This window comes from Phalacrocorax carbo, chromosome 5 (genome assembly GCF_963921805.1).
Source record: "Phalacrocorax carbo chromosome 5, bPhaCar2.1, whole genome shotgun sequence".
NCBI lineage: Eukaryota > Metazoa > Chordata > Aves > Suliformes > Phalacrocoracidae > Phalacrocorax > Phalacrocorax carbo.
The window spans coordinates 53388989-53457962 of record NC_087517.1 but is presented as its reverse complement, the minus strand read 5'-3'; the positions used below and the strand labels follow the sequence as shown (position 1 = coordinate 53457962).

The following is a 68974-nucleotide window of genomic DNA, read 5'->3' as shown; positions in this document are numbered from 1 at the left end:
CAGACGAGAGCAGCCCAGCAGGGATGGTGCCTGGCAGACAGGCAGCCACTCACCAGCTGGGAGAGGGAGGCCTGGGCTGCCCTCCCCTTCCCTGCCTGCCAGCCTCAAAACTAACTGAATGTATGTGCAGAGAGCCCGGGGGCAGCTGGGTGGCCCCGCAGAGGAGCTAGCTGATTTGTTTTGGCAGCATTTAGAGGAAGGCCAGGGTGCAAGGGCTTTGTCACAGAGGCAGATCAATTAACCCTATCCAGCTTCTATGAGCTGGACTGCGAGTGCCCAGCACTGCTGGGAGGCTGCTTCTGAGCCTGTCAGGGTCTCTGGCAGAAAGGCTCAGGGTCACGTCTGCAGACCCGTGCCCTAGCCTTGCCCACCACTAGCACTATGGTGTCTGCCTCAGTTTCCCCTTCCCCAAGACGGGCAATGAGCACCCATCCACAATCCATGCAGCAGGCTTCATTGCTGCCTGGGTGAAGCACTTAATAGCTTAAATCATGCTGGGGCTGAGCATCACCACAAGCAGGACTGACCCAAGGGCAAATCCAGGCAGTGGCAGCCTAACACAAGTGGCAGGGAGATAGTCCCTTAATACCCCTACCCATTTAGCCAGTGAGGGAAGAAACTGGCTTCCTCCTTTTTTGTGTGTCTTTGCTCATCTGAATTTGCCTTTAACAAACAGTGTCTTTCCCATGCAAGAGGCACAAACACAGTGGGCTAAGAAAGGGTTTCACATCATGAGGACACAGCAGCAGCTATAGCAGGTATTAGGGTAGATGCGGTCCCTCGGCTGCAGCCAGCAGCGGAGGCAGGAGAGCATCCTGAAGCTGACCCATCCCCAGCAGACAGGATGGAATAGGGTTTGCCACCTACAAGGTTTTTAACAGCCGGACCCTTCACTATCCTTGACACAAAGTGGAAGGGCGGGCAAAGCCCAGAAGTAACCCAGGGCTGGAGCCTCATGCCAGGGCAGAGGCATGGGCTCAGTATCTGGCTGCAAAGGTCTAGAGGACATAAACTCCAGTATGAAAAAAAGAAGCAGTGGTGAGGGAAGGCAAATGGGCAGGTATACTCCAAATCACAGAAAGAAAGATAGAAGATGGCTGTCAAAAACCAGCCTTGGCTTTTGGATTGCGGAGGCGGTAGCTGATCAGATGTAACTGTGGTACCTGAACAAACACAGAGCTGAGCAGGTAGAAATAACTCTGCTCTGGTCTTGGAGCTCCCCAGTGGCTGTGACTCTGTGGGAGGGGGAAAATAGAAACAAAAAGTCCCTTAGAGGCACGGGACAGAGCTAGCAAGTGGCCAAAGGGATGGCAAATGCCCTTTGCAGGCTGCTGTTGGGACGGCTGGTGAGAGGCAATGGGGATGCTGGGGCAGTAGCAGAAGGTCTGTCCTGGAGAAGACAACCAGGATGTTATGAAAGACAGGGTCATTCCTCACTCACAGCTAGGGCACAGACCCTCACAACATCCTGGCCAGACTGAACGTTAGGGTCGTTTCCCCAGAAGCCTGTTGTTTTCATCTCTTTTACAGTCAATAATGTTTTTCCCAGAAGCTCAGAGAAAGCAGAAGTAAGGAAAGCCCTGGGGACAGGTGTACCTTTGAACAGACTTCTTCTGTTCCTCTGCAATTAAATGTAAGGACAATTTAGCAGCAGATAACTTAAGTCCCAGCCTTCCTAGTATGTCCGTGCTCTGCAGAGACTGAGTAAGGTGCTGTGGGAGGGTGAGGAGGGGAGCAGCACCTTCCCCTCCCTAAGCCCATTCTGGGACCTCTGATGGCAGAGCCCTCAGCCAGTGGAGCACAGGTTTCCTGGCTGAAGGACCATCAGGGCACTGATGGCATTAAAAGGTTCCCAGGTTATGGTTTTTCCATTTCCTTTAAATAACTGAAAGATCTAGCAACCTCAGGAATCATCATTTTTATTATCAGAAATAACATTTTCAATACCCTGCCATAAACATCATCTGGTTTTGCCAGATTCATACCATTAATAGAGCAGTAGCTCCTTTGTGCCCCAAGTCCATGAGATGTTTCATTATGGACCTTAGCACACATTAGTATTTCCACCAGTTTCAGCAGCACAATGCCCACACTGGAAGCCAGATGTATGCTTATATACACTTGAATATTACCATAAAGCTGTCTTCTTCCCCATGCCCACTTTTACTGGTCTCAGCCACAGCTGGGAAAACAGTACCTCCATGTCTGCTTGGCCTTTTGCACATCAGCTGCTGCCTTCTAGGTTTCTTTCTGCAGGGAAATGCTATTTCATTGTGGTGACCATTGATTAAAAAAATGCCAAAAACCCACACCAGCACCAAGGAACTTATGCTCTTACTCTAAGAAACACACAAAGTCAGGGGAGGGCAAAGACTGTGACATCCAAGCCAAGTACTCTGTGTGACAGACACCCCGGCCAAGTGCTCTGAATAACGGTGTGACAGCATGCCTCGTCTTTACACCCATAGCAGGTCACATCCTGAGCAGATAGAGCTTGCTGGGCTGCAACGGAGACACACCAACTCACATATCCCTCCAGGGGTTATTTCTAGCATCTCAGGCTCCTCAAGGTCAGCCTCCTGGAGTGCAAGCAAGACACTTGCATGTAAGCACATGTTGGTGCTGGGCAAGAAGAGATAAACAGCAGGACCAGGGAATTTAGAAACACTAAAGTAACCTTAACTCCAGCTTAGCAACAGATGCGAGTATCTCTCCAGTGGCAACATTTTGGATTCAGTTGGTTTTCTTCAGGAGCAAATGTCGTGGCCCAACATGCAGTAGCTCCCTCCCCTCCTCTTTCCCAGCTCCAAGAGGTAATTAATGATGCATCAGTGCCTGGTGGCAGGAGATCTTGCTTCAGTTGTTAGGAGGTTAATCGCCAGAGACCACCAGGGTGAGCCAAGTCCTCCTCAGTACCCATTACTCCATGAGGCAGTAGATCAGAGGAGCTGGGATCTGAGACAAGCCATGGTACAGATGCCATGTTGTGGCTGTATAGAGTTGAAGATGGCAAGAAGCCCTGCTGACATTTCAAGCCCCACCAGCAGCCCACAGGGTTGCTCACAGAGTTTTCCTGCCCCTTGAGGCCACTGAAATTTGCAGTGTGATAGCACCCCAGGAGAGCTGAGCTGAGCTCTCCTCTCCTGCTTGCTCTCTGCCTAGCCCTTAGCATGCAGCTCTGGGCACAGCTGTTTACCTTCCCCTCTCACTGTGTGTTGACTTTCCCTGTTTGAAGTGGAAGCAGACTGGCACAAATCCGTAGCTATTTATTAACTCCAAGGAGCAGAGAGGCTGCGTCACCCAACCTCTCAGGCAGGATCTCAGCCTGCTTTTTGGGAGGAACAATGGTTTATGGAGGTGGGTGAAACGCAGAGGCGACGGCCCCATGATGCTGGTGCCAGTATGGTGGAGGTATGAGAGCTTGAGAGCTCTTGACCAATTCACAGAGCAAATAAATCCAAGGATCCTGTCCAGAGCTCCTTCTGTGTAGGGACACAGAGCTCTGCATGGAAATGGGATTTACAGACAGCCAGCTGTGGGCTGCACGCTAAAAGCTGGACTGCCTTAAATACAGACTGATTACATTATGCTCATTATCAGTAAACCATTCACCTCATCCTGCAAGCTGAGGCAGCAGTTTGTATCCACACAGCAAGTTTCCTGCTCCCAAAAAAAAGAGGGGCTAAGCCCCAGAGCAGAGAGAGGGGTGGTATGGGGCTGGGGAAGGGATCGGGAAGGAGTGGGATGGTAGGAGTCAAGGAGAACACTTGGAGAGGAAGATGAAGGCAAAGCACAAACAGGAGGAAGGGCAGAAGACGGTGGTCAGAGGGAGGAGAGAAAGAACCCTCAGACACCGGCACCCTGGAGGTATTGGAGGACAAGGTGAGCTGGAGATACTGGAGAACAAGGTGAGATGGAGATGGTGGAGAGCAAGGCATGCAGCAGGGAGGTGAAAGACAAGCAGGAACAGAGGGAAAGGCCACCACTGGCTTTCACTGGTGGGAGAGGGGAGGAGGAGTGTTCGCATGTTAAACTGCAAAAGCAGGCTGTGTTTCATGGAAGGTCAGGCATGGAAGCGGAAAGGAGATGTGTAAGTTGTCAAGCCAGACCAGAGATGCGCTTTGCCTTGTCCAGGATGGGATCTCCAAAAGGGCCACCACACAGCGCTTTGGGGTGCCTGAGGAACAGGCACCAGTCAGCAGGTGCAGGATAATTATCCTTACACACCAGTCATCTCAGTGCAAAGCAGGGCCAAAAATCCCCAAATAATTTTAGGCAAGGTGAGAAGGGTCAAAGTGATGATGAGAAAAGAGTCTGTGACTAAAGAAACACCACACAGGTTTGGGGGGGTTCAGCCTTGTGACCCTGGAGGCCTGTCCCTCCAATGCCTCACCTCCTTGGCTGTTGAAGGAAGCACTTTCTAGGGCTCCCAGAAGCTCGTGCACCAGCTGCCAGCACATTAAGGTGATGTTGGCCACAGGAGCATGAACATGGGAAAAGCTGAGGCTGAGCTATAAGAAAGACACTGACATCTCCTTAAGGACAGAGTGGGGAAGGAGCCAAAACACGTATCTGCTCTCCAGGAGAGCTCCTCCTCCAGAGCCCAGCTCAGATGCTGCAGTAGGACATTGAAAGGAGACATCTGTGAGCATCTGGGGGTGCAAGGTCAGGCAGGAGGAGGTGAGGCCACCCTGGAGAGATGCAGGAGACCAGGGCTGTGAGTGGTTTGGAAGGAGAAACGTCTTTTCATTGTGTTTGTGTGCCACAGGGGCCCTGGAACTTGTCTGACACTTAGAGGCTTCATTGCAATAAAATTGGTAACAGACATTAAGGAATTATTTGCATGAGGGTGACACTGAAGCCATAGGGTGTATGGGGAAATAAAAAGGGAGGAGAGGAAGGGGACCAAGGACTCGGTAAGGATGAGGGATCCAGGTGACCAAGGCCAGAGCAGCCTGATGAGAACTAGGGAAGGAGAAGGGTGGGAGGCTGCTGGAGACAGGGAATGTGGGCAGAGCTCTGTGTGCCTCAGGGGTTGGTGGGAGCGGGTGGGTGGGACTGGCTGGCAGGGTAGGGAGAGGAGGCAGCTGGGTGCCTGCAGGCAGGAGTCAAAGGCCATATCATTGTTTATGCCCAAACAGCAGGAAAGAGAAGAGACAGGAAAGACAAAAAGGGAACGGAGGAAATGGTGGCACTGGGGAGAGGGCAGCCCTGGGCACCCTTCACTAGAGATGCTGAGGAGCAGCAGGACTGGAGCAGGAACAGAGGGAGAGCCACAGGAAAGTTGAGGGCAGGTGCTGCCAAAGGAGGCTGTGGGAAAGAGCTAAAGCACCAGTCACAAGTGTGAGCTACTGTCAGGTGAGAGAGGCTGCTGGGAGCACTGGGAGAGGGCTGGGCATGGAAATTAGGGCAGCAGGACACCCCTGGGGAAAGGAGGAGCAGGAGGCTTGGAGTGGGGGAGAGCTCCCAGGGCCAAGAGGCACTAGCCCCACAAAGGCAAAGCAAGTGGCTCGGCAGCAGGAGGGTTGCAGAGCTCGGTGCGGTGGTCACGCTGGTCTGCTGGAGAAACCTCTGCCTGCCTGGCAAACACTGACAACAAACACCGATGACAAACACTGGCTTGCCTGTGGCAGAGAGCAACCTCTCCCAGCCACGGCTGGGTTACAGCTGAGGAAGGGGTAAAAGACATTCGATCTCTACAGGGTTTGCCTCTGGCAGCCCCGCTGCTGGGAAAAGGAAAGCACGTGAGAGCTTCAAAGAGCCTGCCGGGAGCAGCGAGTGGGATTTCTGGCCTGAATCCAGTGCCCCTGCGGCTCTGGCTGCAGGGTCCTCCATGCTTCTCACCGATGGGTGAGGAGGTGCCAGCTTCCCAGCTCTGCTGTGTCCAGGGTTTTTCAGGAGGATGCTAAACCTACTCAGTAACTTCAAAGGTGAGTGATACCAGACACACAGCTGACACAAAAAGGCATGCAGGCTCCCAGGCTGCCAGCTTGCTGCCTTCCCAGAGGTCATCTCCGCTGCTGGGAGCACCAGCCAAGCATGGCACAGAATCACATGCGGTTTGTGAGTCTCCCCTGTCCTCACTCCCAGAAGGATGCCCTGAAGCTGCTGAGTGCTCAGCAGCAGGGTGATGGGCAGATGGCCCCAGCTCCAGCTGCAGGCTCTCAGGAGCGTGCTGCAACAGAGGCTGAGGACATGGCAGCGCAGGATTTAATTTGAGGAGGAAGACAGAGCTCTTGCCTATGTGCCTGCTAGCACTGGCTCCTGCAGGCCTCATGCCAGCAGCAGCCTCCCTCCCCACAGTCCAGGGTTAATGAAGAGCAGCGGGTGCTTCTGCAGAGAGGTCCTCAGTGGTGTGACAGAGGAGGGGATGTCACTTGAGTGCCTGAGATGTGGTTTTGGAGGCCCTGTGAACCAGCATGGCCCAGTGGGAACGAGGGGTTCAGTAACCCTTTCCCACGTCTGGCAAGTCACAGAAGGCTTTCAGGACAGCCCCGTGGGTAAGCACTGCGGGAGGGGGAGAGAAAAAGTCACTAAGACGTGGTCTGAATCCATCGTAGAGTCTTTTTTGAAAGCTCCAGGTCGATAAAAGCCTTTCAATATTTCTAGGTAGCACTCTGAGGCTGGATTTCGCAGCCTGCCACCGCCATCTAGCGTTCAGCCCGGCAGCACCTCATGCTGCCAGCGGCAAAGGCAGGCTGCGAAGGACACCCCACTCGGACGCGGGAAGGGGAAGAGGGGTAAAGTCTCCTGGTCCTTTTCGTCCCACCTTCCCGTGGCTCTAGCTGCTTGGGTCTGCTGAGTGTTGGCTGATGGGGCAGCTTGGGGGCAGGGACACATCCCTGCTAGGAAGGGATGGAGCCTGACCACTCATCTGCTGGGCTCAAACTGCGGAGCTGCTGCTGGCGGGCAGTGCTGTCTGCTGCCTGCATGTGCTATGTGCTGCCTGGCGGTGCCATCTGCTGCCTGATGATGCCATTGCTGCATGGCAGTGCCATCACTGCCTGCTAGTGGCATTTGCTGCCTGGCGATGCCATCTGCTGCCTGCTAGTGCCATGCGCTGCTTGGCTGTGCCATCGCTGCCTGGTAATGCCACCCATGCCTGCTAGTGGCATTGCTGCCTTGCGGTGTCATCTGCTGCCTGCTAGTGCCATCGCTGCCTGGTAATGTCATCACTGCCTCCTAGTGGCATCGCTGCCTAGCTCTGCTATCTGCTGCCTGCTGGTGCCATTGCTGCCTGGCAGTGCCATGCGCTGCCTGGCAGACTGGAGGAGGTGGAGGCAAGCCAGTGACATGAATATGCACAATCCCTACCCACTGCAGAGCTGTCCCAAGGCAAGCCATGAAAGTGCCAGCCTGCAGGATAATGAAGAGAGCAGACTGTGCTGTCAGGATTGAAAACTGCCAGTGGCAGAGATGCTACACGAGCTGCATAAGACCTGCAAAAGGAACTCATTAACCCAGGACTGCTTAATATGCTGGAAGCTCATGCGCAGTGCTGGAGCCGCAGTAGGATGCCATGCCAGGTTTTGTCTGCTCAGCCCCTCAGCACAGACGGAAGCACAGGATGCACACAAGAACAGTGGCTAGCCTCCTTGCTCACAGGCCTGGGTGAGCCAAAGCCCAGTGGTGCAGGGCCAGGGGGCTGTGACATAGTGGGAAGGATGATTCAGTGCCCATGTGCGTGGGGTGCACGATGATACCTCAGTTCCCTTGTGCACCCTGAGGCTCAAAATGGCACTGCCTCATTCCAGGGGCCACAGGGACTTGGTTTGCTTGGATGGTAACAGCAATGGGTCACTATTCCAGGTCTTCTCCACTCCCAGGTGTTTCCAGCCCACAGGCATTCCAGTGCTTGGCTTCACAAGCTCAACCCATAGCAGAGCTGGGGTGCAAACCCCACCTTGGGGGTTTTTTATGACATGCTAAGCATTCAGGGGCAAAGAGGCACAGCTCAGCCCTTGTCCGCTGTACAGGTACCCTACGGTGTGGGTATTGCTTGAAACAAGATATGTCTTTTTATACATCTCCCAATTATTATTTTTTATTTTTGTCTCAGGTCCGGGATAAGAAACTCCTCAATGACTTAAATGGAGCAGTCGAAGATGCCAAGACAGCCCGGCTTTTTAACATCACCAGCTCAGCCCTTGCCACCTTCTGTATCATCCTTATCTTCATCTTCCTGCGATACCCCCTCACTGACTACTAGAGTGAGGCCAACAGCAGCGGCTGCCGCCAAAATGCCTCTTTGCCAGAAGTGTCTGCAGTTGTTTCTTGTAGCAAGGACGCAAAAAAGAAAAAAACACACTCCAACTTGATTGTAAAACAAAAAAAAAAGGCAATTAAATACAGAAATAAATGAGCTGATCGGCCCAGCTGAGCATACCCTTCCTGCCCCCAAACAGTTTGTGAACTGCTGTAGGAAAGGGTCTTACTCTTACACATGTATAGGGAGAAAAATAGACCAAGAAATATTTATTTTATGGCCAACAAGCTGTGTGACAAGAGCCTGCAAAGCCGAGAGCGTCGCATGCCGGGCAGCAGAAAGCTGAGCTCTGGGGAGCAACAGGGTCCTGCTGAGCAGGAGGTGTGTGCAGTGATGGATGGTGACTGTGGCAGGGCTGGCTCACAACATATCAGACGTGTTCAGACCACCCCACCACCCCTGAATGTACAGGTGTTTGTTTTCCTTTTCCTCTCTTGAGTTTCATCCACTGGTTCAAACAACTCACAACCTCTGGAGAGCTGAGGGTGTTAGGAAGTTCATGCTAGGGAGCCCCAAAGACTCCAGAGAAGCCCCAAAGCGTTAAAGGGCAGGTTTCTCCTCAGGATCTCCCGGCAATGCTGAGAAGGAAGGCACCTTCTGAAGAACTCACCTAAGCCCCCTAAACCGAGTGCTACTGTATTTCTGTAAACAATCAATAAAGATACCTCTGATATCTGATGCTGCTGGTTTAATTCTTTCCTTAGGAGTGCTGGGCTCCTGGTCCCTACAGGCTGGCAAGAGAAAATGATAATGTCACCAGCAGCTGCTTGGGAGAGATTTAAAGCAGGAGTGAGGGATGTTACTGCAGGTCAGAGCTGCACGCAGCCATAAAAGAGGGCACAGATCCAGATTGAAGAGCAGAGACCTCAATGACTTCCATGATGGTAGATCAATCGCAAGCAAGCAAAGGCTGCTGAGTGGGCAGGTCCCCCCTCCCCTGCTAGGGCCAGTGTTGAAGATAGAAATAAATCACCGCAGTCTGAGCCTGCTGCTACTGCAGCACTTCCCGGGGTCGTTACCGAGAGCCAGATTTTGGAGACGCCATGCGTTGGCCACTGAACAAGACAGGAGCATGGAGCCCTTCCCAATAGCTGCCTGTGATGCTGCAAATCCACACGCCCTGACTTGAAAACACCACAAATGAATGGCAAAACCAGGACTAAAATACAGCTTTTCAGCAACTCTGACCCTTCATCTCATCTCATATGCTGCAGTTGCCTCATCTTTTTCCAGTAAGGTGACCTTGTGCCAAGGGAGACCAGTCACTGCAGACCAGCCATGGAGCTGAGAGGAGGCAACAGCATCCACTTTTGCACCCACCACAAAAGTGAAGGTGCAGCAAGAAATGAGGAATGAATACAGGCTGCCGTAGGATGCTTCATCCTCTGCTGAGCATGTGATTAAATCAATGTGCTGTCTGGGCTGTGTTCAGTGAGGTCTGTGCCATAGTGAGATGTGGGGGCAGACCATGAGAATGCTTCCCTGAAAGCCTTGTGAGATGCCACCTCCTCCCTGTCCAGGTCTTCACACCTTAACCCCAGCCTGGACTTATGGGGAAGCTATGAGCAAGAGGACCTGCAGCCCTACCTGCTCCCCACTCACTGGAGAGCATTTCCATGCTAGACAAGATCAGGGGTCTGATTTGCACTGAAATTTCTGCTGGCAGTGCAGTACATGGTGCCTTGGGAAGTACCTTGGCCATGAACTGCTGTGTGATCACTCACCTAGAGGTCAAGACTCTTCCCAACCTCTCTTTCCTACTTCTTGCTCCCTTGCTGAAGCAAGATCTGAGGGGTCATAGTCATTGGCACATTTCCATCCTAACATATCTAGAGGCTGTATCCAGTCCTTGTCCCTGACAGAAGAAGGAGGTGGCCTGTTGCGATGGCAATGCTTCCAAAGAAGGTGCAGCCAATATGAATCATAGAAGCATAGAAACCTTAAGGTTGGAAAAGACCTCTAGGATCATCAAGTCCAACCATCAACGCAACACCACCATGTCTCCTAAACCATGCCATTAAGCGCCACGTCTACATATTTTTTTAATACCTCTAGGGATGGTGAGTCCACCACCTCTCTGGGCAGCCTGTTCCAGTGCCTGACCACTCTTTCAATAAAGACATTTTTCCTAGTATCCAATCTAAACCTCCCCTGACACAACTTGAGGCCATTTCCTCTCATCCTATTGCTAGCAACTTAGGAGAAAAGACCAACACTCACCTCACTACAACCTCCTTTCAGGTAGTTGTAGAGAGAGATAAGGTCTTCCCTCAGCCTCCTATTCTCTAGACTAAACAACCCCAGCTCCCTCAGCCACTCCTCATAAGACTCGCTCTCTAGAGCCTTCACCAACTTCGTTGCCCTTCTTTGGACACGCTCCAGCACCTCAATGTCCTTCTTGTAGAGGGGGCCCAAAACTGAACACAGTACTCGAGGTGCGGCCTCACCAGTGCCGAGTACAGGGGCACAATCACCTCCCTGCTCCTGCTGGCCACACTCTTCCTGATACAAGCCAGGATGCCGTTGGCCTTCTTGGCCACCTGGGCACACTGCTGGCTCATGTTCAGCTGGCTGTCAGCCAACACACCCAGGTCCTTCTCTGCCAGGCAGCTCTCCAGCTACTCTTCCCCAAGCCTGTAGCGATGCAAGGGGTTGTTGTGACCAAAGTGCAGGACCCAGCCCTTGGACTTGTTAAACCTCATACAATTGGCCTTGGCCCATCGATCCAGCCTGCCTAGGTTCCTCTGTAGAGCCTTCCTACCCTTGAACAGATCAACACTTCTGCCCATTTTGGTGTAATCTGCAGACTTACTGAGGGTGCACTCAATCCCCTTGTCCAGATCGTCAATAAAGATATTAAACAAGACTGGCCCCAACACTGAGCCCTGGGGAACACCACTTGTGACTAGCATTATCTGCATACCAGCATACAACTTGCATTGCAGCCACCCTGAGCTGGCAGCTGATAACTGGAGCAAATTAAAGCCTGCTGGGATGGTGCAAGTTTATGCAAAACAGGGACTAGTCACCCTGAAATCCTCTGAGTTGAGATTGCATCACCTTTTCCCTCTCCCTGTACCTGCACCAAGCTCATGTTGGCCTTTCCCAACATGTTGGCTCAATATCCTTCATCCAGGCACCCATTGTACCTCTCAAGATTTGCAGCCCAAACACAAGCTTGTCAGGATGGGCTCACGGGATAACTTATGCAGTGAGACCCTCCTTGTACTGCCAGGGGCTCAAAGCTGCAGCTTTAGGTCACTGTGGGACCAGCATGCCTGGCACCTCTTGCAATAACAAGTGCATTCCTGTCTATGAGCTGCGACGCATTGGAGCCATGTTGCCAGTGCTTTTGTCCTTGGACACCCCTCCAGCTCTGCGAAACCTTGTGGGGACAGTGCCACCATCCTCATCTCCTACGCCATGCAGGAGAGAGCTGCCCTGCCTGGCATGCAGTCACAGGGCTTCTCAGATAAAGGCAGAGCTGACACAAAATTGGAAGTGACCCAAAGCCAGCCTTTCCTACATTTAACAAGTGTGACAAATGAGTTACCATCATCCCTTCCCCTGACGGACCGTCTTATCTGCAGGAAAATGGATGCTGGTTTAATGAACCAGGGGGAATATTGTACTGACTCTGCAGCATTTTTGCATGCATAAACCATCAGGGATGGAGAGGGTGGGCTATTATTAGTAACCATCATATTTATCATTTGTTGCCCACATTGCAGGAGGTGTGAACACTGAAATTGCTGTGCTGCAGCAGGTCCGAGGTCCACCCAAACCTGCCTTGGACAAGAACAGGGTAGCAGAGGAGGATGCAGTAACACTGTGGCTAGAGCATGGATGATTAGTTCCAAGCAGATGCTCGGCTCCAACACAGCCCTCGCCTCAGCTCCGCCTGCAGCCCTGGGCTGGGAGCAGCAAAGCCCTTGTGCTGTCCCCTCCTCTCTCCTGGTGCCCCCCATTCATTTTAATGGAGCCCCTCCAAACTCATGGCAGTAGGAGAGCACCCCCCAAATGGGGAAAATTAGGGGAACACACAGATTTGCAGACTTGCTCAGGAAAAAAAAAAGAAGTAATTTATTCATGCAGATGTCTTCCAAGCGCAGCAGCATCAAGGTGCTTAGCATCCATTTCATCTTGCCAGCGTCGGGGAACCCCAAATTGAGACAGCAAAACTGTGTTCCCACATACTGGCAGGCAGGTACATCCCAGATTGCACTGACTGTGCTGTTAAGCAAAAGAAAGAACTTTATTTTTTCATTTTGAGGAAACAAGGGAAAGAAAAGCAGCAGCCAAATCTGACAGGTCCTCTAATTGATTCCTTTTTTTTAATTTTGCAAGAAAATTCTGGAAGCTCAGGTTTTGCCAAGGCTGACACCCAGTGTAGCAGAAGGCAGGCTTTTGAGGGTTGCTTTCTGCCTTTTCACTCTGCCACTCACAACGTCACACCACGCTCTCCAAATCACACCTTTTTTTTTGGCTGCGAAGCCACAGCCTCTGTTGCACTCAGCGACGGGAAGCAAAACCGAGAGGAGGGGGTGGAAGAGAGGAACAGCCGAACACTGCTTGAGAAGCATATTTTGAGGTGGGGAAGAACTGATGGTCACGTTACCATGTAGAGATTTAATTGTATTCCTTCAGGAAACTGAGCTTGACAGCTTGATGAGTATTTCTTTTTGCTTTTTCTTTAGCTCGAGGGGAGAAATGGGGAAGGGAGGGAGAGCGATTCTTCTCTTTTAGTCGACATTGTGAGATCATGCCTAAAATACTGCTGCTGGTTTTGTGCCCCTGGTACATGAAAGGCGTTTGGGGTGAGCGTGGGGAAAGGCCACCGAGGCTGGCGTGGGGCACGCCTGCCCGGGGAGGAGATGCTGCGGGAGCGGGGCTTGTTCAGCCCGGCGATGAAATGGCTTCGGGGGGACCCTCACGGCATCCCCAGCACCTAGGAGGAGGTCACGGAGGGAGGGAGCCGGACGCCGGAGCCGAACTGGAGCTGCCCTGCGCGGAGCCATGCTGCGGGAGGCAGGCAGAGGGCCCCCTTACACCGCGTCACAGCAGCCGGCAGCTCGCCGCCGCGCCGTCCATCCCCGCGGCCTCAGGGCGGGCCAGGAGCCTTCGGGCGCCCGGCTTTTGCAGGGAGAGGGGCTCCAACCCCGCTCGCCCCGAGCAGCCAGGACTCGCCCTCTGCCCCACCGCCGGGGAGATGGGCACACCCGCACAGGGCAAGCGCTGGCTTGTGCAAAAAGTAATTGGGGGGTGAGGGTGGCTCCTGCACCCCAAAACCAGCCAGGAGCAGGGGGCGTCGAGGTGACAGCCCCAGGCCCCTGCAGGGACTTGGAGGGGGAGATGGCAGTCTCTGCACAGAGTGAGTGCTGGCTCGAGCAAGAAGCAGTTGTGGGGTGATGGGGGCTCCTGCACCACAAAACCAGCCAGGAGCAGGTGGCGTCGAGGTGACAGCCCCAGCCCCCGGCAGGGACGTGCCCCTTTGTGCCAGCCGGGATGTGTGCGTCACACGAGGGCCCGGGCGCCGTTACGCATTCACCCTCCACGCCGGCAAGGAGAGGTGGCTGGGGGCCAAGCTGTGCCAGGGGCGGGTGTCAAGCCTGCGTGTGAGCAAACCCCGCCGTGCTTACGCAAGCCTCAGCACTCACCCGCGGCTCTGCCCCGGCTGCCACACAGGGCTCAGTGATGCCACCCCTGCGCAAATGCTGCCGAGCCGGTTTGCAGACAGCGATGTATCAAATCCCAGCTGGGGTGAACTGGTTTGGGTTTACTACCAGCAGCAAACGCGACCCCACAGCTCTCCTACATCCAGGGGCTGGCAATAATAAATAGGGCAAGCCGGAGCTAATTCAGGTAACAACCTTCTGGCACAGCACTGGCATCAGATAGTTCCCACACTAGGGGTGTGCTGTTAGGTGTGCAGGCAAAGTGTGGTAAGTCAGGGCTGGAGCAGCCCTCAGCTTGGGTACCCAAATTAACAGTCAGAGAGAGATGCAAATTGTAACCTTTATCCTTCTGTGCAGTGTGTAAGCCACCAGCAAAACCTGACACTGAGCTATAGCATCACAACCCTGCTTCCCAGGCAGTCGTGGGCCAGGAGGCAGAGTCACAGTGCCAGCAAGTAGCAGCTCTGGACGCTCTTCTCAGCCATGTGCTTATGTCCTGGGTGACCTTACCAAGCCCCTTCACCTCTATGTTTTCCCCTCCAACACTGTCGCATCAGTTGGCTTCCCAGAGGAGGAACTGCAGCCTTGCTTAGTGCCACCAGGTCCTGGGCTTCCTTGGGACCTTGACACTGTGGAAGTCCTGTGACTGGTGCAATTGCAGAAGTGTATCGACAGATACAGGTGTAGAGCACGGTACTGATGGAGCTGCCTCTTCCCTCCTCTCCATCCCTGGATGCTGGCAGGCTTGTGCAGGATATGTGGAGCAGGTTGGACAGCGAAGAGCGCCCAGCTCTGCAGGCAGACTGTGGCAGTACGCAGCCCTGCCGGGGGGAGGAGGGGGAGGCACAGATGGCAGCAGATGCTCTCATCAGTGAAAATGATTGAAGCAAAACACAAAACAAAAAACCCCTAGCAACTGGTGAGCAGCCTAACAAAAACCAGCACAGGGGTAGAGAAAAAGGGTCTAGACCTGACAGACCCTTGCATAGAGCTGCCTTCTGGCCTGAGGTAATAGTTTCTCCCATCCTCAGTTCATGTACACACACATATATACACATATATATATATATATTCTTTTTTTTCAGAGGTGTGAATATGACTCCAGACAGCTCCTAGGCACACCAAAGCCACTATCCTACCCTTACTGCTCAGGGCAAACCTGTGTGCGTGCCAACACAGCATGGCAGTTCAGCACTGGGGATGAGAGAGCAGGCACACTTCCTGCACCTGAGGAGTGTTACTGCAAAGCCTCTGCATGGCTTAGCTGCTGCCACCAGCCTTGGCTCCTCTGGTGTGATCGCTTTGTGCTGGTGCAAAGGTCCTGCTCCTCCGCTCCTCCCATCCCCTGACTTTGACCCATCACGCTGGTATTCAGCAACTGTGCCCTGTGTTTGGCACATCTCTAGGCTCCTGCCCAGCTTTTCTCAGACACATCCAGGGCAGAGAGAATCAGAGGGAATTTATTCAATGTATGATGGGTTTTCTTCCTTTTTCCCTTTGGCAGGAGCGCCTCACAGCACAGTCGGAGCTGCAGAATGAATGCTTCTGCAGCATGCGCTGAGCTGAATGGCACAGCACGCAGCCCTCCAGCCTGCTACTTCTGCAATTAATTGCATGGTAGCTGCTTTCACAACATGCACGCGCAGCTCCGCGCCCTGCAAGGGCTGAGCCACACTGTGCACGGGCAGATATTTCTATCAGGAAAATGGAGACAGATCCGGGGTAGCCTCCTGTGTGAGATACAAGGCTGCCTGACGATGCTGCGAGTGCCAGCTCAAGCACAGCAGCTCTCTTCCTTAATGGAGTGACACCATTTGGGGCTTTATAGGAGGAAGGCAGCATGCTGGGATCCACTGGGAATCTGCCGGGCTCCATCCCAGCCATGGGATGGGAGAGCTGGAGACCCGGCTACCCAGGATCATGTAGGAAGGAGCCAAAGAGGGGAGTGATGCCCTTCCCATGGTGGGACGCGCAGTTCACTGCAGTCTATCTATTTCATTATGAAACTGGGTGATACGGAGCCTGGTGCACCCCTTCACCCAGCACCTTGCCAGGATGCTACGGTGAGGGTGACAGGCACACGTGCGGTTGAAACAGCTGTGCTTGTCAGCCCAAGGGTCGACTCTGGCTTCAGCCATCAGCGCAGTTTCGAGGTGCCAATACCCCCCACGGTGGGAGTACAGCACCCTGTGCAGCAGCTGGTGCTGCCAGCTCAAGGGGGACAGGAGGCTGGCTTGGCCAGTGGCACAAGGAACTGCATCTGAACACCAGGGAAGATTAAAAAAAAATTATTTGGCCATTTAAAGTAATTGCAGGCTGGCAAAAAGTCTCTCCGTTTTGATGGATAAGAAAGTTGGTTTCGAAGCAATTTCTTTTTCCTAGTTTTAGTTCCTTCATGAACATGTTCCAGATTTAATCCCTGCAGGATGCAGGAGGCTCCACTGCACTCTTCTGCACTTGGCCTGCCATGGCAATTAGGGGGCCTGGAAAATGTTTTAGCAAGAACTATTACATGTACAAGCGTAACTCACATTTGAAACGTAGCTGGGATGCAATCCATCTTCAAACGTGCCTGTAATCTGGGGAAGAGGAAAAAACAGAGTGGGGCAGATTATTTTTTAAGTGCCTTATCTGAAATAAAGCACTTCCCTTTAGCAATAACCAACTTGCTTCATAATTTTTGCTCAGCTCATGATGGTTGTGATGCAGAGTGGGGGGATGCCAGCCCTGGGGCTGAGACAATAGATTCACATCTGGTGGATGGGAGCTTAGAGCGTGAGGCTGCTTTGTTCTGCCTGCTTGACCATAACAGCATTGCCCCAGCTCTCCCCGCTTAATTTCCCCTGGGGAAAACAGGGATGCTATTCACCCGGTCAGCATGCCCACGCCACCCAGAGCTCTTGCTTAGGCTGGCTGCCCTCTTCCATGTAGCCACGGTCTGCACCTGAATGCCAGAATTTCAGGTTGAACAGGATTGGGATCTAAATGGGGTGAGCTCCTGGCTTCGGGAGGCAGGTGAGGTTTTGCAAGCCTCTGTCACTGCCTGCTCCTGGCCCCTGCGAACTCAGGAGCAGTTTAACAGCAGTGAATCATTTGTTTTGGTTTCTCCCCACCAGGCACTTGGCTGCAGCGCCTCGCGCAGAAGCAGTGGGCGTGGGAGAGATGCACGGCTCGTGGGCTGGAGCCTCTCCTGCCGACTGCGAGAACAAGCGTCCCACTGGTCCCTGGCTCCACTAGAACATCTCCTGTTTGCTGCCATTAGGGATTTTGTATGGGTCAAATCTCCCATGTGCCCATCACTCAGGGATGCACCAGGGGGTCCGGGGGGTGGCTGAGGAGAGGTTGTTGGAGATGAAAGCTCAAGGGGGAGCTCAGCTTGGCCTCTTGCTGGAATGAACAGTCAAAGACTGGTATCTGGCAGTCCCTCAGGATACCCCATCCTCTGCTTCTTTGTCACCACCTCCCTATCCCTTGCCTACCGCTAGCCCAGCATCCTTCTCCCATCTCCTTCTTCGCACTCCTGCCTTGCACCGTGCAACCAGCCAGCCCGAGGAGCGATCTTACTGACAGCCGATCTGGGATGCTCATCTGGTAGTGGCACGCTAGGCCCAGGGTTGGAAACACTGATTTTAACTGGGGTTTGGAAAGAAACTGTTGAAATCCTCTTCCTTCAGCAGACTTTGCGAGCTCGTGGCTCTCTGCCTAGATAATAGCTTTTATGAAGAAGCTGTAGGATTTTCAAACTCATTCCTTTCCTTCTTTTTTTTTCTATTTTACCCCTGAAAAGGGTTGTTCAGCATGGGAGGAAACAGCCCTAAGCTGAAGCAAGAGAAGTCTTTCTCAGTCTTTCCCCAGCCGGGGCACTCCACATGGCTGTGAGGAAGAAGCTGGGCAGGAAAACCAGCAGGAAAGGCAGAATGGAAGAAAGACCCAACTTCGTTCCAGCTATGCCAGGCACACTCCTGCTCCCGCTCCCACCAGGACCAAGTGCTCCAGAGCCGCTAGAGAGCGAGCAGCACATGCTACCCCAGCATCTTGCCACTGATTACGGTAAATGGGCTGAAATCCATGCCGTTTAGGTAGAGTAGCCCTGGTTTTGCAAAGGTTTCTGTGCTGACAGCTTTGGGTGAGCTGATTTTCTGTGGTAGGAGAAGGGTATGAACTCAGCACTGCTTATGGAATGGGAGGAGTGAGACTTTTTAGCACCCCAAGGTTTTATACCTCTGGTGCCCTATGAGAAATGACCTTTCTGTGAAAGATTTTGCTGCCAGTAACTGTGGGAGCTTGACACCCTTCTTGAGCAAGCTGCCAGCTGCGTGTCCGGAGAGATGAGAGTTAATTTTAAAACATCCGGCATCTGTATTGGCAGGGAGGAAGGTTCCCTTGATTTCCTAAGTGCCAGCAAAACCTAAGCTTCTAAACCCTAATCCTCTCTAAGCTGGAGCTGCCAGGCCAGGGCCAAGGACAGAGAAAAGCCCCTGCTGTGTTAGCCAAACCAGCCGTGCGGCTCTTTGGTGCCACCACAGCAGGATGGAGGTTAGCCCACCCCATCCAGACAGGAGCCGATCTGTGGACCAGGCTCCCCTTGAGCCCCCAAGTTTTGGGCCACCCTTTGCCATGCTGCTCTCCGAGACGGCATCACGTTTACATCTGTCCTTCCCCAGCTTGGTTGCTTCAGACTGAGCGAGTCCTGTGGGGCCGTCCCGGCAACCATCCCTCTGCTCCAAGTTCAGCAACGGGGTGTTAGAGGTGGGAAGAGCCGGCATGTGAACTGCAGGCAGGGTGAACTCACAGCCAGGAGGGGTGGCCCTGCCTGCAGGAGAGCTCCAGGCTCAGCTTTGCCCGCATCAGGCCAGAAGGGCAGCCCAAGAATAATCTATAAACCAAAAATACGTGAAAGCACATTTTTTGCCAGGAGCAGAGCAGCACAGGAGGTGTGCCCTGGGGAACCTCAGTGGCGAAAAGGGTCACCCCCAAGAAAGCCCTTTGCTGCTCGGGCCGCTCTCCCCACGGGGTAACCCATCTCCCTGCGAGAGGGCATCAGCCAAACCCACGAAGCGTGGAAGCCCCTGCCGCAGCCCAGCGGCCGGGCAGCGCTGCCCGGGACGCGCGCAGGCAGCCCGCAGGCAGCGCTGGGCCGCGCAAGTCGCGCACGGCCGCGCCGGCAGGGGAAGGGGGGGGGAGAGCAGCACCCGCTCCCTCCGCGCCGCTCCGCGCCCGCGGGGTGACGTCACCATGCCCCAGCGCCTCCCGCGCTGATTGGCTGCGGGTGACGTCAACGCTGCTTTCCCCCCCTTTTTTTTTTTTCCTCCCCCCCCCACCCCGTTCCCGAGGTATGACCTCATCGCCGGCGCATTCCCGGCGGCGCGCGGAGCGGCGCGGAGCAGCGCGGAGCGGCCCCCCTCCCCCTTCCCCGCACCGCGGCATGCGGGCCCTTCGGCCAGCGGACAGCCCGCGGAGCGGTGCGGGACCCCGCGCCCGCCGCGCCGGGTCAGTGCATCCCCTATAGATGTCTATAAGCGCCGGGGCTGCGCGCTCCGCGGGGCGGGGGGGGACGGGGGGGACGGGAGGCGAGGGGGGCGGTGCAGCGCGCCCGCGTGTGCGGAGCGGAGCCGGCATCGCGCCCAGCGCCGGTGGGCAGCGCGGAAACATACACCTATATGTGTACGTGTGTGTATATAGATATTGGCGTTCTTAAGGGGAGAGGTGTGTGGAATTATTCAGGTGCAAGGAAGAAACACGGCGGGGTGGATGCTGGGGCTGGGGAAGGAGCAGCCCCGCGGGGATGGGAGGGGGGCTGGCGCTCCGCGGCCGCGCATGTCGGGGTCACTGCGCTAGATTTCGGCGCGGGGGGGTGGTGTTTGTTGAAAATCCCACCCTGCCTTCGCGGGGTGCGTTTGTCGGGCGGTGGTGGTGGTGCAGGTGAGGAGGGGGTTTGGGAAGCTCCGGGGAATACCCGCTGTCCTGCTGGGCCGGGGGTCGCGGGTGGAGGGGCTTTTCTCCTGGGGGCTGAGGGCTGGTGTTTGAGGAACCGGTGTTAACAGCGCTGTGGTTTTTCTGATGATGAAAGAGGTTGGAGTGTCGCCCTGTGTCCTTGGCGTTTAAACGAAGCCGGCATGTGTTCAGCAGCGGGGGTTTTCATGCAACACTTCACTGCTGCGGCTCCAAAGGCTCTGCTAGCGATTAATGAGTTAAGCTGTCCGTTTAAAATAATCCTCTCCACCTTCCCTAATGTGCATGGGCCGATTGATCGCGCGCACCCCCCCCCCCCCCCCCCAATTATTATTTAGTGATAAGTGTTGCTTTCTGTGCTGAGCGTTGGTTGTTTTCAAAGATTCCTGGTTATTTCCCTTATCGATAAATAAGTTCCTTCTCCTTCCTGCTCCCCCCTCCCTTTTCTCCTCCCCCAGAATTAAATTCCTGAGCAACAGCAAAAGCTGATGTCAGTGCTTCAGCTTGCATTGGGAGAGCTCTGTGCACAGGTCAGTAATTTGCGGTTTCGTTAGAAGGCAGGACGCGGTGCAGTGCTGTTCTGTTAAGGGTATTTGGATTTTTCTGGGCACGGGTGTGTTTATCTTTCATATTGCGGCGGTTATCAACAGCTCCCTGGTGGGAGCTGGGTGCTGCAGAAGCATGTGTGGAAGAGACCGTCCCCATCCCAAGTAGCTAGCGATGACAAATGCATTGGGAATAGTTGTCAGAGGTTTTGCTCTCCCTCTAATTTGGGGTATAAAGGCAGACACCCCTGCAAGAGACAGTTGGGATGTCCAAGAAGCCCTGAACAGGTAGCGCTGAGGAATACGCCTGGCAGTTCAGGGGCCATGTTAACCTTGAAAGCAGCTTGCTGGTGGAGCGGTGTTTAACATTCGCATGCATTGTCTCATCCTCCTTCACTAAGGCAAAAGGCTCAGGGCACGGCTGCCTACGCGCCCAAACGCAGCTGCGGAGAGCTTTGTTTTCAGAAGGACTCGATGCACAGGAACTGGCGCTTATGGGTTTGGCCTTGCCTCTATCAGACAGGGTTTGCTTGTGCTGTCAGAGGGCATCTGTGCCAGGAGGACTCTCTCTGTGGAAGGTTTGTTGGGGTTTTGGGTCTGGCTGGGGGTTCCTGTGCTTGCTTTGGTTTTGCTTGTAATGTTTCCCAAAATGAAATAAGCTGCAGCACCGAGAAAACCCTTCTGACCATAGCTGGATGTATCTGGGATTTTAAAATGCCTGCAAGGGCTTTGCAGGTGCTTTGTCCCCAATTTTGCCTGGCACAGCCACGCTGGCAGAGCCTGCATGTGTAGGACTGTCCAAATGGCTGGGACAAGAGAGGACAGTTGGGCGCGTGAGCAGAAATTCCTACCCTCAGCCCATCAGCAACATGCTTGAGCGGCACAAACCTGGGGCTGGAGGGTCTCTGAGCTGAGATGGCAGCATCTCACACCAAAAGGCTTTTAACCCAACCAATTTGTCCCCCATGGCTTTCAGTTGTCCCTGCCTTGACACAAGGTAGGAAGTAGGGAAGGAAAACCTGGATCTGGCATTGCTGTTTAAAATTTAGCTTCAGCTATGCTTGGGAGAGCTGAGCAAAGTGGCCAGAGTCCTTAGGAGTGTTCTCTGGGGGATCTGCATGTATTCTTGCAAATACTGCACTGTGTTTGTCTGCAGAGCATAGTTTAGCTGGGTGCCAGGCACCTTGCTGAGAAAGCCCCTGAGGTGCCTGCCTTGGGAGAGCTTAAATTCACCTAAAATTAAATTCAAGGCACTATTACTACCGAAACACCCACAAGGGCTGGGTAGGACATTGCAGTAGTGTCTGTCCCATACTGCCAAATTGGGGGAAAACTAGCTTCTCCCCCTGCAGCCACATCCCCCAAAAAAGACTTCCCCAGAGCTGGAAACCCATTGTGGCTCTGGATTTCTGAAATTACTTCTCTTGGCATGAATATAAGCGAGTCCCCATGCCATCCCTACCCCTTACCTCTGCACGAGCCGCTTTAATCCATGTAAGAGATAGGGAGTGTTTTATAGGTGCTTTTCATCTTTGGATTTGCTTTGTTGCCTTTAAGTGAGGCTGTTCTTAGGGATCAGAGGTTAGTTTCTCCTGTGCGCAGCTTGGCTCCCAGAGTCCTGGGTGCAGGCAGGTGCAGAGCATGTTAACACTATCAGGGATGGAAGGAGGAAAAGGAGGTGCCTCAGTGCTTGGCAGCCTTGATTTATGGTGTGGGCTCATAGGACACTGCTGTCATACTGAAACAGCTCCAGCAAACTGAGTCTTGTAGGGAAGGAGGTGGTAAAGAGACAGAGCTTGCAGATGCTGACTCCTCTCTGCCTGGTAGGACAGGTGGGAGGTTGCACTAGGAGAGTCTGTAGACCTTTTTGCCCTCCTCCATGGGTTTAATGGCAGTGTTAAGGGGGAGATGGCTGCAGAAACACCCGGGTGCTCCTGGTCCTCCAAGCACAGCTGGTGAGTCTCACCCCATTCTTTTGCTTGCTGCTATGCAGAGAAACTCCTGCAGCCAGAGCGGCAATGCCGTCATCCTGTGGGGAAAGCTTCAACGAGATCCTCTGCATCCCCATGCCTTCTGGGCTTTAAAACCTGTTTTTCAAGCTTTACATTTCTTCTCTGAAGATACACCTGTCTGCCTGATGCCAAGTGGGAAGGAGGCACCTGACGTAATTATGGGCAGGCTTGGGGAAGGGAGGTGAGTGGCCTGGGAGCATTCATCAGATAAGAAGCTAAATGAGCTCTCCAAGCTCTCTGCTTAAGATTTTCTCAATCTTGTTCAGGAGACCTGGCTGTACTTTGTGTGCAGAGTTATAACACAGCCAGGGGAACATGAGGGGGGTAAAAATGGACCATGCCAAGATGCTCTGCCCTAATGGTATCAGGGGCTGCCCTCAAAGCCAGGCAGAGCTTGCGATGCGATTAATGGCAGTGCAGGTTCGCACAGGGATGGCGGGTGGTATATTGCACCCTGCTGATGGCCTGATGGCTTTGACTGCTCCTCTGATGAAGGGGGAGACCATAGCATGTGGATGTGTCACATCCCCAAGGGAGAGATGCTCTGCCAGAAGTGGGCCAGCAACTGAGACCATAGTGGGACATACCGAGCTGTGGCCGCAGCGGGCACCTCAGTCACCCCTTCTCCTCTTTAGCTTGAGTTCATGGAAAGGAAAACAAACTCTTATCTCTTCCTCTTCCAAGAGCTGTCTGTAGACTTTCTACCCCAAGCCGTTGGGTCAATGCTGTCCAAGGGGCTCCTTTGGCTCTCAACCACCTCCACTTCAAGCAAGGAGAGTAAGATTAAGGGAGGGCTGTGTTTGGGGCTGTGCCTGGCACAGAGCCCTGCCCAGCGTGTGCTGCAGACTGCCATGCTCCTGTAGGATGGCTTGCTCCTTCTCTCTGCTATTTGGCTCTTCCTCTGAGGTTTTCTAGATCTAGCTGGAAAAGACAATCTAGGATAGTGTGCAGGGGGCTTCTTCCTGTGCTTTGCCCAGGGCTTCTGTGGGTTTTTTGCTGCTCTGGACTTCCAGTTTCCAAAAGTGACAAGTAGTGCTTGTTTGCATGATGACTTAAAAGGATTGGTATTTCAGAAGATAGGTGCAGTGGTAGTCCAGGCTTGGATTGGAGGAGAACCTGGAGATGCTCACTGGAAACTGGTCCAGTGCATGGAGAGTCTCGTAGTGCAAACAGGGAGCAATATCAGCACAGAAATGCAGGCACTGTGTTGCATGAAGGTGAAATAAGTGATGCATTTCGCACTGACTTGATTTAAGAGCATCCCAACAACCTACCTGGGGCTGAAAATCCTTCCTTGATTCCCTCTTTTCTTCCCACTCCTCTTATGCCTTTTTCCATGTTGTCTGCTGTGCATGGAAAGCCCTCACAGTTCCTGTTTGCCCACCTCGATGCTCAATGTGTGTGCACATGACTTTTCTGCATTTGTTCTACCTCTTTTAAATGAAGCCTTCAGGTCTCTTGGGGCAGAGACCTCATGTTCTTCAGGAATGTCTCCAGAGCCCTTCAGGGTGCTCTTGCAATTTGTAGAAGAGGCTCTCTGTGTAGCATTTCTGCATGCTGAGTTACGGGAAGCATAATTTCTAAGCCTACTGATGACTGGGAACAAGTCATTTGGTCACCAGAGGGATAAGACAACCTGTTCTGGTGTTGACGTTAGCCTTCCTTTAAGGGAGAGAGGGGTTGGACCAGATGAGCTCCTGAGGTCCCTTCCAACCTAAATTATTGCATGCCTGTTCCATAAATACCCACCATCCTCGTTCTCCCAGGCTTTTGTAAAATACCTGTTATTAGGCAGTGATGGTGAGGGGGCATGAAATGAGGTGGACCACTGCTTTGATCCTGTGTGTAGATTCCAATGACAGCATGACCCTGGCATCCTCCACAGCATGCGTCCTCCAGCCCTAATAACGATGCAGTGCATCTTTCCAGTTCATCTCTGCCTACCCGCGTTACTCATCTAGCATGTAGGTGCGTGGTATGCCCACATCCACGGCTTTTCATCTCGCCTTTTTTCTTCTTTTTAATAGGGCATCTAGTTCTTTGAGGAGCGCTGCTCTCTAACGCTAGCACATGGTAATTCAGCTGATGCAGCAGAAGCTCTGGTAGCAATTTCAGTCTGTTTATTAGGTGGTTGCAGGGTATTATTGGTCAAGCAAGTCAAGCCCCTCCCACACATTAAACCTGTGCCTGCTTAAATCATATATTTCCTATTGAAATCCAGCCCCCCCTGCATAATACTGGGCAATCTTTGCTCCAGACAGAGAGGGTCCATCAGTCTCTGGGGTGTGCTGTTGAAAAAAAGCAACCAAGGAGCATCTACAGTGTCCGATTGTTTTTGCGTTGCCTGTAACGACCCTCATTTCCAAGCTTGCAATGGCAGTCTGGTCCTCCTTGAGCTGTAGCTTGAGTGGAGTTATTCATGCCATCTTCATCTGCCTTGGCTGGCAGCCCTGCGTGGGGAGTGGATGGGCGCAGCCTGAGCCTTGCTTGGCACTTGAGTCTGTTGAGTAGAGGGCTGGTGCGGAGAGGGTGCCAGCACTGCTGACTTCTGAGCTTGGCTGTGAAAAACTACATTAACTGCTTTGCTGCTGTCAGTGGACCTTGTGGAGATGTCTGGCAGCTTTGCTAGCTCAGCAGGGCTGAGAACCTGGAGCTCTCCTTTACACCTTACCTGCTGCTCACTGCACGTTCAGCTTTCCTGGTGGAAAGTCAGAAGGACATGGCAGGGCAGGAAGGTGACCCAGAGGGAACGAGCCTCCAGCCAAAACTGAGCCAGGGCTGTCTGAATTGTTCTGTGGGATGGTGAAGGGACAAAACACCTCCCGTTCACCAAGTGAAGTTGACCGCTGCTAAAAGCCCGAATGCAAATCTCTGACTGGGCAGAATCTCCCCAGACACATCCTTTTGTAAAGCACTTGCATTGTACCATTAAAAATAGATCGTCGTGTTCTCCACTTGCTTGCTGAATGCTGATGCCTGTAATTCTGTGTCATCCTCACAATCCCTTCTGCTTTGAACTTGGCTGCCTCTTTGTCTGGCACCTGAGCAAGGTTCATTCAGCAGTAACTGATATAAAGATAAGTGTGAGCTCTGTTGGAGTCTAGCAGGACAAGCAGGAAGGTGAGGAGGACCAAACTGATCTCACTTAGCTGGGGGGTCAACCAGCAGCCCTAAAGGGGCAAGGCTTGGTGTGATCACCCATGCTTTCTGTTGCGTGTTGCAGAAGCAGGGATGAGTGAGACCTGCTGGCATGGAAACGAGTCAGAGGATGTTGAAGCTCTGGGTGGATGTCACGATGTATCTCTGGGTTTTTTTTAAACTAAGGTTAAAAAAATATATATCGTGCTTCAATGTCTGCCTGGAGTTGGTGAGGAGAATATTGCTCCTTGTTTCCCCCAGTGAATGAGTTCATCTAGTTTGCCATCCCGCTATAGCAATGATGATATGGATTAAGGGAGAAGGTCCATGTTACAAAATGATGCAATACCCAGATTTCAGTGAAGAGGGTAGGCTGTAGGATTTTGTACATGAAGAGCTATGGCATCTGACCAGCAAGCCATGGCTCGGCGGGGTGGGGGGAGATGGAGGAGGACCTGCAAAACACTTTCTTTGACCCCCATGTCACCTGGTAATGAATCACAGCCCCCATGGGAAAAGCAGAGAGTGGGGCAGGAACATCGCCTTGAGCTTTGCCTGTCGTGTATGTTTTTTCTAGATAAAGATAACCCCTGAAAACCCAGGGTTGGTACCTCCTCATGGCTGTGGTCAGAGATAGAGCCTGAGCTGACAAGTGCTAATTCATCCCAAACCTGTGATAAATTTAGCTATTGTATGCATATAGGAAATTTAGCAAGCCTTGAACCAGGTCAGAAAAGCTTTGCAAAGCCTATGGTACTGCCCTGGGAGCTTTCTCTTCCCATGGAAAACCAGCGTAGCCCCTTGCATTTGAGTTGAATTCTGGGCCTCCTAAGGAAGGCCAGAGTTCCAGCAGGCATACAGTGGCATAACTGTGGACGTGTCTCAGAGCCACCAGCTCTGGGATCTGGATCTGCACCTGCACCTCACTTTGCACTGGTTATTGTCAGAAACTGTAAAACCTGCCAGGGGGCAGCAACATCTTTGTTCTTCAGTGAGGCCAGGGATCCTATTTGTCATTTAAATATGGGGGGCTAATGACAGTGTGCTGGGGAGGTGCCAGCAGTCTGCCCCTCTGCTGGGTGCTTGGCTCACCAGCCTTGGCCCGACCCGTGACCATCACTGGCACTCTGCTGAGAGGGACAAACTCATGTCACTTGGGATTGTCCTTAAGAAGTAAAATGCAGGTGTACTTATCTGCAGCCTTGAAGAACCACAGTTTAATCCTGTGCTTTCTTTCATTTTTCATGTAGATGTTGTGGGAAAATAGTACACAGGTCCTGGAGACCCTTTCTCTGGGAAACTTCAAATGCACCCAGCAGGTATTTATGGTGTCTGGTGTCCTGGGACGAGAGAGCCAGACCAGCCCTGCAGAGGTATCTAACTACATACCTTTCTGGGCTGCCTCTGTCTGCTTTTGTTGCAAAAAGGCAAACAAGCTACTGGAGATCCCCAAGATAATCCTGCTGGGCTCATGAGGTCATGCAGCAAATGATGTGGATATCAGAGAGTGGACAGTAAGGGTGCTTGAAGCATCAGTAGGACTAGATTTCCCTTCTCTGGTGTGACATGTCCTCTGTGATGTGTGCCAAGCTGCTCAAAGCAGAAGGTGCATTCAGCTCTGAGATGAAAGCCTGGCCAGCTCTCAGCTTGATAGGGTGAGGATGGAAATGGGATAGCTTTGGTATTAGAAAGCAGAATGCTTGGGAGCTCCATCCTCAGCATGGGCAAAGGCAGCGATTAAACGGCTGGCTGGTCATGGGTAACCTTTGATCTTGGCTTTTCTAGGCTTTAAAATGAAAGCTTGTGTTTATACTAAAGGCCAAAACCATATAATCATGTTAAAAGCACAAGTCTAAGTGGAGGAGATACTGGCCTTGTCACCTAGACTCCAGCTAAATTCCCTTTCCTGCTGTCCCTGTTGGCTTTTCCCAATCAGATCTCCAGACTGACCACCACGGCTACAGTCAGAAAGTTTTCTGGGAATAGCCGGTCTGCAAATCCTTAAATGCACTGGGTCACTTTGGTGGAAGCAGGCTAGGAGGCAATTGCATTTGCAGTCATAGCCCACCCAAAGCTGCTGGCACATCAGGTGATGTGAGGGGATGAGGGACCCCTTCACTTGGCTCAGCTGCAACCAAAAGAGCCAGTTTGCCTTGCGGGGTAAGGGGTGCATGGGAAAGACTCCATTGCAGCTGGGTATGACTTGTCCTCTTTCCTTTCATCCCTGCGTTCCTGTCTGTGGCTTGAGCATGAGGAGCCCCTGAACTGTCCCATGCCACCAGCCATGTACCCGAGGCTGATCACCCCTATGTCAGCACTGCCACGTGCCTCCACACCATGTCCTTCATCCAATGTGAATGTACCATGTGGCACTTTACTGAAGGACATCCTAGTCCTTCAGCCATGTCCTCTGGTGGAAAACGTCTTCTGGACTGAGGGCTGCAGGTGCAGAGGGGAAATGGGAGGCAAGCAGGTGCTGCTCCGCCACATGCAGCTCCTTGCAGGGCTCCTCACCATGCTGCTTGCAGCCTATGGGAATTGAAAGAAGACTGTGGCATAGAAATTAGGAAGGGAAAATTTTTTTTAAAAAGTCATGAGATCAGCAAGGACCTAGGCCTGAAACCCTGGCAAAGGTGCAGTGGCTGCCTCCTAGCAATGTGCTGTGGGAAAAAGGGGAGGCTGCCCCTTCCCAAAGCCCTCCCTGCATGGAGGGGGTGTACAGGGGCTCTCACCCACAGGGGAGGATGCCTGTGGTGTGTAGGGAGCTGAGATGGTCATGTGAGATCAGCGTGGATGAGGCCGAGGGGGAATGCTCTGTCTGCCTTGGGGAGAACCCCCTGTGGGTCTCGGTGGGGTTAGAGCAGGGCAGCAGTGCCCGTTGTCATCTATCTCCCCTACATCTTCATACTGCTGGAGCTCGGGAGATGTCATTCTTCCAGGTCCTTGAGATTCACTGGTGAAAGGTGGACAGACTTTGTGTCTGGATTAGTGGATGTGGTTAGTGGTGTTTCCCAGCCTCATTTTAAGGAGCAAAAGAAAACCCCACCTCATTTTGCCATCGTCAAGCAGAGAAATCTTTTTGTGCTGCCTTTCAAAGGGACCTTGAGTAGCTGCTAAGAAATCATCAGTGGTTACATCACCTCCAATGCGGCTACTGCAGGCACCTGGCAGCTTTGTCCCACTGCCACCCTGGAGGATCATTACTGCTCCAAATTCCTTGCCCTTGGAGAAAGCCTGAATCTCTTCCTGGCAGAGAGAAGCCGCTATGCAGTTTATGATGCTGTGAGTGGCAGAAGGGAATCAGTAGATGGGCTGAGGTTCACAGCAGATGGGATAGAGCAGGGGGACACATCCTGGAGGTTCCTAACCCCATGCCATTTGCTTAGCTGGGTTCATCAGCCTATGCAGGACCCAAGCATCTTTCCGGGAGTGTGCCAAAGGCGCTGCAGTAGTATCGCCTTGGGCCGGAGACGCAGCCGTTGCCTGGCAGCTGCGGGTTTCCAGGGAAACCAGAGGTGCTAACTTGTTAATGAGCCCCATGTCCCTGATTGCTGCTGCAAAATAATAATAATTAGTGATAGGCCCGTGATTTAGGAATCCCTCAAACAGCATGAGCCTGCTGAGAGGAGTTCACTAAGTGCTGAACACTTGAAAGAAATAAGGGAAGGGGAAAAAGGGTGGAGAGCTTAGCAAAAGTGCTGCATTTTACATCTTAGTAAGTGTCTGGAGAGCTGGGGGCCAGTGGGGTCTTGCTGTCATCCCAGCAGTAAGCCTGGGGCTGGGGGCAAGGCTGACCTGAAGGGATGGAGGAGCCCTGGCCAGGCAGCATCTCACTGCAGGGCTCAGAGGGCACAGATATTTCCCCAGGTGGGCTGCAGGGGGAAAAGCCAAATCACTTAGCTCAGTGCTATTGGGTCCCCAGTGGAGATGGCGGTTCTTCAGGAATGGCTGCTTTTGTGGGTTACTGGGGACAAACAAGCAGGCATTTCTCTGCGGTGCTCTTATCCCTTGGTAAACTCAAGGTGGAGATGCCTTCAGAAGAGCATGCTCCTGGGATGAGCATCACAGGGAGAGTGCTATAGATCCATTCTCACTTACATGATGGAAATACATTCATCAGAGCTGCTTCCCGCAGCAAAGGTGGCATACCTGAGGCAGCGAGGGGAGCATCTCCTAAACTGGAGCCTGTGTAGAGGGCAGAGCTCTTCAGGACACAACTACTAGCTTGGTGCAAACACTGGACATGCCGGTTAGTGAGGTTTATGGTTGCCACAGAGACATGCTCACCTTCCAGCTGATGTCTCCAGTACAAGAGAAACCAGAACTTTGCCCTTCCCATACCATGTCTCTCAGCTGGGGACCTTGTGCAAGACAAGAAATTGAGGGAAGAGGCCTCCACCTCAGTGCCCTGTGTTGGGCCAGCACAGGGATGAGTTCCCATGGTCTTGTCGTGCCACACAGATAGACTCAGGCTGGGGTGTGTTTTGGTTTTTCTTGCTTTCTTGCCTGGCCTGACCAGAAGAGGGTCAAAGCCAGGTTGAACGCTCCCCCTTAGCCTGGTTTGCTGCACACATATCTGTCACACTCATGACTCACGTGGCCAGCACCCCTCACGCACATCTGTGGAGGTGACACTGGGGACAGAGTTCGATGAGCGGGCAGTTGGCCTGGCCTGTGTCCTGGGATCTGCCTGTCTTTCTGTCCCTCAGCTGCAGTGTGGCCTCTCCTGCTTGGCTGTCCCCTTTCAGCTAAGCCATGTGCCCATCTCCTCATTACAGGCACTCCAGGGAGAGGTGGGATTAAAGGATTATGGTAATGTTCTTCAGGAACACTCAAGAAGATTAAGATGGCTTTAATAAACTGATAAGAGAGGGACACAGCTATGTTTCTGAAACCCTAATTTAGGTTCCAGGTTAACCTTTTCCCCGGTCTTCTGTCACCATAGTGAGATCATCTCTTCAGCAATGCTCCATGCCTATGCCTGTGCCTTCGGTTATCCTTATGACCTATCTGAGCAGAAGCAGAAAGACATCTTCCTTCCTTCTCTGGTAGCCTTCCCAGGCATGGAGGCATTAGAGCTTGTTCTTCTCAGAGACCATCTCACACACAGCCTGTGAGGTAGTGAGGTAGTGTGAAGGTCTAGTAGCCTCTGCTGGCACCTGGGGTACCTGTTAGCTGGGGATGAACCCATCACCCTGCAGTCTGGCTTCAAAATGTCCTATGGTTCCTGGCAAAGAAGGGTCTCATCTGCCTTTGAGCTGGCTAGACATACTTATAGAGAAGTCCCTGTGTCTTGGGTCTAATGCCAAGGTTACAGCTCCCTATGATCGCACTCAGTTGGTCATCACCATGCCCTGTAATGGCTCCTGGAAAGAGGGGCAGAACGGACCAACCTTGCCCTGCCTTTCCCCATGTCTTTCAGGTGGAGCTGGGAGTGGGTCCTGGCTGATGTGCCAAATGTGTCTGCTACCAGGTCCACCTAGGTGTGCTGGAGCAGACGCTTATCTGGTTGTTCTGTAGGAGGGTGGCTATCAGCTGAGCTGGGAACCCTTTTTGTCTCTCTTTTCCAATCTCTTCCACCCAAGCGTCCAGACATCTGCCAGCACTTCACACATGGAAGGCCTCTTCTGAATGGGCTTCTCTCAGAGCGGTTAGGCAATCAAGGATCTGTTATCTTTCTCAGATGCCTCTATTTGTGTCTGAGACCCCCAAAGTTTACCCCTTGCTCATTATCTGGAGAGCAGGTACCATGTTATCTCTGGAGGTACTGTGCAATGTGTCCCCCCATGTTGGATCACTCCCTCCTCCCACTTCAGTCTTTCACTCTCCTCACTCTGCTATGGTATTATCCCCATCTTTTTTTGTCTGTTGACTTTCTCCATTCCCTTTTTATTTCTTGGATATAGTTTGAAGAGCCAAGAAGAATTTGCAGCCTGGTGTCCTGATGGGGAAGGGAGGCAGAAAGTAATTTGGGGATTGGGGTGTGAAAGGAAGATGAAGGGGAAAAGCTGGCTAATTTGCATCCTTTCTGAGTGCCCTGGCGCTATAGCCAAGGTACAGCAGGGGGTCTTTTGGCAAGGCAGTAGCGAAGTAATGAGGTGTGTCATATCCCAGCAGGGGCCAGCTTCACTCCCCCTCAGACCCCCTAATTAGAACTGTTTCAATTTTTCAGCCCCCTGGAGAAATGCTCAGGGGAGCAGGGTTCCTGCGGCAGGGGGGACTGTGAGCAGCCCACCAAGGGGGCAGCTCTAATTGGAGTCGCCATGAGGAGCCACAGAGTTATACAAGCTCACCATGGGGCTGGGGACAGTGATGCTGTAGTGCCATGGGGCTGCCAAAATGCTTGGTGCCAGGAGGAGTCCATCACTATTGTAGCTTTTAGGGGATTTCCCCTTCCCCCCCCCCCAGTTTGAATTAACGCATTGGCAGAGGCAGCAGGGGTGTGAGAAAGGGGCAGGGGAGGAGTGCACATCTTTGTGGTCTTGTTTTGGGAGTTTGGATCCTGAGGCTGAAGCCTGGGATATCTACCCCCTGCTTTGGGAGGCAGGTCTGGTAGCCCAGGGAAGATGGGGCTGTTAATGCTGGAGTTATGAGCCAGAGCAAATTCTGGAACCTCCATCCTCATATTCAGTGCTTTTCCATCCTTTTCCTGTGAGCTGGCTGTGTCCTCCAGATTTGGTGACTGGTAACTGAGCTCCCTGTCATTTCACCCGGTAGCATGTTCTACTCAAACATCTCTTTTGTGCTGTGAGCTACCATTGCAGTAGGTGCCCGCACCGCAGCTTTGGGTGTAGGAGCTTCCAAGAACTGCTGGCTTACTCAGATGAGGGTGACTTGTAAGCCTTCTCTAGTCCATGGACCAAATCCTGGCCCTGCAGAACTCAATGAAAATCGTCACGCTGGCATTTTCAGGCATGGTATTCATAGTCTTCCTAATTCAGATGCGTTAAAGCTTCCATGGAACAGCTTGTGGGTTCTCTCTAAAACACCATCTGGCAGAAACAAGAGGAGCCTGGTAGTAGCCCAGGCTTATTTTCTGAATGACTGCAGGGGCATTAAAACCTAATGCCATTAAAACATGCCTGCAATGACGTGTGCCATTAAAACCTAAGAAGACACCCTGAGCGGAATGCCTCCCAGCTTGCCTTTTGCTTTTGCAGACCCAATGGGCTGGGTGTGGAGGAAGCTTTTTCTTCTGGTAGCACTTCAGAGAGTACCAGGTTTGACCCTCCTCAGCTCCTAAGATGGAGCCCAGATATGTACCCTTGTATATAAACCCCCTTTCAAAGTCTGTGCAAGTTAGATGCCGGAAAGCAGTAGCGCTTCAGGGCCATCTCAGTCCAAGTACAGCTTCCCAGGGCCTCTTCCCTAATGCCTGCCTGTTTCTTGAAGGCAGGAGTGAAGGTCAACTCAACTTCCTGGATTCCAAGAGAGGTCATCTCTTGACTTGCCAGGAGGCAAGCTGGCAAGATACCCATGAGCAGGCTGTGATAAAAAGGCAGGTGAAATCCAGTGTGAAGTGATGGATGTGGGTGAGCAAATCTGATTTGGTGGTGTGTCTGATGGGCCCCGAACTAGCTATTACCATGTGGCAGCAAAATGTTAGAGCTGAGCTAAGCTTCTGTGAAACCATTAGCTCTGTGCTCAGCAGAGGTCAGGAAAAGCAAATGGAGTGCGAGGAGCTTTTGGGCTGGGAACAGGGAAAGGAGGAGACATCTTGCCCTGTGCAGGTCCCTGGTATGCCTGCCTCTCAAACACAATGCATTGGGGCTAGCCAGGGTGGCAAGTGGTGTCTGTGTAACAGACAGCTCTGTAGATGCTCTAACCTGAAAGGCTCCTAAATGAGGTCTAAATGTGGTGAGAACCATGGATTAAGGAATGGGCATGCATGGCCTCTTCCAGTGCAAGTAGTAAGGGTCACCCAGAGGACCCATTGGTTAGCAGATTTGGAGCTAACCAGGTGAAGGATTTCCTCATCGTAGCTGGCAAACTGTTCCACTCCCTGCCACTGGCCACTGTGCCTGTTAAAAGCTAATATGGCTTCAAAAAACAATTAGGCAAATTCATAAAAGAGAAAACCTTTGGCTTGGGCAGCTCTGGAGCCACAGATGCCCATGGGCTGGGAGAACATACCTAGAAAGTGTGGCTTGTTGTGCTCTTATGCTCTTCTGAAGGCATCTTCTGATGGCCAAGCCCCTGGGGACTCGGCCCAAGGTAAGTGTTGCGTCCTAGCCAGCTGACCGGTCGCCTTCTTTCCTCTCTTTCCAGGTTCAGCACAATGAGTTGGCATCCTGGATGTTAGTGTGAGGAGATCAGGACGGGCGCTGCCGTGCTCACCCCTTACCCACTACTTATTCCCCTTGGGGAGACGGGTGCTGGCATCCCTGCCCTGCCCTTCTGCCCCTTGCCCCACACTTGCCATAGAGGGGACAGGCCCGTTATGGCTGGGGACAGGCTCCCACGCAAGGTGATGGACCCAAAGAAACTGGCCAGCCTCCTGAGGAACGGAGCAGAGGGCACCCTGGTCATCGACAGCCGCTCCTTCGTGGAGTACAACTCCTGGCACGTCCTCAGCTCTGTCAACATCTGCTGCTCCAAGCTTGTCAAGAGGAGGCTCCAGCAGGACAAGGTCTCCATCACGGAGCTCATCCAGCCCGCCTCCAAAATGAAGGTAGGGGGTCTGACCCTCATCTTTCCTGGTGGGTGCTCACACCCTCTTCTTCAGTAGAAAGGGGCAGGGTGGGGGTGGGATGCAGACTAGCATCCTCCTCCTCCATCCCTTGATCTCAGCATCTACTGGCGTCTCTCTGGCACCCTGTGGAGAGCTAGAACATGAGCTCATGCAGCCGCAGGGCTGTCCTTTGGGACCTGTTTGTTGCCCCCACCCCAGTGACGTGGCTCCCTGCTCCACGAGCCCTCCCCAGGCAAGTCTAACAGGTATATCAGCCTTAGGACTTGTCCTACACCAGCAAACAACCCCCCAAAGCCTTCCTGGAGCTGTAAGCTTAATCCCCTGCTAAAAACTCTTCCCCTCCCCTCTGTCATCTCTAACTCCATTCAGGGACATGTAATCCTCCTCCCCTGTGACGCCAGAAGCTCTTATCCGGTGTCATGGCATATTATCTCTCCCAGTCTCCTCTCTCTATCGCTCCTGGTTAAATAATAGAGGTGGCTCTGAGCCACAGAGCTGGGCTGGAGCCCTGTCCTGAGCAGCGCCGGGTGCCCCTGAGGTGCCATAGGCTGCATCCTGCCCTACGCTGAGATGCTGCTGGAGGGTTGTGCTGATGGGTGGGCTGTGGGACGAGCCAGAGGGTGGTTTGCCATCGCAGCCCGCCCTCCCGCCAGCTTGCTTTTTACTGTTCCCCCCTCCCATCTTGTAATTTTATGGCAAAGCCAGGGTAATTCAGGCGATTAATCAAATGCTGGGCCCAGCTGGAGCCATCTGCGACGTGTCCCCCCACCACCACCCCACAAAGCCACCGCTGTCCGCATTGGCTGCCGGTGACATCACCCTGCCGGGATCAAGGGGACTCGCAGCGCGGGGGGGCCAGCCTTGTGCCAATCTGCTGCGGTGATGCTCCGGGCTGGGCTATTTGGAGGGGATTGCAGAGACTGATTCCTGAACGGCTTTAGCTGCTCTTAAATCCCCGGGAGAATAAAGCAGAATAATCAGTTTTTCACAAGCTAGGAGGAGAGCGGTGCAGCCGCCCTCCTCCTGGTGAGGGTCACCTCTGCAGTGGCCGCTGTCACGTGGAGCGGCAGCAGCAGCAGAAGCGATGCACAAGGGGGAGGAAGAAGAGGAGGATGACGGGGAAGGGGGAAGCATGGAAGAGTTAATATCAGCTGATGTCGTCCACCTGCAAACCTGCAGTTCGGCAGCCACAGAGGAGCAGTGGCTCCCAAGGGTCCATCTAGGCAGTCCCTGCTCTGTCCCCATAGAAGGAGCGATTGCCTCCTCCCCATTCCTGGATCATTGTATAATGGTCCAGGTACCGACTGGGGACATGATTATAACCAGGAGTGCTAGGGGGGTGGAGGAGAGGCATTTCCACCATCTTTAATTCACAGCTTTTTCCTCTTCGGTATGGCTGAAATCTCTCCTGGCACATCCGCGGGCAGGAGGCAGTGTGCCCCTGCTGCCGCTCTGTGCAGTCTCTGCCATGCTTACCACTTGCATGCTGGCTCTCCCAGCACACACAGCCTGGGAATTAATTAAGCTTCAGGGCACCCTTGTGAGGTTAAGCCACTTGCCCTGGGAAGCTGGAAGGGGGAACTGGTAGGGGGTCACAGCTGTATCCTCATCTGGCATAAAGCAGGGGTGGTGGCCATGGCTCTGGCCTTTTCATGCATGCACCTGTGAGTTCGCATTTTAGGGTGATGAACTTCCCTCTCCCCCTTTCTCCTTCTTCCACGCTTCCGATTCCAGCCACTTGGGTCATGGACGTATTTTGGGATCCCCAGAAATCAGCGTGGTCTGCCACCTCGAGGTGTATAGACCCTTAGAGGGGGATGTTGAAAGCGGGTTTAGATCTCTGTTACCACGGTATTGTTTCCCTGCCTCCACCTGACATCGCTGGCCAACCCCCCCCAGCCCTGCTCTGCCCCGGCTCCCCACACTGGAGCTGGGGGAGGCGGTGGGGCGAAGCAGTGGGGAGGGTGGGGGGCACGGCTGGGTTGGGAGCAGATGGCAGGAAGGGTGACATCAGTGGTGTGATTGTCCGGCCCCATTATTCCTCCTGATGGGCCTCCCGCCCTCCTCCCGTTTCCTGCTCCCGGCTGGCCGGGACTGCCAAGACAAAGGCAGCTGCAGCGACGCAGGGCCGCCCGGGAAAGGGCAGCCCTGGGCCCTCACCTTGTCCCGCTCCTCTTTGCCTGCCCAGTGCAAAGAGGGCTCGACCTGTGCATCCCAGCTCTTTGATGCCCCAGGCAATGATTGCCTTTTGGAGGAGGATGCAGGACCCGATACAGAGCAAAGCTTTTGGGCAACCCCACCTGGTTCTCCCTTCTGCTCCCTGCATGCGCGTGCAGGGAGCAGGGGTGAGAGCATTTGTCTAATTTGCTTTTCCCAGTGCTCATACCCCTCTTTTCCATACCACTGTTAAGGAAGGGTACCATTAACAGTGCTTCTGGATGCTGTGGTTTGGAGCAATGCTGTGGGATAACAGCAGCTCCTGGCTTTTTTGGTGCAAGAAAAGGAAAGGAGCATTTGGTGGGAAAGAATAAATGGGGAAAATAAAAATCCCTTTGTTTTTTCAATGAAGTATGAGTACAATTGTAGGCATAGCTAAGCCACCGCTCCCCAAGCCCCATTGTGCACTGCATCCCGCTGGGCACGTGCATCTTCCCATGATGCCCGCTGGGAAACTGCAGCAGCATTTCCCAAATAGCAATAGTCACCCTCTGCACAAAAATGGCACCAATGTACTGCGCTAGTTTTTTTCTTGAGCCCTTCTCCCAATACTAACAAAAATTTTCCCAATAATAAATTCCAGTAACAACTGGAATATTCAGCTCCTTGGTGCAGTTTTGGGGGCAGAGGTTATGGGAAATTCCTGCTTGGGGTTTTTACTGGCATTTCTTGAGGGACATGTCGAAAATTTCACTTCTTCAAGATTCCCCTAGAAAGTCTTTTCACCTTTCAACCTCTTCTCTCTGCCTGAAATGTAGCTATCTCCAGAGCAGCTATAGCCATGGTTTGAGGTGTGACAAGGGTCTCTTTGGGCGATGGGAATATTTATTTATTTGCATTAGAAGCATGGCTCTGCAAGCAGCTGTTTTGCTTGAGGGAAAGCCGGGGCTTATTTTTGAGCCGTGTGCCTGGCTGCTTTTTATGTTGATGGAAGCCCTGTTATTTCAGAGGGGTGATTCACTGTGTTTTGAAACAATATGTGACTGAGATGTCAGTGGTAATTGAGATAATAAGAATAGCTCACTCTTATCTTAGGCCAGATCACCTGTAGAGCATCATCATCCCTGCTTGGCAGCCAGGCAAAGGTGGAGCAGGGACCCAGGCTGTGCTGAACCACCCCGTGCCTGAGACCAAATGTCCATAAGGGAGTTACCTCCTGCCAGAGCTGGGGAGGGCAATGGGGAGCACGGGGCTTGGCACGAAGGTGATGGATGGTCTCAGCTGGGGTTTCGTTGGAGCTGTTGGCTGGATGGTCCCTGCTCCAGACTGACCATCTGCCACAGAGGAGATGCTGGCAGGGAGGAGTTTTGTCCCTGGGGTACTTCCAGTGCTGGGGTGGGCCAGCAGCTTTTCAAAGGCATGCGTGAATTTGCAAGCCCCACTCAGCATCTACCTGGGGCCAGAAGACTTGCTGTGCCTTGGCCCCGCTGTCCCTTGCTGGCCCAATTTGGGGGCCCTTTCTGGAGGGTGATGCCTCGGGGTTTGGTTACTTCAGCAGACTTGGGGTGATGGACAACCCCAATGGGAGAGCTCCACCATGTAGGTGCTGCTCCTCAGAGGGACTCCTCTGTTGTCAGCCACGCCCCAGCCCTATGCCAGCCCCTGGCAGAAGCGTGAATCTGGCCCTGAGCATCTCTTTAGCTTTACCGTCCTCCTCTGCCCCAGTTAGCTTTTAACCATCCTCTGTGTATCAGGAGTGCGTGAGGTTAATGGTAGACCCACAGACCTGATTAAACATCTCCCTCTCATTTCCCTTTGTGGTGAGGATCCAGGATGCTGGTGCAGGTTCCCTGTGTGCTCCACGAGGGCTCCTCAGGACCATCCTGAAGGCATTCTTGCCCCAGCAAGCAGGGTATTTATTTTCTGCAGCCAGGCCATGTGAGGCCAGCACTTGTTTGGCATTTACATTGAGTGAAACCTTATAACGTTAATAAGATGTAAACCGTGTCGCACATCTCTGTTGTCGCTCAGCAACCCTGCAGTAATGGTCCAAACAAAGCCTCCCCGTGCAGAGGGAACACTAAATCCTATTGTGGGATAATTCTGCTTGGCCAGAGCTGGTATCTCCCCTGCAGCCACCCTGGCCAGGACTGCGCAGCCGGGACGAGTCCCTGCCCCACTGCAGCTCAGTCCCTGCCTCACCGTGCTTTGGGGGAGATGCTTTTGCTGGCATGGGGCTTCAGGCTGGGGACTGGGTTTTTGGGATGTGCTAAGGGCATGCTAGGGGACCTTGAAGGGATAGTGGCCCTGCTAAGGACTGGCAGACTCCTGGCTCCGAGCTGGCTTGGCAGCCACCGTGTTTCCCTCCAGCTGCATTTGGGACAGCCTCCTGTGAAAGTCCTGCTTCAGGGATGGCTGAGGAAGAGAAGCTGGGGTAGATCCCCAGCTGGCTTACCCCCAGATGGCTTCTGTCATTTTTCAGTGTCTTATTTTAAAATTCCCACATCCTTTTATCTTCCCTTTCATCTTGCCACTGCCTTTTCATCCCTCCTGTCATCCAGCTGACCTGCAGGGCCAGTTTTGCTCTCCAGTGCCCAGTGCTGGGCTGGGGACAGGCAGCTCCTTTGAGCTCCCTGCTTCTTATTGCAGAGCTGTGCATGGTGCCCCGGCGGGGATTTCTGTTCATGCAGGGCCATCCTTCTGCTGCAGTGAGGAGACATGATGAGCTCAGCTAAATCAGTGCACCCTGCAGTTTTATTTGGATGGTGCTCACGTTGCCAAGCAGGGAAGCACCTGCAGCAGGGTGTGAAAGCAGCATTAATATTGACAGCAACCCCAAGCAAATCTGCTCCAGTGGTAAGATAGGGCATGGCAGTGACACAGTAAAAGGAGGTGGGTATCCATGAGTAGTTCCTAGTTCGAGTGGGGTTCTAAAGAGATTTTGGAGAGGGACGGGTAGGGTGTGGGCAATGAGCAGCACCAACACAAGCTGAAGGAGACAGTGGCTTGGGGGCACAGACTCTCCCTCCCTGCCCACTGCTGCCTCCTCCTCTTCCCACAGCATGATGGATGTGCCTTACCCCGCCAGTTGAGAGGGCAGGCACTCGTAAGGCAAGTGTATGCCATCCACGTGGCTGCTCAGCAGATGTGCTGAGCCATGCTTTTGCGAGGATTTTTGTCTTCTTTTAATGCATGGAGCTTCAGGTAGGTGTAGGAATGGCCAGCTGCACCTTGAGTGCTCTTGCTGCAATCCAGCCATCACCAGGGGTGGGGGGACTCCTGCCTGCAGACAGCTGCCTGCCTGTGGGGTACCCCACTATCTCATCTACCTCAGAGACCCCGCAGTGGCAGCAGGGCTGGGTGCTGTCTGTGGCACGTAAAGTCACGTGAGAGCAGACCAGGAGCTCCTTTCCTTCTCCTCAGCACATCTCTGCAGTGTGCAAGCCCCGTGATACATTACAAAAGGAAGAAAGAGCATCCCCCTAAACATCCACCAAGATAAAGATTTTCCCTCTCCTCCAGCCCTCAGGGGTGATCTGCAGGTTTGAGTTGAGCTTCCAGGAGGGTAGTGTCTACAGAGGGGTTACTGTGCTGGGCATGGTGTTTCCAGGCTGAGCCCTGAAAACCTGTCACTCTCGCTCTACTTCCTCCAGCCACAGCACAGGGGCTGTGCTGGGAGCATCCCTACCTGCAGAACCACCCCCAAATCCCTGTGACACCAGCCAAGCTGCAGAGGAGTATCTGAGGGCAAAGGTTGGGTAGGGAGGAGGTGATGGAAGAAGCCTCAGTGACTTCTGGGACATGGTTAAGTAACGGTAAGCTGAGGGTGGGCGATGGGGAGGAGTGACCCTATTTTGGGTAGGATGCTCAAAAGCGCTTGCAGTTGGTGGGGCTGCTCTGGCGGGCGTCTGTGCTGACATACTTGCTCATACCCATGGAGCAGAGTCCCAGCCTGGCTGGACCCTTCATTTGCTGAGGAAAGCCAGCTCATGGATACAGTGTGGAGCCGGGGTCTCCTGCTTGTGTGACCACTAAATTCAGCTTTGCTTCCTGTGGTGGTGTGGGCAGCAGCATCCTCAGCACTCAGCCTATTTCTCTGACGCCCAGTTTGTGTCAATCCCCCACAGGTGGAGGCAGAGGAGCACCAGGACGTGGTGGTCTACGACCAGAGCACACGGGACGTGACCGGCTTGGCTGCCGACAGCTTCCTCTCCATCCTCCTGGGCAAACTGGACAGCTGTTTCCACAGTGTTTCCATCCTCACAGGTAGGACCCCACAGTTATTGCTTCCCTTGGTGCTCCTGCCCTTACTCTGGAGTTATGGGGCTGTGGCCACATGTGTCCATCTGCACCCGATTTCCTGGCCACCAGTGGCTGTGGTGTCAGAAGGCAGCCCCTCACACGGACCAAGGAGGCTTGAGCCACCCTGGCATTGCTGGGTGCATTCATTCCTTGCACTGTCCAGTTCCCTGCCACTGCACCTGCCAGCCAGGGTGAATGAGAGGGGAGGGTATGGAGGGATCATGGCGCCATGGATCCAGCCACACAAAAGTTGCCCTTCGTTCCCCCAGGCCTGGCACTGCTTCATCCCTGGTGAATGTGCCAAGGGCTGGACCCGGTTTGGGTGCTCTGCTCCCCCTCGCTGCTATTAAAGGGAGGGCAGGAGAGGAAATCCATGGATGTGCTGGGAAGGGAAGAGGAAGGAGGGCAGGGGCAGAGGGTCATCCGTGGGTGAGTCAGGGTGTGCTGGAGATGATGCTCGCTGGGTACAAGCATGCAGGCAGGAGGAGGCACGTGCTGCCCTAATTACAGCCCTCCTGCAGAGCAAAATGGGAGGCAGGCAACAGATGAATGCAACGCTCCAACCCAGCAGAGAGGAGGAGGAAGAGGCAGTGAGCTGCCAAAGGGAGAGTTAAAGCTGCCTTTAATTCCCCATGGCTGGGACAGCCGTGCATCTGCCTGGCTGGCTACCCACCTCTGAGGTTTCTGCCTGCAGAGAGGTGGGTAGGTGCTGCCCCACACAGCCCCTTGATCCCACTGAGCCCAGCCAGGCTCCTAGATAGTGCCAAAAGCTCAGAGATAGGGATCATCTCTGTCCCCTAAGCCTGTCCTCGTCCTGTAGTGATTGGGTACTGCTTTGGGGCTGAGGTGGAGGGGACTGACCTCTGTGTCCCTAGGGCATCACAGGGATGGAGGGAGCAGCCATCCCTGCAAACCCAGCAGTGTGACAAACCCTGGGAAGTAGCTGTGATGGGGAAGGTGGCAAAAGCAAATGGCATTCAGGGAGCCTTGCTCGTGCATGGCATGGGTAAGTGCTGTTGAATCAGAGCAGCTGCGTTGTGACAGGGAGAACAGAGCAGAGAAATAGTAGGAATAAATCACCCTGTTTGAGGGTTTCAAAAGCAAGCAGGGACTACACAAAACCATGTTAAAGCTAATTAGCGTGGCCCAGGTTGCAGGAACTCTGCTGAGGCCAGTGCTGGAGGAAGCCACTGCAAGCTTGCTATGGCAGCTGCCGGCCTGCCCCAGCAGCCACACCGGTGGCTCCAAGGTCGCCGTGGCATAAAAAAGGGCACAGCTTGGCACACAGTGCAGGAGAAGGAAAAGGCAGATTCAGTTGCACCTGGGAAGGAACCTGCTTAGTCACCGGGATGGATCAGGAAACAGCCTTCATGGCGTGACCCTGGCATCCCTCAACCCGCCACTGCTTTCTCAGGGCCATGTGAGGGGCAGTGGTGTGTGTTGGCTGCAAACCGCCTGCCCCAAGTCCTCCTGGAGCAGAGATGGGGCTGGGTGAGGTGGCCCTGAAAGCCCTGGAGCCTCCTCCTTCCTGGGAAAGTGAGGGGAGTCTTGGGGGACCCCTGTAGTACTGGTGCAGCCCAGCTGCATGCACAGCATGCCCCATGCTGGGTGAGCACTGGCAGCATGCCACCCTCCTGGCCATCAATATCGCCACCACTGAGCTCCCCACAGGCAAACCTGCACCCTGCTTGGGCACACGCATCCTCCATCTTCAGGGTGGCCATTTCCATCTCCTGGGGCTGCAGGAGCCTAGACCCCAAGGAGGGGTGCGGCTGTGCTAGGTGCCAAGCAAAGCTTAAACCTCCCTAATTAAAAGCGCTGCAGGGCCACAGACTGATGAGGAGTGCGGGCTGCCAGCGGGTGGAAAAAACAGGAACCGAAATGTAGAACACTGGGTCGTGGTGGCGGCATTTTACATGGAAATCGTGACTGGAAGCGGCTGCAGAGAGCGTCTGGGGGAGGCTGGGCACGCTTGCCGACACACACAGCTTCCTCCTGCCTGCGGTATGGGCAGCAGCCGGGTTGTTTTAGAAGCAGCTCTTGGGAGGTCTGAGGGGGGGTGTTTGGGCTGGGCTTAATTCTGACCCCTTGCCCTGGTGGGGTTTAACCCCTTGGTCTGTCTGCTCCGGGCTCAGGCACCTCGTCCTGCCCCAACCTATCCCATGTCCCAGAAGAGGTGCCTGGGTCCTCCCTGGAGGTGGCTTGTGACCCCAGCAGGGAGTCAGGGAAGGGCTGCCAAAATGTCAGAGTCCTGCCCTGAAATCTCAGCCTGTCCTGAAATGGATGCCAGCACCCCAGGGAACCCGATCTTGAAAGTCCCCAAACGCATGTGCCAGCCCTAAGCAGCCCTAAAACCTCCCGAGCCCTTCCATGGTCCCCAGCTCTCCTCAGCCCCAGCAGATGTTTCTCCGGGGGTGACGTACATCCATGCCTCAGTGTCCCCATCTCATGCAAATGCCGTGCTTGGCCATTCCTGCTCGCCTCCAACCTGGCATCCTTCATTGAAGCAGCTGATGGAGGCTGATGGGCAAGGACAGGGGAGCTAGGGGTGGCAAGAGTGGTGGCAGGAACCCTTCAAGGGTTAACAGCCCAGAAGCAGCGATTTCAGCGGGCTGGGAAGGAGGAATCTGAGTCAATTATTCCCAGTCTTGGAAATCATCAGCTTGTCTTCTTTTTTCCCTTTTTTTTTAATTGTGTAAGTATAAATAGTGCTGCTTGCTTCCCTCCATCCATGGGAGCAGAAAGCCTGTTGATTTATATGGTTTTCCTGACATCACATGAAGTGGTGGAAAACTGAATGGAGCCAACATTTTTTCTGCATTACGTAATGCCCTCTCCCTCCCTCCCTCCCTCCCAGCCCAGCTCTGCTATTCCTGCAGGAGCCTGACTGTTCTTTAACCTTTGTTTACTTCAGCACAAACCCTTGCTTTTTTGAGCTTTTTTGGCTTTTTTTTTCTCTTTTTTTTGCTTTTCTTTTTTTTTTCTCGCTTTGTGTTTTTTTTCCCCCTTCTTCCCCTTTGCAAACTCCCGCTTGGTTTTTATTAACAGCCATTATCTGTTTATGAAGCAGCAGCAGCAGTCTGGCTCCATCGCTCCCTGATGGCTCCCGCGTGCCAGCTCTTGTGTTGGAGCCCAGCCAGAGCCATAGCGTAGTGCTGAGCTCCTGGGTGCTGAGCTTCACCAGCTCCTCTTCATTTGTTCAGCTGCAGCAGAGGGCGGGGAGAACTTCCTTTGCTCCCATTCAGTGGCTCCCAAAAGCAATAGCTGAGGACTTTGGATGTTTGTCCAGATGATGCTTAGGCACACATCCTGTCCCTACTCCTGGTCCTTGGGCCGAGCCTGGGCTCCTCTCTTCTGTGCCCGAAGCCATAGGCCAGCCGGAGGTGAAACTGGGGTGGCAGTGTGGCCATCAGCGGTGGTCCCCACAGCCCGGACTGCTGGGATTGAGACCCCCCGTTGCACAGCAGAGGCTTTTTTCATTGCGGTTTCATGCACCGGGGAAGATTTATCATTGCGATATCATGCTCCAACCTGAAACAGGCCCCTCGCTTGATTTCTGAACTCAAGTCATGAGCTTTTCATCTGGCTCTGGAGCACGTGTGAGATCATCTTCAGCCTCCCCCTACTTTTGTACCAATTCTTCAAGGAATGTTTAAATTTTCCAGTCCTGTTCTTTCTAAATTTGGAGCATCTGTTTACTCCCAGCATTCGGAAAGAATGTAACAATATCATCAGCAAGAAATTCCTCTCAGCCCTCCACTCGCCATCCTCCTCCTTGGCGAGTGGGCTGGCCTTGACATTGCTGGCTGTGACCAGGTCCTCTCCAGTCCAGCGGTGCTGCCACCAGCCAGCAAGGCCAGGGAGAGTTGTAATTGTGCCGTGGAGGTGATCCAGAGCGGGCTGAGATTTGGGGGATTTTGGGGGAATCTACTAAAGGCAGGTGACTTCAGAGCAGACAAAATGAAGTAGTGAAAAAAAGAAAGGGGATTTCCATTGGAGGAGCTGAATTGAGCTGCCCAGGCAGGAGTGGGTTCAGCACTGACTGGAATTATTTTAGAAACAAGGACTCAGGGGCAGATGATTTTAATAAAAAATTTAAAAAGCAGCTTTTTTTTTCCCGCATAGGGACAGTCCTGAAAGGAGATTAAACATCAGGGCAGCTGAATGCGACTTTGCACATCCTTGGCTGAAAATGCTGTGATGCTTTTGTGTGTCATGTTGGTGTGAAGCCACATGCCAGCATCCCATCTCCCTTTCTGTGTGCTTCTCTTGAAACACGTCTGGCTGGGGCTGTTTTAGAAGAAAAGAGAAGATGAATTAAAAAAAAAAACAAGCTAGGCAGGTGCAAAAGCAGTGCATAGGCAGGGCAGAGCAGAGCAGTCTTGATTTTAGTTAGTCCCAGGAGCTGGAGATGGCATGTGCATCCGAAAGGCAGCAAAAATACAAATGAATCTGCAAAACTTGTCATGGCTGTTGCTGAAGCTAAAAGCTTAGCAGAGTCCAGAACCACAGTTGAGGTGTCTTTACAAACCCAATGTAAGAAAAAAAAGTCTAAAACCTAAGAAAGAAAATACCCCGAACACGCGCGCACACACACACACACACACTTTGGTTGTCAGTCAGAAGCTGTCTGATGGGAGTGGGGAAGCAGGACCCCACTGCAGCTGGTCATTTCATGGTCACCTTTCTCATTGCCCGCTCTGGGCAGCATTGTGGTTTCATCTGATGACTTTGGTATGTGAGCGTGTCTCCTGGGAACACAGCATGTGCAGGATGCACTACCTGTAGGACTTTGTCCTTTGACTCCAGCAGAGCCTCTGCTCGGTAGGTAGGCCTGAAGATGCACGCATAGGTCAAGCATTAGGGCTATTTCAGGTACCCTCGGACTTCAAGGTCTAAAAGCACTTGTGGACTTATTGGCGTGAATCCATCAGATGTACCCACAAGTTTTTCTCCTAAATTCTTATTAGTGCCTCTGAACCTCCCACAAGCACCTCTGTTCACCTGTGGACATCTCCATCCCATAGCGTACTATGATGAACTGAAAGAAGCAGATTCTTGGCCGGCAGGAGTGTGGGTATGAATAAGGATGGTGCAGGAGTGGGATGAGATGGGAAAGAGTACTCACATGAGACTCTCAATTTCTTGCTTCTCCCAGATTTGGGAATTTTGAATAACCAGCTTTGCAAATACTGTGAATGGGGCTCCTGGTTGTTCTTCATCTACAAACTGCCCATGTAATGCTTGGGAACAGAAGAAGGGTAAGAAGTTCTGTGGAGGCAGTAACACCTGGCTTTTCCCAGGCCATAGGTGATGGTGTGCAGGGGGATTACCTGTAGCGATGCTTTTCTTTTGGCTGTCCAGAGGGCTGGAAGTAGGGTGATATTGCCAGCCTAGTAAGAGAGGCGCTTTTTAAAAAATCATAGCATTGGCTTTAGCCACTTGAAGTTGCACTTCAAACGGTAACCTCAAGCATTGTGATTTTTACAGTTCTGGAGGTTTAGGTAACTCTCTGAATCTCCCTCCCTCTCACACCAAACATCCCTGGGTCCATGGCACTGGAGGAGTTGCTTTCTTTCTTGTAACAAAGCTGTGTGGGACTACTTTTGCCAGGGCAGGACCATGTTTTCTCACCTTCCAGCCCCCATCCAGTGGGTGCTGCCATCCAACCCTGGCCACCCAGCCCAGTCATGGCCCTAGGGAGTGCTCCCGGTCTCTGCAGCCCAAGGCACAGTGTCAGGGTAAGGTGCCCCCTTCCACCCTCTGCCGCAACCAAGAGATGCCTGGGAGGGTTTCAGCCCCAGTGGGACTGGCGGCTGCATCCCTGGAATGGGTTAAGCCAGGTCATGTATGTGTGAGCTGATTGTATTCCAGACCTATGCTCTAAACCTCCCTGTTTAGCAACACTGTCGTCAGACAACTTGTTTTCCCAATTCTATAATTACCCTGAGGAGCTTCCCCTCCCCCTCCAGTCGCGTTTTTAACCATCAGACCCAGAAAAGGCGAGTGAAAGGGCCGAAGGCAGAGAGGGACAGAGGAGAAGGGGCTTAGAGAATAGCAGCCTTCAAGTTGCCAAGACTTACAAAACCACCGTGTAATTTTGTTTCTCATTTTTGGAAAGCCATTAGGAGGAAGGCAGCTTCCCCAGCAAGAGATCCCAATGGGCAGGAGCCACTGCCCAGTTATGGTTTCCTTCCTTTTGAGAAGCCTGCCTCCCCCTTTCCCTGGGCCCATGCTGTACGCTTGCGAAAGTTCGGTGCTGGCAATTATTGTAAGGTCCCAGAGCTGGGTGGAGAGAGGAACTGCTGACCGCTGACAAGCCCAGCTGGGCTTGTGCCAGGCTATAGGTACTGTTGCGATGGGTATTTGGGTGCTGAACAGGGTCTTTCTACTCCCTGCTCTTGCAGGCAGGCTGCATGAGTCTCTCCGACCTGTTGCAGCAGGTTTTTAGCTGGTGAGCGCTGTGGCGATGAGAGCGAAGTGGGGCTGACAAGGCTGGGCATCGCTCCCCAGGTGATGCATCTCTGTCTCATAAATAGGGGCTGGAGGCAGGATGGCTGACAGACTGTCCAGGAGGAGCACCTGGGGCTGAGGGACAGCGGGCAATGCATGGGATGTGTCTCTGTGCTACAAATGTCACCTTTCATCTCTTTACTTGCCAGTGCCCTCCCTGCCCTAGCACCGGCTTCCAACCCCTGCCCTGGTCCTAGCAAAGAGGTGAAAAAGATGGGGAGGAGGATGCTGCCTGGGGAATGGTGGCTGCAGGTAGCATCTCCATGTGGCTGGACCTCACACTGGTGGAGGAGGGGGGTTGCTCGCTTGTCTTTTGCTGAGGGTCAGAGGGACACAGAACACCAGTGAGCCTCCTGCATCAGGGACTGCCCGCTGGTGTCGTGCCCAGCTCCCTAGCTACAGCCTTGAGATGAAAACTAGATCCAAATGCACCCTGAAGGAACCTGACTGTACCAAAATAACTTGTGCTGAGGGCTCTCACAAGCCTGAGGGAGTCGGGTAACCAGAGGGCAGTCAGGAAAGGCAAATTCATGTTTGTGGACCACTGGGTCAGGGAAAGGTTGATGATCGCACCCCCTAATTCACCACGTGCTTCCTGCAGCATGCCCCTCTGCTGGTACAGACTAACCAGCCATCCGCTGCCCCTGCACAACCCATTGATGGTTTCCACCCCAGCAAAGCCCCAAACACAACCAAGAGAGTGGTTCACAGCCGAATTGGCCACCAGTGTGGGTAGAGCACTTCTGGCCCAGCGGCAGTGCGAGATGGAGGCACCTCCATTGCCGGGAGCCATTGCCACTAGCCACCAGCATCATGCGTCCTCCCTCAAAGGGACAGAGGTGGCAAATGTGGGGGACCACAGACCCCCCTGGGGAGCTGCTGTGGGAGCTGCTTCCCAAGCGTGGCTCTTGGGGGAAGGCTGCTCTTCTCTCTTCCAGCCTAGTTGGAGCATGCTTTGAATTTTATCCAACCTCTGACCCACATCTGATAATAATCAAACCATATTTGTTACAACAACAAGGCTCGTTAGGAGGCTGGCTCTGCTCGGGGTGGGGGGGGTGGGGCGGGAGGGGAGAGCACTTAGTTAATGCCAATGACCTCATCTCATGTGATGTCATTCAAAGGAAAAACACTGAAGTCACTCACATATGGCTCAGCCTGGGGTTTTTCAGCCCATAAAACTTCAGATTTTCAAAGGCACAATACATGCCCCCCCACTTCGTGCTTCTGCTTGCTATAATCCTGAATGAGTGTCTGAAGGCCTGGGCTCAGACCAATAAACTCATGAGGAGCTGTGTGGAGACATATTAAAGAGTCCCGTGAGTGGGAAACAGGGGACGAGTAATTCTCTCCCCCAGGACAAATACAAGGAAGAAAATGCATCAACCCCCAACCTGCGTCAGAAGCCACTGCTGATGGATAGACCACACTGGGAAAACGGACTGGGAAAGCCCGTTCCTATATGTCCCCTCTTGCTGGACTTCTGCACATGAGAAGGCTTTGGCGGGGTGCATCTCCTCCAGACCATGGTCATTCTTCACTGGGACTAGGCAGATAACTCTGTCCCACATGGCCACGTCCAGGTGCAAGCAGCCCAGCACCAGCCACTTTCCCCACCAGCTGTTGGGGCCTGTTCGCCTCCAGCTGTTTGAAACCACTCCAGGATGAACATCCCTCCTGGGTGATGCTCTCGGTGGACACATCAAGAGGAAAGATGAGCTGGTGGGTAGGGACCTGCTGTCTGGTCGTCTGGTCTGCCCTGCAGCAAAGAACCCTGGAGAAGTTATTTAATCTTTTGTGCCTCAGTTTCCCCCTTGGGAAATGGAGCTGGTGGCATTGACCTTTCTGGCTTTGGGGTTCAGAGTTAAACATCCCATGGGGAATGCATGCTGGTCCTGCCAGGAGCAGCTGTGGGGAGGGGGCAGGATGCGGCACAGCCATGGGGTGCCTGTCACCGGATAAGGGGCAGCAGCTAGCAGGGATGGAGAGCTGTGCTGCATCCCCCCTTCAGCATGGGGTTTGATCACACACTACCCTGGCTGGGGCTGAAATGAGGTGTGGGCATTAGCTTCCTCCCTCCAAGTCCCTGTCCCCAGACTAACTCTGCGGGGCCAAATCTGGCATGGTGCAGTGATCAATTTCCTGTTGCAGCCACTCACTGCAGGGGGCTTTGGGCGGGTGAGAAAATCACGGTTGTGCCTTTAAGCAGCGAGCAAAGCATATGTCAGGCCCGACGTTCTCCTGCGTGTCTGTGTGCTGAGTAAGGAATGTGGTCGCATGCCTGACCCGTTAGCTATGAGCGCGCTATGAGCGCGCTATGAGCACGGCAGTGGATGGATCAGCAGGGCTGTTGCTCATGGGCTGAGCTCATTCAGGCTGGAGCGGGAGCCGTGCACACAGGGAGCGAGAGGCGACAAGGAGGGTGGCTGGGGAAAGGGGACTACGCTGGGCCCCCCTACCCCGCTCAGGTTTTTTTTATGCTTTTTGTTTCTTCAGCCTGAAGGCTGGAGCCGGGGGAGGCTGGCGGTGCTCTGCCGCAGGGGGGCTTTTTTGATTTTTTTAGTATTTTGTTTGCCTGCCAGCTGTTGTTTTGCTAAGGCAAGAGGTGCCCCCGTGAGCTGCAGCCCAGCTGCCTGGATGCCCATGGATGTAATGATTGCTTCCTCCGAGGACCAGTTCTGGACAGACATGCGCAAGGGGCAGATGAAGCTGAAAATAAGGGTGCGGAGGATGAAGGAGAGCAGGGACATGAGAGGTTTGTCAGCCGGCTGGCTCCTTTCCTTCCGATGGGGACAGAGGGGGAAGAAGGGGCTGCTCAGAGCCTTGTTTTGCCCGGGGGATGGAGATCGCCTTTGCCGAGCGGCCAACAGGGAGCGGAGCGCGATGGCTGATGATACAAAGAGCACAGGCAGCTGGCAAGCGGGGAGATGGAGGCAAGCGGAGAGCATGCGGAGGGGGAGCAATCACCAGTTCCCAGCCACAGGCAGTGTGCGGAAGCACTTGCGGAGGCAGCTATCCTGGTCCTGCAGGCAGCAGCAGGAAAGGAGCTGCATGGAGGGCGCAGCTCCTTCGGGCAGGTGAGAGGCTGCCTGCAGCGGCCAGGGGCATCTGCAGCAGTCCCGGCATTAGACAGCTCTCCCACCCGGTGCGGAATCTGGTGAGGCTGGCTGGCTGGGGGGACCAGTTTGGGGTCCCCTGAGCCCTTCTCCATCCAGGCAAGCTTGGTGAGGGTGCAGACAGAGCAGAGGAGGAGAGAAGGAGGAAGGCTGCAGGAGCCAGGGCAGGCTCTGCTGCCAGCATCTCTGCTCCCTCTGGCGCCAGTCTGGAGGGGTCACCAAGGCTGCGGGCATCTGCACCCCGGGCAAAGGGGAGTGCGCGGTGGGGAAAGGACAAGCAAGGGTGGCAAGGTGTGCGAGGAGCAATCGGCTGAAAGAGGGCTGCGCTGCTGCCCGCACCCAGGGAGCTGCCCGACGGAGCCATTTCGCTTTGCTAGCACCATTGCTGCCTGCCCATCTTCGGGGAGATTTGTTTCAGAAAGGGGGTTTGCAGTGTTTCCACCCCCCTGTGCCTGGGTGACGGGCAAGCGGAGGAAGGGGTTATTAACTGGAGCAGCTTAAAAATACGCTGAGCCTGAAAAGATGTAGATTACCGAAGGGTTGAATCAAGAAACTTCCCCTCTATCACCACTTAAAATGGGAGCCTGCTAAAAGTGCTTGACAGGTTTTTGTGGCATGAAGCGCATAACCCAGTGGTGGTGTCATTAGTAATAAGTCACTCCTGGAAATGACACATTTTTCTTTACTTAGAATGAGTAAGGCTAGTCCAAAGCAGGCACAGTCACTGGAGGAAAATCAAGCCCAGCCGCTCGGGGAGTGTGTCCGTGGTTGTGTGGGTGGAGGGCTTCCTTTCTGCTGCTTTTCTTTTTTTTTCTTTACGGACATTTTCTGCTCGTTTGGGAGAATAGGAGGGGGGTCTGGGACCAGCCTGCGTGGCCAGGGGGGCTGGCACAGGTTGGGAGGCACACGGTGATGTAGCAGCAGATGGCCAAAGGCTGTTCAGGGTGACGGTTGGGGAAACAGGGAATTCACATGAATCCATAATAGGGCTGATTCATCGTCTTTCTCATCCCCACTGCTTGGAAAAAAAAAAGAGGAGCCAGCAGTGGCGTGATGAAATTTGGTGCAAAGTGAAGGGAGGGTGAAACCTGGGCTGGGGGAGAGCACAGGGGCTTGACATGGGGATGCAAGGGGGACGAGGGATAGGGGAACACCAGACATCTCTCTCCAATGCACTGAGACGGGTGGAAGTAAAAGCACCAGCCAGGAGAAGGCTAGTTGGCCAGGCTGCAGAGCACTGGGATTTCACCCAGGTGGGTGGGAAGGGCATGCAAGCAAGCGGGCTGCCCGCATCAGGCATTGCTGGCAGGGCTAGGGAAAAGCAAAGGGGAATGCAGCACCCAGAGGGGAACAGCAAGGATGGAGGCAGGGGGAAAGCTCAGAAATGTCCCAGGCATCAGGAAGCGCTGACAAAGCCTCAGAGCTTCCCGGAGTGCAGTGAGTAAGGGTGGCAGTAAGCAGTATTTCATCACACTGCCTGGTTTAGCTGCCGGCACCAACAGGCTCCCACTGAGCACGAGAGCCAGGGAGACGGCGTTTTGCAAAGAGGGATTTTCCCAGTGGCTCTGAGGGTTCACATACAGCATGCCTGGCCACTCCACTTTTCCTCCTTCAATTCAGCCTGCTGCACAGATGCTCGGCTGAACACTGCCCTGCCAAGGCTAAGCATGATGCAGGTGAGGGCTAGGGTTTTGCAGGTCCCCCCAGCTCTTGTCATGTCCTGCCATGCCTCAATTAGCAAGATGGTTTAACACTTGGAGACAGATGTGTTGGGGCACTGGGAGCAGTGTGTCCCCAGCAGGCTGGGGCAATGGGGAGGGGGCATCCCAGCACCACCCTGGCTACCAAGCTGGCACAGCAGTGGGGGAGCTGTGCTGGCACGACGGCTGCTCCAGCAGTAGCTAAGGCGCGTGCTTGCTTGCATGCCCCGCTGCTCCTCGCCATGTGCCACCCTGGCAGCAGCTCTGAGCCACCGCAGGCATTTTAATGAGAGCTGGGCAGAGCCTGGCCTCTCTCAGCCCACCTTGGCTGCCAGGAGCTTTACGGGGCTAAGAGTCTCTAGCATGAGCACACGTGCAAAACCCAGTCAGTGGGGCCGTGGGCTGCCGCAAAAGCTCCAGCACCTGCACAGGGAACAGGTCTCTGAGCAGCTCCGGCTGCTGCTCTTTAACACTCATTATAGGAGCAATGAGGGTGGGCTATAAACCACCCCTTTATATCTGCCATAGGTCTCCTGCTAGCTCCTAGTGTGAGAGCTGAGGGTGAGGAGGCGGAGTGCGGCAGCTGCTGGCCCAAGGAGGGTTTGCAGCTCCAGCTGTGCCTGTTCCCCTCCTCCTTGCTGCCACAGACTGATGACACAGCAGGGTGGCATGTGACCTCTTCTTCCCTGTTTCCTGCTGGGGGACTTTGCGTTGGATGTGCTCCCCCATGCATACGGGCGACTGGTGAACAGGGCATGTCCCTGCTGCTTGGTGTGTCTCTGGGGGGGCATTTAGAAGACTCATGGGGCTGGTGGTGTTCAAGAGGCATGTAGCTCTCCAAAGAGTGGTTTTTGGGGTGAGGCAGGTGCCCTGGCCAGCCCTTTCACAGCTTCTTGCGGTCGGCAGGGTGCAGCATCAAGGCCAGAGCTGTTGGGTTGTTTCAAGGGACTCTAAGGATGTGAGTCCGTGGGGCCAGAGATAGATGGGGAGTCTGCAGTTATCAGAGGGAGATGTGAGAGGATTTTCAAGCCCTAATGTTTTCCTGTCTCCACTTTACACCTCCAGCCTAAGAAGACAGCCTTAGTGCAGGGAGGGACACAGGAAGCAGTAGGAGCTAGGACTCCCCTGCTTAATGTGCCCCACATCTCCGTTTTATGCCCAGCAGCATCTCCCCTAGCGCCCTGTGCAGCTCAATGCACTGTAAATCCCCAAAGCTGGGGCTTACCACCAGAAGGAAAATTATGCCACACCACGTCTGTGTCCCTAGCCAGGACTTTCTCACCTTCTTTGTCACCCTTCGTGCACCACGACTGCTGCTCTGCCGTGGCAGAAAGGGGAGCAGGGCAACTTGCAGGTGATGGGTGATGCCTGAGAGGTTGTCAGTGTCCCAACCATGAGCTGGATGTCCCCAGAGACCACCTGAAGGTGACAGCCAAGGCAGCAGAGGGGTCCCCCAGTGCAGCAGGGTCCCAGCTCAGCAGTCAAACAGCTCTCTCCTTCCACCTTTTGATCTCCTTCCATGCCCATCAGCTCAGCACCTGCACTGGGGCTTTTTGTTCATTTTGGTTATAGCCGTCACATGGTCTAATGCAGCTGCTGGTGCAAAGAGAGACTGACAGAGGGGCTCCTCATTGTGCCGTTTGCTGCGCAAGGCAAAAAGTCGCAGGGCTCCCTAACAGTTGCAGCAGTGCTAGTACCACGGGGGCTATTCAAAGATGCTACTGGCATCTCCTCTTGGGCTAATGGATGGGCTTGGGAAGGATTCTCGGGCTGGCCACCTTCCCTCTGTGGCGTCTGTTCTCCTAACAAATCCAGTTTTAGTGGGAGGTTGTCCCACATGTTCACATGTTCAGATGGAAAATGTGCAGAGGGGAGGGCCTGGTTTTTCCTCCTCCTCTGTTTGCCGCCACAGCCAGGCAGAGCAGGGCTGGAGGCTGGCCCAGAGGGGTCTCTGCAGAGAAGAGACAGAGGTGGAAGGGAGGGTCAGCACCCTGTGAGCAAAGCCCGGGATGGGGGAAGAAACAAGGTTTCAGTTGTTGCACTCTTCTGGCACTAAGTTGCTGCAACAGCCCATGTCTCGGTTTCGCTCTTCTGGACAGGTGACAGCACTCCCTTCCCTCCCAAAAGCTGAGTTTCTCTTCTGCCCCACCTTGATGTGGACACTGCTAAGGGCTTTTATGATGCTGGGGGCATTTCTGAATGAACCCTGCAAAGTTGGGGGATGATTTTCACTGCCCAGCCCTCCCAGAGACCTGTCTGATGCTGGTTCTTGGCTCCCTCTTCCTCCATCTTTAGCAAGAGCAGTGAAAGTATCCTCACTTCTGGCCTGGTTCCCTGTGCCCAAACATCCCCCCTCCCCTTCTGGGCCCCACCTCTGCCTCAGTTAATTGCAGAAGGCAGGAAGACACTGGGTTTTCCAGGGAATGGTTCTGACAGCCCTCAGGAGTGCTGGAGCCATGAGCAGTGCACGGGGCCATGCCGCACAGGGACCAGCTCCTCCCCAGCAAGTCCTTACCAGACTCAAGGGGAGCATCAAGAAGAAACCAGGGATCCCCAAGCACCCACTCCACATCATACACAAATCCTTCCTGATCTTAATTCCTCACGTGCCAAAAGAAACGATGCTCCCAGCACCAGCACTGCAAATAAAAGAGGAAAGACTAGAAAGACCCAGTGCTGCCCTGGATCCCCACCCCAAGGGCTCTGCCACTCTCTTCCAGCAAAAGCTGGGATCCATGGCCCAGGGTATGGAGGGGGGAAAGCCCAGGTATTGGTTGGAATCCAGCCAGGGACATTCACCGCCTTCGGGATTGTTTTGAAGAGCTGCTTCTCTTTCTAAAAATGAAAGGTATGCTAGAGCAGACGGTGCAGGGTGGGGTGAGCATCACTTCAAGGTTGAGATGGCATCGGGTCCCTGGCCCCATCTCTAGGGTTTCCCCCAAGCCTAGGCTGCCCTCAGCAGCTGCAAGCATGGGGGAAATGAGGACAGGCAGGATGGGAGTGTGCCCGGGCTCCCAGACACTCCCAGGGTTGAGGCTTTGCTTGGGACAAGCAGGGTGAGCTATGGGCATCATTTCAGGTGCCGACATCCTCTGGTTGCTGGCAGCATGCCGGGGTACGTACCGCAACCGAGGGTGTTCCTGTCACTCTCTGCAAACATCCCTGCCTGCTTTGCAGCCCCCTCTGTCCCTGCCTGGACTTCCCTGGGCAGGGCTGGCAGAGGAGCTGCTGCCGGGCGAGTGCTGGCGGAGGTGAGCAAGTGGGAGAGCGCGTGCCCCGACCTGCTTTAGCTATGAGATCACCCTGTGCTCCCAGCTTTTAAAGAGCAATACAAAGCTGTACACAGCCCCGGGCAGCTCTCGATGAGTACAAGCGAGCGCAAGAGGTTGGGGACCAGAGCAGGCACCATCCTGGGGCTGTGCTTGCGTGCACCCTGCTACCCAAAAATGTGCTGGGTTCCTTTGGAAAAATTCCCATGTTGTTTTGCATGAGTCCAGGTGTCAAATCTGCTCCCCACTCAACCCTGTGTGCTACAGGCTTCCCTGGGTGCAGCTGAAGGAAATCCTTCACACAGGGTTTCTGCTCGAGCATCCCCCAGGCATCAGCGGCATATGCTCATGCGCTCAGCAAAGCAGGGAGTTCACTCATGTCCACGCAGGGCTCTGGCCAGTGATTTACACTCCCTGGCAATGGGGACACAGCGCAGGGATAAGCAGTAACTGGAGCTGTGCTGCACCTGCGCTGGGCCTCCTGCTTTCATTCTGATTTAATATCCCAGTTGAGAGGTGATGTCATTTTGGAGGGAGCCAGAGAAAAGGAAGTGCTAGAGAAGATAAGGTGCTTTAACTACCCCTCCCAGCTTGGCTGGGTTTTGAAGGTGGGAGCTGTGTTAGCTGCCAGCCAGGGAAACATAAGAGAGGGGAGGAAAGAGTTTGGTTGGAGGATACCTTCCTCTTGGGGCAGTGGGAGCTGACACCAGGAGCTGCTGAGATGGAGGATGATGGAGGACCTTGGATGTTCCCAGGTGGTGTGAGCATGATTCTGTGCACTGCTCTGGTTTTTCCATCACATTCACCTCCCAAACACGTAGGGTGGGTTGTCTGCAGCACCTGTCATACCCTGCCAGAGCCTGGGTGCCACACTAGCAGCCAGGGAGGTGCTCCAGGAGGGTGAGCAGAAATGCTGGCAAGGTGCTGGAGAAGGTAAATTGAGAATGTTCCAAGGCTGCCCTAATTCCGAAGAGGAGAGAGACTGAGTGGAAATGGCATTACTAAAAGCTCATTAAAAGGTCTTTTTTAGCTGTGGAGGTGGGCCAGGGATTCCCATGGTGCTGAGTCCGGAGACCTGGGCTTTCAGAAGAATCTCGTGGGGGTATCCTGGTCTCTGTGACAGTCAAAGGTGGTCAAGCCCTAAAGTCTTCTCTGCCCTTTGGGTGATGTCAAGCTGCATCTGTTCATTTGCATGACTGGGAACACCTCAAGGGAGGCTGGTTGGGCTGAAGCGACCCAAGGTCCTCTCTGTTGGAAGAAGCTGCCACTCAGATGTCCTCAGCTGGAGGGGAGTGAGGTTGGGCCACCACTAGCCAGACCCGGTTCTACCCTGGAGAATGGGATCTGCGAGCAAGAGCAAATCAGGATCACCAGTGGCCTTATGCAACAGCACAGGACATGCTACAGCACTGGGGGGTTTTCCAGCTCCCCAAGCTGCCCACCATGCAGGCAGGGCAACACTTGCTGCCCCTGCTCAACTCTGTTCTTGCCAGTTGAGGTGGGGACTGGCTTTCAGCCAGGCTCATTCACAATTAGACCATGCCTTCGACCATGCCAGACACTGTGGCGATAGCTCTGGCTGTTGCATGCCACCTACTGCAGCCCCAGCTGGGGGTTTTCTCTCAATATTAGGTTTCAAGATGCTCAAGCTGGGTACGACTGCCCAGCAGCTTGGTGCAGTAAATTGGGCACTGCTTCCTGTCACGTTCAGTAAGGTCAGAGCATGAAACATGGCAATGGCTTACAGGTACTTATGTGTTGGTCCAGTCTGATGTGGCAGAAATCATGGGCTTGGTGGGGCCAGGCTGAGGGGGCATCTCTCAGAAACCGCCATGTGTAAGTGTAGCCACTGTGGCAAGGTTTGGGCTGGCCCCCGCAACCCAAGGAGCTTTGCACTTCAGTGGGCTTCCTTGTCATCATCCTGCCCTGGTGGGTTATGCTATCAAAAAGTGACCCTGGTTGTCCTCAGGGTAGTCAGCAGCCAAAAGAAGGACTTTCTCTCCCTGTCATTTGTCTGAATGAAGTTGCGAAGAGCAGGAGGGGGTGTGGGTTGCTTCACATGTACGTTAATATTCAGCTGCGGCAGGAAAAATCAGAGCTGGGTCTCCATTTCTTTTTCTCTGTGTGTGGCCTAGTCATCACAATGTGTCTGCACTGGTTAGTGATGGATGGTGGCTTTTTGCTCCTCAGGGCTCTGTTCTCCGTGTTGCAGGGTTATCACTGCTTTGTCCCCAGCCTAAGCCTCGGCATGCCAGGTACTGATGGTCTCAGCCTTGCTGCTATGAGCTCAATGTCCCCATTTTCTCCACAGGAGGCTTTGCCACCTTCTCGTCCTGCTTCCCAGGGCTCTGTGAGGGGAAGCCAGCTGCCATCCTGCCGATGAGCATCTCCCAGCCATGCTTGCCCGTGGCCAATGTCGGCCCCACACGCATCCTGCCACATCTCTACCTGGGCTCTCAGAAAGACGTCCTAAACAAGGTACGGCCCTGTCTAGGGGTCATGTCTGCCCTGTCCCATCTGGGACCCCAGCCATGCAGAGGGGTAAGGGCATTAAGGACTCCTCTCCTGCCCAGTGGGAGGACCACGTGTGGTCCGTCTGACCCTACCAGGAGGCTGAAGGCAGGGAGTGCATAAGCAGTGCTTGGCAGAACTGGGGAGGATGGTTCCAGGATGAGTCATCGTATATGGATGAGCTTTGGGGTGGTCAAACTCTTCCCAAGTGCCTGTAGCAAACTCAGGGACAGGAGAGACACACCTGGGAAAACACCTGGGCTTGGAGGGAGAGTTACCACAGCTGGATGGAGATGTGGAACAGGAGCCGTCTTTGCACCCACCCACCTAGCTAGCCAGGCTGCTAGATAACACCACTTTCAGCAATGCTGCTCCCTTTGGGAGCCAGAGAGAGTGGGAACAAGCTGGCATATTCAGCCACAGCAGCCCAGGGACAGGCAGCCCTGGCCAGGGCCAGGGACCTGTGCAGGAGGCCCAAAAATGTGCAAAGTTTTGCTGTGGGGAGAAAGGAGAAAAGAGGGATAGTGCCTGGAAGGGCTGTGATGTCATGCCAGGGAAGGAATTCTGTTTAAAGGAAAAATAACAGCGAGAAGAAAGAAAGAGGAATTGCCGTTAAAATGCCACCGGGCGCCTGCCTACCGCGGGCAGGAGGGAGCCAGCCAGGCGTCCTCGCCCAGGGCAGGCGAAGGGGGAGAGGGACCATGACGCCGGAGGGGGGTTGGAGACAGACAGGAGGGAGCGGGAAATTATATACAGGGAGTAGAAGGAAATGAAAGAGAAAAATGTCAAGAATGCGAGCCTGGGAGCTGGTCTGGCTCCGCACTGAGCGGAGGCCAGGCTTTGCAGAGCCTGCTGGGGCGGGCAGGAACCGGCTGCTGGAGAGCCAGGGCTGAAATCCTGGTGTGGTCTCCTGAGGAGCCAATGTCAGGCAGGGAAATTGATGGTTTCCTTCCCTTCCTGCCTCCTCTGAGGGTTTTTTTCATCTTTTGGAGCTGTGTTTTCTGCCATCCCCATGATGTGGCCAGAAGATGCTCTATTCATAGGCAGCAGAGCAGGGTCAAGTACAGAGGCCATGCATGGGTGATGCTTCTCTTCTCCAGTACATTGCAAAGGAGAGGTCCCACATGGAAGCTCCACACATTCTGATGTGTGGGAGGACTCTTTTATCTCATGTTTTCTTCTCCCATTTAATTCTGGGTCTCCCCTGGAATAGTGCAGACAAGCCACTGAGACCCAGCAGTTGGCCCAGATGTTCCCCCATATTTTTCAAAGCAAACTGCCCCCAGTTGTACAGGTGATACCTGATCAGATGGGACAGGGAAAGACACAGGACTCAGGTGAGCCATAAATTTGGCGTCAGCACCACATACAGGTGAAGCTGGCCGTAGCCCTGGGAGGGAAGGAATGGAGGTTGGTGTGGATGCAGCAGTACACACCCAGCAAGCCAGTTCCCTGATGGATGGCCTGTGGGTCAAACCTTACCCCCTTATTGCAGTTTTTGATCTGACCCTATTTACCTAAGGTCTGCCTTGTGCCACTGCATTTTATTGAGTCAGAAATATGGGCAGTCATGGTGGTCACTGAGTGGCCAAAGCAGAAGAGTCACAGAAAACAAGTCCGGGTTCACTCCAGTGTCAGAAGGAGTGTAGAGTTGGTTCCCCTTGCCACCTGCCTATGTGTCCCAACACAGGGGCATATGTTCACAGTGAAGAACTGTGAACAACTGAAAAATCTGTGAGAATTCCTGCTGCATTTCTGAAGGGTGTGGGAGCAAAGATGTGGGTTGACATTGGTTAACATAGCATGCTACCAATGACTCGCCCCACTGTTGGTGAGATGCCTCCTCTCTCCTACTGCTGATACTTTCGAAGCTTTCAGCCAGAGTTTTCACTGATTTTCTTTCTTGTATTTCCCTAGTCCTCTCATACTGGGGTTCTTGGGTTTTCCCCTCTGGGACCCCCTTCCAGGTATCTTTCGTCTTGCTTACTTTTACTTGGACCAAAGTAAAGATCTGCTGAGGTTCAAACCTGTGTTGTCTAAATTGACACAACCTTCTCAGCTGGTCTCTGCTGTACTACCGTCAGCTAGGCCAAGGCAGCAGTGGGAGACCCACAGGAGGAAATATTAGAATGGGAAAAGGCAGGGAATGCATGGCAAGGCAGATCTTCAGCACTTAGTGCTGGCTGAACTCAGCCCATTATTCAATTCTTCTTTCCCACCAGGACTTGATGACACAGAATGGGATAAGCTATGTCCTCAATGCGAGCAACTCCTGTCCCAAGCCAGACTTCATCTGTGATAGTCACTTCATGCGCATTCCTGTCAACGACAACTACTGTGAGAAGCTGCTTCCCTGGCTGGACAAGTCCATTGAATTCATTGGTGAGCTTTTTTTTCCAATGGTTGCAGACCCTCTAGTTCTCAGCCTTCAAACCCTGAACTCTTCTTCTGTCCTCCATGGTCTTACTCCCAGCAACCCTCGTTCTTTCACAGAAAGGGGTTGAGGGTTGGGAAGGGAGGCTAGAATAATTTTGCTCACCATCTCTGACTGCATCGATGCTTTTTTCTGTTTCCTCTACCATGCCCCAGACAAGGCCAAGGTGTCCAGCTGCCAGGTGATTGTGCACTGCTTGGCTGGGATCTCCCGGTCAGCGACCATTGCCATTGCCTACATCATGAAGACCATGGGTATGTCGTCAGATGATGCTTACAGGTGAGTTTTCCCTGGAGGGCAGGGAGGGGTTATGCCAGTATTGTTCACTCCAGGAAAAAAAGCAGGCTGAGCCCAGAAAGAGGGTGGGAGCTCCATGAAGCTCTGTCTTGCCTTGGCTGAGTCCCAGTTAAACCAAACCTCTCTTCATAAAGTACATGCAAAGGGGAATGGTTGGGAGTGTAAAATGGAGGGGAGAGGCAGTTCCAGCTCTACCCCTGGGGCATCCTGAGGCCCCATGGTTCCCCAAGACCCCTTTCTTCAGAGGGTCTTGTCATAAGGTCCCAGACAATGCCCCTTCTCCCCAAAGAGGCTAAGAGAGTAGGGGTGACCCACTGAAGGACCAAGCATCAACTGGGGCTGTCTGTGCCTCTCGGCAGGTTCGTTAAGGACCGTCGCCCATCCATCTCGCCCAACTTCAACTTCCTGGGCCAGCTCCTGGAGTACGAGAGGAGCTTGAAGCTCCTCAAGGCCCTGAAGTCGAAGGGTGACCGGGGCGAGGGGGACGCCCAGCAGGACCTGGCAGAGGCGGCTGAGGGCAGCTGGCACCCCCAACCACCTACCTCAGAGAAGGCCGAGGAGGTGCCAAGAGGCACCAGCTCGGCATCCTCCCACGGTGACCCTGAGCGGCAAGGTGGGACCCCGAAAGTCCTGTCACCCACCACCCTGCAGCAGGGGCTCAACGGCTTGCACCTCTCCTCCGAGCGCATCCAGGACACCAACCGCCTGAAACGCTCCTTCTCCCTGGACATCAAGTCCGCCTACTCCCCTGGTCTGCGGCAGGACCCCCCTGGACCCCCTGGCCCCGGGGACGCCCCCAAACTCTGCAAGCTAGACAGCCCCTCAGGCCCTGGCAGCCTTGGCCCCTTCTCCCCAGGGTCGGACAGCCCCGACCGGCCGAGCGGGCCCGACCTCCTGCTGGAGGCCAAGGTGAGGCAGCGGCGGAAGCACCGGCATCCGGCAGGCTCACCGGCCCACGGGCTCAGCCTCAACGTTGGCAGTGCCTGCGCCACACGCAAGAGTCCCGGTGCTGAGGACGGGCTGCCACCACGGCTCGGCCAGCCGACCTCCGCTCCTGGAGCCGCCGCCGCCACCTGGAGTGGTGTGCACCTGGAGTCCCCCAGCACCCCCTCCAGCGAGGCCGGCTGGTACTTCAGCACAGACTCTAGCAGCACCGGTGGTAGTGGCGGGAACCTGTTTGCCAGCACCGGCCCGTATCCACCGCCATTCGGCTGCGGCGGGGTGGCGGGCAGCTGTGAGATCAGACTGAGGGACAAGGCGCGGGCCGAGCCACGGGATGGGCGGCACAGCTGGCATGAGGAGGCTGGTGCTGAGAAGCAGTTCAAGCGGAGGAGCTGCCAGATGGAGTTCGAGGAGACCATGTCTGAGGGCAGGGCCCGGGAAGAGCTGGGCAAAATCGGCAAACAGTCCAGCTTTTCGGGCAGCATGGAGATCATTGAGGTGTCCTGACACCCCCCTGGGGTGCCTGGAGAGCAGGATCGGGGACAGGGCGGGGGGATATTTAAGCTGGGGGGAGAGGGGAGGGGAGAGGCGGGGTTGGGGGTTAGTATTTATACCCGTGCGTGCATTTTCAAGAGCACACACGCTGAAACCGAAGCAAAGACGAATGAGTCTTTCCAGAGTCGAGAAACATAATGGCACATGCTTAGTGTCCCTCCTGCAGCCACCCCAGTCCTTCCCCTCCATCCCCAGGGTTTCCCAGCCCTCAGAGGCCCACGCTCGAAATTTGGGCATAAAATTTCACTGGGAAGGGGCAGGAGTCACAATTTTGGCTGTGGGGATGGGGCACAGCACCTGTGGGGGGACCACAGCTGCCCCCTTCCTGCACTCCCATGCACTAAGCATGCTCTCCTGTGTTTCTCTGGCTAAGTATCCTAAAAATGCTGCACTGGAGCAGCCCTATACATATATAAATATATATTATATATAATATAAAGAAAAAAACCCGAAAACACACACACAAAGGAAAAGGTAAATGGTTTTACTGCAATTTTTATTGAGACGTAAATAATATTTCAATTTTTTGTTTTGTTTTTAATTTATTGAAGCTGTTCATTCTGGCAATGATTTGCAGACAATGTGGGGCGGTACTTTCAGCTCTATTTTTACTGTGTATGGTATTTAAATCTGAAATACGAGTTTCTAAGCAATATCTGAGGCCTGTGGCTCCTTCTATAGCTCATGTCGATGACAAAGATTTTCCCCCCTTCCCTCTGGGCACAGCAACAAGGGGACAGGAGACTCTTCTGGGCACTTTTTCTAGAAACAAACAAGCAAACGAGCAAACTATAAAACCTTCTTACGACACAAACTGAGCCAGAATACTCTCTCCTGGAAGCTGCTGCTGCTTCTTCACTACTTGGTGTGTTTGCTTCTCCTCATCCCCATCCCAGCCATCATCCCATCCCAGCCATTGTCCCCATCCTGGCTATCACTCCACCCTGGCTGTGCACCCCTCCCTTCCCCTGCGCTGCCCGTCCTCATTGGAGAGGGTGAGGAGGCAGTCACCCGAAGAGGAGGGAAGGGTGCCAGGTGTCACCTCCAGCTGTGCAGGGAAAGCGAAGGCGTCAGAGGCTGCCGGAACAGAGGCAGGGAGGGGAGGCTGGTGGTAGTTGGGATTTCTTATCAGGGGGTGTCTTGCCTGTCCGCCCCAGCCCCTTGGCTCCCCCCTCGCCTCAGCCACCTTGCTTGGGAGGTATGGGCACCGCTTTCCCTTTGGGGGTGGTGTTTTTTCAGGCTTCCCCCATCCTTCACTTCACATCCAAGAAACTCATGGGGAGCACATTTGCAGGTGCCAGGACTCCCACAGCCCTGTTCCCCTTCGGGCCAGCTCCCTTCCTTCCAGTGGGTGATAAGCTGGCCAGACACAAAGCTCTGCAAGCACATGGTGGGGGGCACAACCAACTTAATTTCAGAGGTGTTTGGCTGCTTCCCCCCATCCCAGTGAGGAGCCAAGCTCTTGCCCCCCAACCTCAACATCAAGTTGCTGAGAAGCTGCTTGCTGGAGCCGTAGGCACTGAACTGCCTCTGCTGCAAAGCACATCTCTCCCTGCAACTCTGTCTCTTTCTCCCTTGTCTTGCGCTAGTTTGCAAAGCTAATACCTCAGGGGTCTCTGTTCGTGCATGTCTGTGTCCTGTGTCCACTCCACTCCTTGGAGTGTTGTTTTTTTCTTTTCTGGGTCCATATGGTTTCTCTCCCTTCCCCTTGTTCCTCCTCTCGTTGCTCGTTTCTATCTTTAAATCAAACTACATGTGACAAAACCAAATGATCTCAGGTTTAAAACTGAACATAAAGCAGAGGTGTGAGGAGCTGCAATCATACAAGGAGGGGCTGCTCACTTCACCTGGTTGCTTCCCCAACCACCTCTGAGTCTGCAGTCGAGGCGAGTCTCCCTGGAGCCTCCTCGCTCTCTTCAGGCCAGCTTTAGTTTTTGTGGTTTTCCATGGGGCCATTTGGTGAGATGCTGGGGACCCCCACATGCTCCTGCCTCGTTCCCCGAGGTATGGTGGGGAGGGACGTGGGTGGCTGGGGAGCCAAGGACCACCTGCCTCTCTCCCCACATGGCTTTTGACAAGAGTGAGACATCTCATAGTCATCCCTCAAAAGCCACCAACACCCATTATTGCCTCCAGCAACCACCTCAAGCCAGCTCAGTGTTGCCAACCTGAACATTTCTCCCTTCTGGCTATGAAAAGACGATGACACTATTTTCTAAGCTCCCTTTTTTAAATTCCAATAAGCATTTGGGCCATCCCATGGGTTGGGCAGCTATTCAGGAGCTGCACCCACAGCAGGGTCTCCTGAGTGGGTATTGACATCAAGTTCAAGGGGGAGGGAAAAAGGCTTCGTCTCTCCTCCAGTAGTTCCCCAAGCCCAGGGTTAGTGTTGCCTGCCTCCTGCCCAAGCAGCGCTGCTGGTCCCCCTTCCCCTTCTGCTGCCCTGGGTGGTGGCATCTCTTCCCAAGCATGCCAGGGGTCATTGCCAGCTGATTTCTGCTCCATATTATTCAGTTCCTGCTCATTTCATAGTCCTCCATGGTTGGTGCCAGTGTGGATCAACTGAGCTCAGGCAAGTTGCTGGCAGGAGCCAGTTAGGTGTAGCTTTCAGCAGTGGAGAGGGGGTTAGATGACTTCCCAAGGGATTTAATAAAAAGAGGATAACAGGTTGGCACAGCCAGGTGGGGAGATGAGACAAGGCACCAGGGAGCTCTCTTGTAACTCATCCTGTTAGCTGACACGATGCGTTAACAAGTGCAAAAAAGCAGCTGGAGTAAGTCAGGAAAGAGAGGGCACAAGTAAATGAGACTCTGAATGTCTGCGAAGAGGCAGATACATGGTTTGCTTTTTGTCATCTTCACTCTGCCATCCCCTGGATGCTCCTCAGCCATGGTTGAGGCTTTAGGTACTACGGACTTTTCTCTCCTCTGAAACCAGAGCAAAGAGAAGTAGATTTTAAGATTAGTAGATCATAACTGCCAAGAGATATTCATGACCCACCTCTGCAGCCTTATTTTGATGTACTTTCCATTCATCCTTCCCGTTTACATTGGGCATGTGCACTAGAAGCCCTCTCGTGCAATATTTTAAGGCTACATCCAGAAAATCTGCCTTGATGGAGCAGCCTTGCCTGACTGTTTTCTGCCAGTGCTGACCCAAAGCCGTCAGGGTCATTGAGTGGCTTGTAATTAACTTAAATGATTTTTTAAAATCAGACTCTGTCTAATAGACCACTTTGCCCATGAATCAGAGAGCTGTGAGTTATCACAAGGATGGATGTGCCAGCTGGTAGCCCTCCCCATCATCTGTCAGCCAAGTGTTTTTATGGGGTGTCACAGCCAGACTACCTAACCCAAAGCGTCACTGAAACCAAAAATCATCCTTCCATGCCAATCTGATAAGGGTGTCTTTATTCATAGGGACCCACACTGGCAGAAGTGTGAGCAGAGGATAGGAAAGGTCTCTCTTTTCAAGGGAGGAACCAACAAAGCTATCGGGTGACCAATGGTCGCAGTAGCAGCAATAGCTGAGCTTTCCACCACATGGAGGATGGGGCAAACCACAGCTATCCTTCAGGCTAGAAGAGATGTTGCTGCCTTCCCTCCAGCCTGACCTGTCCCCTGGGCTGAGCCTTCTGGCCACCTCCTTCCTGGCTGCCTTTCAGGGGGCTAAGCAAAGTTGGGAGGAGGGCAGCAGTCAGGTCAGCAACACTGAGCCAGAGGCTTGGGTCGGAGCAGGCTTGACCCCAGCCTTGGCAGCAGTGTCCCCAGCACCTGCTGCCTTCCTGGTCCTTCTCTTTGTCTACTTGTTTCTTTGGACATCCACCCCCATTACATCTGTCCTTTAGGAGATGATGCCCCTTAGAACCCCCGCCTGCTGTCCCCTTCCCACTCCCATCCTTAATACTAATGATAATAAGCTATCAGTGTTGTCATTGCAATCTATGAATGATAGATTTGAGTATTTATGATTATTATTATGATTATTATGGTTATGATTCTGTACTTTTTTGATTCTTACTCTTTGTATGTTGCTCTTTGTTGCTCTGTTGTGAATAAACACAAGGCCCCATCACACCTTCTCTCTGCTCCCCGCAGCCCAGCTGAGGCTGCACTCAGCACAGGTCCCAGCTGTCCCAATCCCCAGGAGGCAAATCCAGCCCAGCAAACCCTTGTCAGAGGAGCTGGAGGGTAGTGCTTCCTAAGAGTATAAAGACACCCAAATCCAGGGCAGATCCATCCTCTTAACTCTTCCCTTCCCTTCCCTTCCCTTCCTGAGGCTCATCTCCCCAGTACAGGTGCCTGCTTGTGTTTTCAAAAGGCAGGAACCCACTGGCATCAAGAACAGAGGATTAAATGGCAAAAGTTGAAAGCTTCTGTAACAGCTTTAAGGAGCATTGGCCAAGGATCCAGCTCATGGAGTCAGCTTCCTCCAGGTTGTGGCCCTCTCACCTTCTTCTGCTGGCTGCACCTACAGGCTGCATCATCACCCACAGGGGCTTCTTGCTCTGCCATCACAGCTGGTTTGCAAAGCTCACTCTGCTCAGTTGAGTCCATGCACTGGCTCTGCATTTTAGCCATGTGCCCTGGACTTTTTTGGCTTGAGCATCCTCCTCATGCCAGCAAGCTCCCCCTGCCTGGGGACAGCACAGCCTGGGGAGGACACGTGGCTGGTGTTAGAGCAAGCTCAGTGAAAGAGCAGCAAGGAGAGATAACAGCAGCTTCTGGTACCTAGAAGAATTCAGAAAGGGGCTGGAAATGGCTCCCAACATGGGACTCCATAAAGCCTTTTCCAACAATGATAAATCAGGGTGTCATAAGTGGTCAGAATCCATGGCTTGTTTTTTGTACCCATTGTCTGGGCTCCTCGTACAACCTGGAGGTTTCCAGATGGCCGTAAGGCAAAGGAGGAGACATTAGGGGAAGGGAAGAGGAACCCTGTCTGCATTGTGGTACGAAACACTCTCTGTACAGCACCAGCCCCATGAAGAGTCATTTTAATTTGTGGAGTTTAACACCACCCTTCTCCAGGCAGCCCGGGCACAGTGTCTTGTCTCTGTTGTGACTTTGCTTTGCCGTGGTTTGGGGTCCTTCTCATTATGCTGTGCTGAACTCATTTCCAAGGTTGCTCTGAGACTGCACCGGAGAGCAGAGACCTCAGGTCTCGCCCCTCTCTCAGGGGACCCTGGCAGACCCCCAATGGAGTCCCGGTCCGGTGTCACCCTTCCTACCTCACCTGCCTTTGGGGCAGCCATGGACGGGGAGGGAACAGGCAGGTCCCGACCACGCCCAGGCTGAGCCTCTTCAGCTCCTGCCCCCATACCTGCAAGATCAGGCCCTTCCTCAGCAAGCACAACACGAGGAGGGAGTCTGCACCCACCCTGGCATACCTGGGGACTCCCGAGCAGGGAAGAGAGGCTCTGGCCACCAGCCCCACCATACTCCCTTCCTCGCTGTCTGTTGGGTCAGTGCCAGCATCAGACCCGGGGAGACACCCTGCCCCTGCCTCGTCTTTATTTATTTATTACCAGAGGCTGTAAACAGCAGTGCTTTTCTACCCTCTACTTTCTTTTCCTTTCTTTTGTATTTTGGAACAACGTGTTGTAATAAATACCCAAATAGGTGTTTTAACAGCTGGTGTCAGTCTTGGTTTTTGAGGGCTAGACTTTCTCAGGGTGGGGCTGGAGGGTCCTCTTTGGGGATCTGCGGAGGGCAGTGGATCTTCAGCTGCATCAATGAGGGCCAGAGCTGGTAGAGAACTGGACACACAGCCAGACCCATGTCTATGTGTAGTGCCCTGAGGCTGGAAGCTACAGCTGGAGTAATTCAAAGCAGAAATAAGACTCATGGCTGATGGAGTAGGGGGATAAAAATTAATTGGAGCATTCATGGGCCCACGGAGTGCAAACAACTGCTGTAGGGGATTTGGATGGTCCAGTGTGTGGTTTGCGACTCTGAAGCTGTAGGCAGGCACCTGAGCAGCCCCTTTCTAATGAAAAAGACTGGCCTAGTCCTGCTTTAGATGGGTATATACAAGTGTAGGGGATAGTACAGATTGCTGAACTAAAGAGCACATAGTCATGGAGTGTTTGCATTGAATACATTCTGTTATTTTATTGTTATTACTACTACTACTACAACTTTTCTGCCTCCCAGCTATACTCTGCTCCCACCTTCCTCCTGGTGTGGCAGCAGTGTGTAGCCACACCCTTGCTGTGCACTACAGCTAAACCCTATAAACATCCCCTGGTTCCCCCAAAGCTGACTGAGCCACTGCCTCTTCCCCACAGCAGCAGCTCTGCTGTGCTCAGGGGCAGCTGGCAGGCACCAACCAGCAGTCTGATTTCCGCTGGGCTGTGCTCAAGCAGAGGCTGGTGGAAGCGTTTCCCCTCTTACCCCTGCAGCAGGTTTGCTTTGGAGGGAGGAGAAGGCATGAGCAGGCTCCCTGCAGCTCTGGCTCCAGAAAGCTGCATCACTTATTAACTCAAGTGCAGAAGGGACATCCATCCCCATGGCTGTTTTCCGCAGGTCGGGCTAAATCCCCTGGTCTTTTATAAATCCACTCCCCTCATCCAACTGCAATTGTTGAGTCTTTTGTAAAGCCTCTTGAAACTACAGCCATCATCTGCTGCTGGTGTAGAAATTACACTGCCTGGTGTGAAGCCTTGGCCTCCTGCTCAGCTGATCCACACTTAGTGACTTCAGAGGGGCTGTCTGCATGCCCTCCTCTCTCAACCACTCATTGCCATGAGTGACATGGAAAGGGAAAATTATTTAATATAGGAACATGAATGTTGCTCTCATGTCCTTCCCTATTTACCTGTTCCTGACTTCATTTTTCCAAACCTGGGGAAGATGCTGCACAGGACTCTCCAGGGCTGACATGTCATGTCACTGCT

At 53.6% G+C, this 68974-nt stretch overlaps 2 protein-coding genes across 8 annotated transcripts in view; both read left to right on the top strand.

Annotated features, from left to right (window-relative positions):
* IFITM10 (interferon induced transmembrane protein 10) overlaps positions 1-8944 on the top strand; it is an 11056-nt gene extending 2112 nt beyond the window's left edge. For both annotated transcript variants that reach the window (XM_064452508.1, XM_064452507.1), the window contains exon 3: positions 8060-8944. In XM_064452508.1, coding sequence (XP_064308578.1) covers positions 8060-8209 — 150 coding nt within the window. In that variant the 3' untranslated portion in view covers positions 8210-8944. The remainder of the gene's footprint in view (positions 1-8059) is intronic.
* Positions 8945-19273: 10329 nt separating this feature from the next.
* Positions 19274-62085, top strand: DUSP8 (dual specificity phosphatase 8). 6 transcript variants are annotated; one of them, XM_064452499.1, is made up of 7 exons: positions 19274-19431; positions 33857-34259; positions 40565-40703; positions 57649-57815; positions 60071-60230; positions 60438-60561; positions 60939-62085. In XM_064452499.1, the coding sequence occupies exons 2-7, from the start codon at positions 34029-34031 to the stop codon at positions 62026-62028; spliced, it is 1911 nt and encodes a 636-aa protein (XP_064308569.1). In that variant the 5' UTR covers positions 19274-19431; positions 33857-34028; the 3' UTR covers positions 62029-62085. The 6 variants fall into 6 exon arrangements, with proteins under 6 accessions (XP_064308569.1, XP_064308571.1, XP_064308572.1 ...); XM_064452501.1 differs by lacking the exon at positions 19274-19431 and adding an exon at positions 19549-19605; XM_064452502.1 differs by lacking the exon at positions 19274-19431 and adding an exon at positions 19844-19863.
* The last annotated feature ends 6889 nt before the right edge of the window (positions 62086-68974 follow it).

Bases quoted from the DNA above. Each gene is read 5' to 3' on its own strand.
- DUSP8 (XM_064452499.1), top strand. From the start codon at position 34,029: ATGGCTGGGGACAGGCTCCCACGCAAGGTGATGGACCCAAAGAAACTG. The intron at 40,704-57,648 runs GTAGGACCCCAC...TTTTCTCCACAG, and splicing joins CAGTGTTTCCATCCTCACAG to GAGGCTTTGCCACCTTCTCG. The intron at 60,231-60,437 runs GTGAGCTTTTTT...ACCATGCCCCAG, and splicing joins CAAGTCCATTGAATTCATTG to ACAAGGCCAAGGTGTCCAGC.